Genomic DNA, 72089 nt, shown 5'->3' on the forward strand with positions numbered 1-72089 from the left:
CCTTTCGGACAATAAAAAGCTTCGACAATTAATATCCACATGGTATTGGCTATAGATGTACTTACATTTTTTTGTTGTTTGTTTTTAGTTTGTAGTTCAACCTGGTGCTGCACTGGTTTCTGAAAAAACAATAAAACTATATAGGTTTGAAATTAAATATATTTTACCTTGCTAATATCAAATCACAGCGTGATATATATATACATATTACATGTTTTGAAAGCTCAATTAGTTACCTAGACCATATGTGATTCCAACTCACATTCAACCAGAAAGACACAAAGATGTGTACTGCGTATGTGAATTGTAAATAAATGATTCACAGACCATGCATAATATATCAACACGCAGCATAAATGTTGCTGGATACCCGTATCGTCTCTAAAGACAATGTCGTAATTGTATGTCAATCACATTACCTTATTTGCCTGATAAAGAACAGTATTGCCTCTAGTATTGCACTTTATGTTTGAATGTTAATGACGCAATTTTCAAGGCAAATATACCTCTAATAAACCCACATTGCTAACGGATATTGCAAAAAACCTCATATGACACATCTCATGACAGTATTATATATAGTTAGATGAACCTTATTTTAAGTGATATCCTCACGTACCCTGAAGGATGTTAAATCCAAACCTCTTGGTTGCTCTTGTGAACCATCCGCATATAAACATGGTCCCGCATGTCATGGTATTACTGGAGGCGTTGGCAGCAATACAAGTCCGGCAAATGACGAAAATCGTGGTTCGATTCCTGATCAGAGTTTTCCTACTTAATGGTGATGTTAACCATTATTTTGATTTTTGGTAAAAAAATACCTAGTACTTGGAAAACAAAGAAAATTGCCGACAGCAAAAATGAACATCAGATTGGGATTGACAAATTTATCAAATTGAAAAATCTCCAGGTATCTCCTTTATGGGGTAATTTCCCTTCAATGATGAGTTTACCACATTTTGACATATACTAAGAATAGCTGTAGGCAGTAAAAGGGATCAGAAACTACAGATCTACGAATGAGTCAGGAGTTCATAAATTGTCGATAAACTGCTTGTGTGAGTAACTACACTAAAATGACGATTTATTTTCCTGTTCTGTATTAGTGAAAAATTATCAAAAAAGATAAAGGAAAACAGTTAGCGGATGATCAGCAAGACAAGACCTACAATAGGCAAACAAAGTCAAAACTGTAGGATATTTTGTTTTCAATATAATTGCTGTAAGTGTTAGAGAGTGATAATATTGAAAATGCACTTTAATGTAAATGATCGAAACAGGCTATTCAAAGCATTTATTCGATTGGTATATTGATCTTTCCCTTAATACCGGTAAATTGTTTGCTTTAATTAACTACCCATACATTTGCACGTAACAATGACATATTTTAAAGAGGAATTCATAATAACTAAGATTAGCAATGCTTACTTTTTTTCTACATGTCTGAAGCACAGCACCCATTTTGAGCTGTTTGTGGTTACGTTGTCTCTAAAGTAAAGGAGCAAAATATGTTGAAATGTTAAAAAATAAGTAAAAATCGTACCGGAAGACATCTTTATAGTCTTACTTTAAGGACTGTTTTAAAACTCGCCTGAGAGGTTGTTTTGAGTTTGATAAAATTAACCAAATTCACGGCCAAGCCCATGTAACAATAACAACAAACCAAAGACTTGCATAAATATATTCGATTCAAAAAGTGCAAAGAATGTAGATGTCCTTTTTTATAATCTTTATAGTGATTCACTCTAAAGGGGCATAATCTGTCAAACACATATACACAAATTCTAAAATTTGACTTAAAACATATATACTGAAACTAAAAAAAAGTAAAAAAGTAACAATTACAAAGCATGGTGTCGCTAAACACATCTTCAGCTGTACGTTAGTTAGGGTTCCACAAATACGGGTTGAACTGATGATTAATTAATGACTTGCTAGTCAATAATACATTTTCTATGTTTTTGCACTCAATTTTACCACTTGGACTAAAATGACTGTTATGGGACTATTCGACTGCGCATAATTTCAGGCATGAATATCCATGCACACGAAAAGATTGTGTCGTAAATTCAATATTAACTTTTTTAATATTTTGATTGATTTAAAATGTTAAATTATTGTATTTTTGTCACTAAAAATTATTTTCGTTATTATGTATATCTGTGGAAGGCTCAAAATGACCATATTTCACAATTGTCCCAACAACAATGTTGGTTTTAGGACACCATATATTTATTTTCCTTATCGGTGACCTATATTTTTTTTTTTATTTCACCATTTTCCCACCAAAAATGTTGGTTTTAAGACAACACATATTTATTTTCCTTATCGGTGACCTATATTTTTTATTTGATTATTCTTTAAAGCTGTATTTAAGCTTTTTTATATTACAGATTTGTACCAAGTGTCACAGTGTTATATTCCGATAAATATATGTCAACACCTCTATTGTTCCTATCATTTCATTGAAAAATTGTGCCTTGTACATACCTTTTAAAAAGTGGTATTTTGTGCTTAAATGGTCTATTTTTAAAATATAATATAAAGATTAAAATAACAAAATATACGACACTTCTGACAGAAACTTCGAATAGGCCCGAGCCACATTAGTAGCGAAATACTAATTCAATATCGAGTTAAAATAAAACAGAAAGAATTAATCTCATTTCAATTTTCAGTTTAAATAGCAGCTAATACATCTTAGCATGTGTAAAGTTAGTCAACAATACGCAAGTAGGAAATGTTTCATTTAAAAGATATAATGATAAGTGGTAAAATTTAATTGATAAGATACTATCTTTAAGTATATCGTCTATATTTGGCGCTCGTGATTGTCAAGTTGGGTAATCAATATTATCACAAAAACATTAACTTCATTAAATTAATGTTATCTTACATGTACAGTTAAACTACTTATCAGCAATATTTGTGCATTATACTACCACAAACAAATATCACCTGATAAAACATAAAATCATATAAAATTCAATAATTTTTATATAGTTTAACTATAACTTATAGAAATAAAGATATGCTTATAATGAAACGTTCACTGTAAAAATCATCAATGACGCAATTATTTATTAGAATATGCTAAATGTTAAAAGTAATAAATAATGTACACTGTAAACCAACTTATTTTTGCGGATACTTTATTTCGCGTTTAGCCCTTCTACCAAAATTTGCGGCGATTTATATTCGCGTATTTTTTCTTCTGGCGAAAGTCACGAACACTTATCGTTCGCAAAATTTAGTTGGTTAATATTTACACTGACACTTATAAAAAGAGGGACGAAAGACACAAGAGGGACAGTCAAACTTATAGATTGAAAACAAACTGACAACACTATGGCCAAAAATAAAAAAAGACAAACGGACAACTAATAGTACAGAAGACACAATATAGAAAACTAAAGACTAAGCAACACGAACCCTACCAAAAACTTGGGGTGATCTCAGGTGCTCCGGAAGGATAAGCAGATCCTGCTCCACATGTGGCACCCGTCGTGTTACTTATGTTATTACACATCTGGTAAATAGTCTAATTCGGTAACACTTCTTTCTAGATTTTAATCAATATCGGGACGTTAATATGGGTGCTAATAAATTTTAATCGCAAGGGTCATATCTTTGAACAGTGCTCGATATTCCTGACAGCTAATTTAACTAACATGTAATTTCAACATCTAAGATATTAAATTTAATGTTTCTTTAAATTATTTGAATATACAAGGCATACTGAATTACTAATTAAATGCGTATAAATAAAATATACAAAAATCTAATTCATGCAGACTTATAAAAATATATTAAAGATAAATAATATATACTTTTTGCGTCTACATGCCAAGGTGAAATAAATTGAAATGACCAACCTGATGTTGAATGAATTAGTGATGCAATCATCGAATAGTTATTTATAACAGAAAGTAAAAACAGGCCAACACACCAGTTCTTGTTACATCGTAGTTGATAAATCAACACATACAATTTTCAAAATGATTGTTTATGAATTATCTAAATACAGTAATACTTAAATTACTGATTAATGAAAAATTACCTGTAAGTTTGCATGACGTCTTTTTATAACGTATAGGTTTTGGGGGGAAATATATTGTAACACATTTTATGTTTTATATCTGAAACAGGGACTGACCTGATATTTTCGAGGAAAAAAAAGAGTGTCTTACGCTATAATCATATCCTCGGCGGACAATCTTTTATTTAAATTGTTATAAAGGAGATGTAAAGTGATTATGTCTTTTCGGAACATTTTCCATGTAAATCGATGTGATACACAAACACATTTGTTAAGGTAGTATGTCCTCAGCAGACATGTTGATTTCCTTGCATAAGGAAAAATGTCCGTCCTTTCCATCGGTTCCAAATCTTTCGTAATATTTGCGGAAACGCCTGAAGTAATTATTCTTCACGTATCGAAGAAGGCAAAAGCCAATATAATGTTAAAAATCATTAGAAACCGAAATCTCGCCAAATTGCGCAAAATATGGTGAATATATGCCTGGGGTAAAAATTCATACTTTAATGTTTCGAGAAATTCATTATTTTATAAACATTTAAATTTTAGAAAATGAGCATATTGACACAACAATGATGACAACAGGAGTATTGATACCCTCGGCCACGAAACGTCCCCAGGCAGTTGCTTCGACCCAGTGCATCTTTATAAAAATTCCCCAAAGGTACCAGGCGTCTCATTTGATACACCTGCCACGTGTTGTCTTCATTTGATACATCAATGACGCTCAAATCAAAACATTTACAGGTAAACACAAAATAATTATCACCTGTGTATTGTATAAATACTACTGTGGATTCATTTATTTTTTGTGGGTATCAATTTTTCATGGTTTGCTGAAAACTTGCATATTCGTGGATATTTGATTTCGTGGTTTGCTAATCTCTATATACAAAGCCTAATGAAAATATGATATTCGTGGAACATTTTATTTCGTGGTTCACCTGTACCAACGAAACCCACGAAACTTAGTATCCAACGAATAATGATTAATCCTCAGTATAAATGTATACATACGACTAGCGTTAACATCGAACGAATAAAAGTCAACAACAGTGTGGAACTCTTTGACAACATTTACGAAGGAATAGTTGACGCCAGTCGATATGTACTCATGGCTTATGCTGATCCTTAAATGACTGCTATGTTTGTTTTTAGGGTTACAAATATGTTTCGATTGTCTGACAGGAACAATGTTCTTCAACGGGTACCGTTAATGTACAATTCCAATAATCATAACGTGTATAACTTGGTTGACATGATGATAATGAGTCAACATTATGTTTTGTGTATATACATAACTGATATCATGTCTTAAATGGGTAAATAAACTCACACTCCACTTAATGAATAAAACAACCAATGACCAACGGAAAGTAACTTTTATTTTATAAAAAATATGGCTAACATTAAACAAATTTTCCCGACATTCATTGAAATTATGCTTGAACAGACATTAGGTATAACTAACATAAAAGACACATTTATACCGTTTTGAAACTGAAAAGAGTTGTGTATTTCCGATATATGTTCTAAATAGAAATGCTTATACATAAAAAAAACTCTAGATCGTCCTTGTGTCTAATAGATTAGATAGTTCATGGTTTAACTGCAATAAAAATATAATAAATTAAAACTGATATTTTTGTTGTTCTTTTACTATCACAAATATAATACAGATATTTATCTCAAAAACATAATTAACATGGTTAAGTAAATGATGAAGAAAACATATGTCGTTACGTTTAAACTGAGCTAGTCTCTTGTGGATAGTTGTCTCATTGAATATCATACCACATGTTTTTATTTGTGTATAGCTTGTATTTTCATACTTATTTCTTTCATTCAGAAATCCTAATCATAATGCTGAAAACATGTACGGACAATACTAAAACGTAAGACCAACTTAACAATTAAAGGTTTGTTGGATAGGATGACCCAAAAAGTGGATACAAATCATGCGACACCCTTATTGTATTGTTTGATATCTAATCTTCACGTTTGTTTTTGCATTTGTATAGCATACATGTAAACCTTCTTATCCATATGAAGTGGTTAACTAAGAAGCGACACATAATATAATACAATTTTTTTTTTATATAAAATTTTTCTTTAGAGGTAGTAATTACTTCTAAAAAAAGAGTTTATATATATCAATTTTTATATATTACGTTTATATCATATTATATAACCTCTTTGTATCCAGATGAGTGTACGTGTATGTCCTCTTTCAGTGCAGGAAGTTGAAGGAAGCAAAAAAACAACATGTGCACTTTATAAAGTTACTGCGTAAAAACATTTGACCATAGACCACGTGCAACCAGACTTTGTTCGTATTTCATGCTGTTATATAACTCACCAAGGTTAGTTGTCGTTTGTTCATGTCGTATGTTAATTGTCTTGTTATAAATTTCGTTTTAGCGTTTGAACTGTGTTGCGTTCTTTACTATAGGGCTCCCAATAGCCAACTATGCTGCATGTTTTTTTATCATTGTTGAAAAAGTAGGTTTATCTATAATTGCTTGCATCAACTTTATTTGAACCTGGTGGATAGTCCCATTGACAATCTTGTCATATCTCCTTATTTTCTATGTTTAAATTAAGGTTTGCTGCTCTTCAGCTACCTATGCGTTGATAAGTCGGCTGTACATGTATGTCTGATTAATATGTAAGAGTAGGATAATTTGTGTTGCCTTTAACACTCAGATGTTACAAAATCCGTTACAGCACTAAGAAAAAGGAAGCTGGATATTGACAAAATAAAAAATCAACAAAATTTTAATCCCCAATAATCAACCAAACACTGCTGACAGAGCATTAAAGCAAATAACGGAACAGTCGAACATTATAACCAGAAAAGACATACGAACAGAAAGAAAATGTGTTCTGTAATGTATCGTCAATACGAACTGCTATTTGAAAAGAAATAGTATCAGGTGATTTAGAAGATTTGGCATACATGTAACTGCTTTGCCTGCAACTTTCGATGTGTTCACGAGTGTCAAATCGATGAAGTCGCAGTACTGTCATACTTTGTCTGTAATTTGAGTAATTGCTTTTGACACGTAATACGTTTTAACCTACGATGCGAACTCACCTTATTACAACAAAAATTAAATTAAAAGCTTTACCATTGTAGATAGAATTTCTCCAAGAGGCACCACACATCCTGGTAGTTTCTCCTTTACATTTCTTAGAACATTCAGTGTCGGGAACTCTTAGATAGTTGTTGTTATTAAGTTTACTTCCTCAGAAGCATTGGTCACTATTCTAAAGACATAGATATTTATGATTTATTTCAAGTGTTGCATTAGACAAATCAATCAGAAAAGTTGAAGAGACACAACGTATTGATAGCTGCATTCAATTTTCTTAAAGTTTTAGATACCCGTAGTAGGAAAGAAAATTAGAAAAAAAATCATTACACGAACGTTCAAACATGTTTAGATTTTTTAATCCACTTTGATGGTTTTAATACCTCAACGAATACTTCAACACTATACTGAAGTACAAGTTTGTCGAGGGCAAAATGTTGACAACTATTCTAAAAATATCTACAAGCACAACAATAATGTTTATACCCTATTAATAGAAATACTCTTTAAAACAATAAATTAAATCCATACGTTTATTATAAAAAATATAATATCTTATTTAATCGTATTTAAATAATGTTTTCAGGTAAAATCATACTTCAAACTACAGAAAAAAAAATTAAAAGTTTTCACGTTATTTTATTTTTGTGTACCTGAGATATGTATATTTGTTACATCACATTTAAAGACAAAAAAAATATAATATGAAAACGTAGAAAAAGTACCAAGATATAAAAACATAAAACAGAAGAGCCTTACAAAGGATCATGTATATTACGAATACTTATTTGTAAGCCTAAATATCCGAAGTGTGAACGAAATTTCTCCAGATTAATGTCATAAGAGTTATTTTTATGTTGCTTCAAATGCCTATTGTGCTTATCAATAAAGCACCCAATATAACCCATAACAAAGCATCAACAGTGGCAATGTCAGCAATTGAACAAAATGTACAAGATGATTTTATTTTAATTGCAACTTAAAGAATAATAGCGACTTCGTAACTTCTCATAGTTATTTTATCTGGTCGTTGGCTTTATATAATTTGGTTCATGAAATGTAATGAATAATTTACCGATTGCGTCCTTTTTTATCGGCACATTTGGGATTCGTCTGTCAGGTGATGCACATATATGAAGAGATGTTAAACCTATCGACGCTCTTGACCTTGAAATTAATACATTAATTTCCGTTGATATCCCTTTTTATACATATTTTGAAATGATTCACTAATTAAGAAGATCAGCTACTTTCTATCACCTCTAATTTAATTTCGGATATTGCAAGTCACAGACTTTTCAAGCCAGTTCGCATTGGAAAAGATGAAAAAGAGAAAAGATCTTTTCTAAATCTTTCCTTTGCCAACACAGGTCTCGATGGCGTCAACCTAGGCAATATCCTTCATCATAAATTAGTTCAATCGAAAATACCTCCTTATTTCAAAGACCAGTCTGTACCAATAATTTCTTATACCTATACCAAACCTATTGCAACTAAAATTTTCAATTACAAACGCGTTTTGCAGAATCTCGATATTGACGACTTCAAGTCTAAACCTCCTGATTGCACTTGTGCTAGTTCCCAATTCACATATAATCCTGCTGGCCACGTTATTACTGGTGACCTTAACATTGTTAATAACACTTCTCTACGAAATGTGTTATCGAAAGGTCCGAAATATCGTGAGCCTAAATCCATCAATTGGAAATATAACTTTAAAATTTTGATGGATTCAGTCGAGGATTATGCCAGGCAATGGGCTAAACGTGAAAAGGAAGACGTAGACACTCTATCCGAATGGATTAAGGCAGAATTAAGAAACTGAATGGGTCCATCAATGCCCATGCTACGTCAATATTTAAAGACCCAAATGTTACTAAACACTTATCCGACCTCCATGATAAATATGTTGTTGTCCCCGCAGACAAAGCCCCAAATAACATCGTGTTTGTCTGTAAAAGTCACTACATTAATTGCTTGATAAACGAATTAGGTATAGACACTTGGAAACTCAACATATACCCTCACGACACTTACCAAAGAGGATTTCCTGGATAATCATAGGTCTGTTCTTTGTTCCTTTGGTATTTCAACCAAAGATGAAGAACTGGATCTTCCAACACTGTATTGGATACCTAAACTACATAAGTGTCCTTACAAACAACGGTATATTGCTGGGTCTTCCAAGTGCTCCACGAAACCTCTTTCTAAATTATTAAAATCTATTTTATCAGCAATCAAAGACGGGCTTCAAAGTTATTGTGAAACTGCCTATTCTAGAGGTGGCGTGAATCAGATGTGGATACTTAAAAATTCCAAAGATCTTTTAGAGTACATACAATCTAACCCTCTTTCATCTTGTAACAGTATTAAAACATTTGACTTTTCTACTCTTTACACAAGTATTCCACATTCCAAACTAAAAGACAAATTGAAAGAGTTGGTATTACTTTGCTTCATAAAAAAGAATGGCCAACGTAGTAGATACAAGTATCTTGTCTTAGTAAGGGATAAATCATACTTTGTAAAGAATCACTCTGATTCAAACAAAAAATTCTCTGAAACCGATATTATCAAGATGCTAGATTTCTTGATTGACAACATATTTGTAAAGTTCGGAGGACGTGTTTTTCAACAGACTGTCGGCATTCCAATGGGAACAAACTGTGCCCCTCTACTTGCCGACTTGTTTCTTTATTATTATGAGGCTGACTTCATGCAGGCACTTCTGAGGAAGAAAGATAAGAAGTTAGCAATATCCTTCAACTCTACTTTCCGCTATATAGATGCCGTTCTTTCACTAAACAATTCAAAATTTGGTGACTGTGGAACGCATCTATCCCATCGAATTGGAGATAAAGGATACTACAGATACAGTTAAGTCGGCTTCATATCTTTACTTACATCTAGAAATTGAAAACAAAACTTTACGACAAAAAAGATGATTTCAGTTTTCCAATTGTGAACTTTCCATTTCTAAGTAGCAACATTCCAGCAGCACCTGCATACGGGGTATATATCTCCCAATTGATACGATATTCCCGTGCTTGCATTTCCTATCATGATTTTCTTGATAGAGGGTTACTGCTCACAAGGAAGCTATTAAACCAAGAGTTCCAAATGGTGAAGTTGAAATCATCCCTTCGTAAATTTTACGGACGCCATCACGAGTTAGTTGACCGTTATGGAATAACCGTTTCACAAATGATATCGGATATGTTCCTTACGTCGTAACTACAATCCATTTCCCTTTCATGAATGTGACTTACCGAATTAGACTATTTACCGGATTTGTAATAACATAAGCAACACGACGGGTACCACATGTGGAGCAGGATCTGCTTACCCTTCCGGAGCACCTGAGATCACCCCTAGTTTTTGGTGGGGTTCGTGTTGTTTATTCTTTAGTTTTCTATGTTGTGTCATGTGTAATATTGTTTTTCTGTTTGTCTTTTTCATTTTTAGCCATGGCGTCGTCAGTTTGTTTTAGATTTATGAGTTTGACTGTCCCTTTGGTATCTTTCGTCCCTCTTTTAATGACGCTGTCAGTTCGTCCTCGACTTGCGAGTTTGAATATTACTTTTGACATTTTTGTCTCTCGTTATAAAAGAGTATTGTTTTGTCAAACAAAGGCAACAGTAGTATACCGCTGTTCGAAATTAATGAATCGATTGAGAAAAAAACCAAATCCGGGTTACAAACTAAAACTGAGGGAAACGCATCAATTATAATATAACTACGACACAACAGAAACACAAGATTAAAATGTAACACACACAGAAACGAACTATAATATAACAATGGCCATTTTTCTGAATTGGTACAGGGCATTTAAACTAAAAAAATGGTGGGTTGAACCTTGTGGCATGCCAATCCTCCCGCTTTTATGGCAATGTTAAATGTAATATTCAAATGACAACATTACCTGATAGGACTACAATACAAATAAATGAGAGAACATATAGGACAGGGAAACACACTAATAATAGCTAACAAAAGGTGAGAACCAGGTCTTTTACTTTTATTAGACTTTGAGAAAGCGTTTGATACTCTTGAGTGGTCATTTATAGACTTGGCTTTGTCTTTACTAGGATTTGGTTCTATTTTTTGTAGATGGATCAAGACCTTATATTCAGAATCTCAGAGCTGTATTATAAATATTGGACATAGCTCTCCATTTTTCAATATTGGTCGAGGTGTTAGACAAGGTGATCATCTATCTCCGTATCTCTTTATATTATCTTTAAAACTTATGAGTGCTGCACTTAAAAACAACCCAGATATAAATGGTATGAAAATAAATGATTCTGAGTATCTACTAAGCCAGTATGCAGATGACTCATGTCTCTTATTAGACGAGGAGGAGCAATCTTTAGAAAAATGTTTATATATTTTAGAAAAAAATTCTGAGTGTGCGGGACTTAGGGCTAATTTTGATAAAACTGAAGCCATATGAATTGGGTCAAAGATTCACTCAAGGGATAAATTAACAACTACAAGGAATTTGAACTCATTCAGGAAAATTTAAACTTTTAGGAATACAATTTGATCTGTTCAGTGAAAATAAAACGCTTGTAAACTTTGTAGAAAATATAAAAAAAAAAAAAATACAGAGCTTACTAAATTCCTGGGTTTATAGAGATTATTGCTAAACCAGTGATCATACTTTCCAAAGACTCTGGTCGGTAAGAGGGTAAAAGGGTTTTGCTCTCGGTTTCTTTGAGGGACCTATGTCAGTAGATTTCCTTCTAGACATTATTTGTACCTATACGGACAAGGGAAAACAGCTTGCAATAACAACTGTGTATCCAACCAACAGAAATCCGCGTATACCAATTTGTTCATGTGAAGGGTCTGATGGTTGTAGAAATTGTTCAACTCGCCGAGCAGCATTGGAAGAAGAAGACGATTAAAAAAAAGATGACTGATGTCAGGTTTTCGAAAGTTGTCATGCCCTTTGTTTGTTAAAATACCCCATACAAACACTCTTTCTAAAGGGTCCATGTGTGTTTTTGTAAGGCAAAAGCACATAAAACCTAAAAAGTTCAAAGAGCTAGAATATTCGCTGAAACTTTAGTCCATCATTAAACTCATTTTATCTTATTGGCTTGTGAAATATTAGTGACTGGAAATAAATATAAATAAAAGCAAAAACCAAATTGACTTCGTTTTTTTTTATAAATGCCGTTAAATTAAGTAATATATCTTTAGAAGTACATGCGATGTAAAAAAAAATATGAATTGAGATTGTGAGAATTGTCTGAATTCCCTTTTAAATGTGCATTTGGTGGTTTCATTATTTTTAAATTAAGTTGAAAATGAAGTGTCACAGTTTATTTCATTATGAATTTCTTGTTTAGTAACAATTCAGATATTTTTTGTAGACTTTTTATAAACTCTTGTGAAATAAATTGACAATAGTGAAAAACTAATTACAAACCTTTGACCTTATTTAAAAAAAGATGCAGCATATTTCAATTCTACGATCAGGCTAAAATTAAAAAATAACATTACTTTTTCCAAAAAGTCATTATTTAGCCTGCAGAAAGGGTGGTCCATTAAAGTTGAAAAATTGTTGGCTTATGCTTTCTTCCAATTTAGTTTGAAAGTGTGTCCACAGTGCATCTACTCTCTCTTACTGTTCATTCATTGAGATAATATCTTTATATAGGTTATTAAGGTCAACTTTCATATTTTCTCAATTTGTATAATGGTATAATCCTCGGTTTTTTGATAGATTTCCAGGCATTAAGATTCACTTCTGCAAAAACGATATCATGGTCAGAAATTCCGGGTAAGGTTTTAACTCTCATGAAGCTATCTGGATGATTTGTTACAACAAGGTCTAATAAATTTGGTCCTCTAGTAGGCTTGTTTACAAGTTGCGCCATGCCACTAAAACATCAGTGTCAGAACATTTGACAATCGTTCTCCTTCTAACATTAAACTTCTTGAATTGTTCGTCTGCATGGAGAGTATGTAAAACGAATTTTCTGTCGGCTTCCTCCTGTTGTTTCCTGAACAAACTTGCACAGTCAGTTATTTGGTCGAATTTTGAAGATTCCGAGATTTTGGAAAGTCTCTGTCTGACAGCAATTGGATAACTGGAACAATAAATTTCGAAATATATTCCCCGATGAAGCAGATTAAAGCCTGTTAATTCCTATTTTTCGCCAGGATTTTTTCCAGTCTTGGATACTGCTTCCGTTAATTACATGATATACCTTGTGTCTACCAGCTGCTTGGGACCAATACACTCAATTAATGATTGAACGAGCTTTCTGTCGTATAGCAAAGAACCAATCATTTAATCGTGCATCAACTTCTGCGGGGAGATTTATCATATCAAGAAGGTATACAGGAGTCCATCTAGAACAATAATTCCTGTTTGTCAACAAAACTTTATGGAAGCACAGCGCAGATTTAAGTCAAATGAAGTGGCTATATACCATGTATCTCTGTTGGAATGTTTTGTAGCATACTACTCACAGAATTCAGAAACATGTGCCCAAATCTGACCGTAAGGGACATTGCACATCTCCATTCCTCAAATTCTTTCATAAGAGACGCTAGATGCATGTCAACCAAAGAGTTAAACGTAGCTTTATCCTGATTCAATGAGGAAATATCATCAAAAAAGGTATTATAGCACATCAGAAGGGCGTCCGAAATAATATCTTGCATTTTGATTAGATGATATGTGGTCATACACAAATCAAAATAAGAAAATACCCATAGTGACACCAATGCCTCATATATATATATAAAAGTAAGAGCTAGAACCGCTCTGTTGGATTGTTTTCCAAAAAGCATTTGTTCAACGGAACATGCTGCTTATACGCCAAAAATAACTTGTAGATCTGCAAGACACCCATCACCCCAGAGTTTTCCAATAAAAACTATAAAGCATGCTACGGTGTGGAACCCTCCCAAACTAATGATATGACTCTGGAATTCATTAGGCCTAGGCCATTTTATCAGATGTCCAATGACATATAACTGTTGGTCAAAGGTATGCACTAAGTACTGCTGACCGGCTGTCATACACATTTCAACACACATGTGCATGGAAGTATAAAGAGTAGACATAGCGCTTGGTTTGGAGTAAACGACGACAGGTGCATATGAAACTAGACTGAAATCTACAGTACTCAAATGTTTTTCGGTGATAGCTTGTCCAAATGAAATTATTCACCTCCAGTAGGCAAATGGTTCTAAATTGGAAATTCAACAATATGTCTTGAGAGAAGCCTTAAAAATACCCAAGCCGCCATGACCGATGTTTCCGCACTTAAGGAATCACAACTGGTGATTTTTTCATAGGCATCTTCGTGACTTATAGCTATATGTTCTATGCGTTCTTTTGGTTTTTCGTATCGTAGCAGCTGATAACAGTAGATGAGATCTCTGTAACTGGAAGGGAACGCAATTGGTTACGTCAGATCCTCAATTCGTTCATAGTTTCATTAGTATAAAACAATGACTGAACCTGAACTACCGCCCATACCATTGAATCGAACGTATACATGTACTTACCATTGTTTCAGTATTAATGTCAACTTTGTCTGTTACTTTTTAATGAGGGTAACCACCCAGGAGATGAACAAAAATTTTGAGGAACATATGTTGCATTCTTAATCTTGTCAATCTCATGCAAATATTTTGGTTATTTTCAGTAAAGATGACATCAAAAGCACTATTTCGTGTCAGAGTAGGGCTACTTTTACGTTCTAAATTGGAGGGAGTGAATTGATGGTCTGACACCTGATACAGTTAAAACAATATGACTTTTTTGTATTAAATTAGGTATGGACTTGGGATGATGAATACATATGTTTTCTTTCAAAACAAAATCAAATAAGCAAAAACAACTTAAGGAAATTGAAAAGAAAGGGTAGGTTTTTGAAAATAAACACAAAATTGTGAGAAAAATTACTTTTTCTTCTGAAAAAACTATTTTTTTAATACTTTTTTGTTATACATCAATCTTTAATACGCCTTAAATAAATACATTGTATTGAAAGAAAATGAAGTAAAAAGATATTAATTTTCGTTGAAAGACAGGTGGTAAAATTGTTTTTTGAAAATATTCCTTCACTTTAATTCAATTTTTACAAACATTGCACCGTACGATTTTTTTTTACGACCGGGCAAATAAATTAAGTTCAGATATTCATCTATCATGTGGTAAAAAATCAGCTGTGTGTTAGGTGAGTGAATTAAAGTAAAACATTAAGCGTCTTTTCCGAAAATGTCATATGTCTATAAAGGACAAATTAAATATACACCAGAACACACCCGCGAAATCGCGGGCATATACAGCTTGTGAACTGTTGTAAGATGATTTTTGGTAAAAGATATTGTGTATGGAGAATTACTTAAAAGGTATGAAAAGCCCTCTCCTTTTTTCCAAAGTCCGATATTTGTTTCCTTTCTGTTAAAGTTAATTATATTCGTGTTTCTGGCCTAAGACCACAATCATTCTTCTCCTTTGCTACAATGTTTCTTTGGTAAAAGTCAAATCAAATTAAAAATTTGCACCGTTTCAAACATGAAATAAATGTAACTGCTTACATATATACACCATTATTAGTCTAACAAATATGCTTCAATGACAATTCATCAGTGCTTTTTTTGCGAGCCTTATCAACATGCCAATGGTATGATTCGAATCATGTATAAATGACTAATACCGACTAAGGCTAATTTGAGGGGTTGTCGGAGGGGTCCTGATCCCGAAATCCCGGGCTTAAAACCATGAAATCCCGAAATGCAGAATTTAAAGAAATTCATATCCCGAAATCGAAAAATATATTCCCAGATCCCGTAAGGATCAATCCCCAAATCCCGAGCTTAAAACCACCCGATCCCGATGCCTCGAAAAAGGACCTGCTTCCCTCTGATCTCTACCTTACCAAATCACTATTTTCCCTTTTAACAATAATTTTGTATGCCCCATTTATGGGCATTATGTTTTCTAGTCTGTGCACCCGTGTGTTCGTTTGTTTGGTCATCCGTCCGCCCGTTTTGTCCGTCTGTCCCACTTCATGTAAAAGTTTTTGGTCTAGGTAGTTTAATCTGAAGTTGAGCATGTTTTACTTATTTTAATATATATGGAAGTGGTATGACCCCTTACATTGTAAATAGTAAACATTTCAAAGAAAGCAGTAAACAGAATCACGGACTTTCTATACTAACATAGAAATTCCCTTACAGAATACAGAGAGTCTGTATATATTAAAGTAGTATAATCGTATTTTACATGTAGATAAACGCGAAAAATACTTGTCCTCTCTAAGGAGGTATAATAGTTGTGATTATTGCGCTCTAAACACCATGATATGGAGAACGCTCTGATTGGCTTATCCATTTTTCATTTGTGTTACCTATCATACGATTGGTTGTATTTGTGCATGTTTCAAAACGGAAGTCTTATCTATGACTAAAAGACAGTCTGATGACGGAATCATATCCGGACTCCTTTTTTGTCGTTTTTCTCCCAAAATAACTCAATCTGAATAATCATAAGAATGGATGACAAATGCGACTATGCATGTTACCTGTAGGAAACAGAAGCATGATGATTGATTAATTGCGGAAGGAAATGAAGCGACACACAAAATGAGGTCTTCTCGTTTAATAGTATAGATGTACCTTAAAATAAGTAAAATCAAACTAGTTAACTTTGCCTGAAAGAAATGAAAATTTAGTTTCTTATAACTTCAAATTGTATGGAATAACATTTAAAATGTTGCAGGTAATTTTGTTAAATATCCTATAGTTATTGTTGGTTCTCTTACTGTGAATATTGATGAGTGATGCATTTGAACGCAGCATTTGCAGCGTTTTTGTTCACACGAACAACATTCTCCTCAAGTACTTATTGGATCACACTTCAGTGCGCATCAGCTGGTTCCTCAGATATTCAGTTGCTTAAAATATATCATTGGGGCTCGGAAAAAATCTTGGATAGTTTGGACGTCTTTACAAGTAAATTTCCAATGGTAAGCATCATTAATATATTATACGGAAGCCGATAAGGGCCATTAAAAAAAAATTGTCGTAATAACGACATCACTATATAGTTATAACGACAAAACTATGTCGTAATAACGACATCGCTACATGTATATATACAATAATATGTATTATGAATGCCCAGAAACTAAATGACACAGAAATTAACAACTATAGGTGGCTTATAATGCCCCCAATAATTAGAAAAGCCTCCTCATAGTCAGCTATAAAAGAGGGAGGAAACATACCAACGGGAGCTGTGTGGCAGACAGTGTTATTAATTAATTATTAGCTCCCTTGGTAAAACTCCAAATTTCATATTTAATGTATTGATTGATTGATTAATTGAAATTAATTGAAGTCTCTTGAAATAAGCGAAAAAGAAACAAATAAGATCTTGGACCCTATATTAAACACATGAGACGGAAACATGCATGCATGCACTGATTGATTGATTGATTTATTGATTGATGAATTAATTGATTGATTGATTGGTTGGTTGCTTGGTTGGAATTCAAACACACATTTAACTCTTTAAATAGTGCCAAATCACATAATTTGCCTCTTAGTACATGACCTTGACCTTTGACCTTGTGACCTTCGTCAAAGTCATTGCTCCACAATGTCATTGCAAAAAACCCTATGGGTCAAGGACCTTTTGTTTAATATTTTTGCCTAATAATGGCTTTTTATAGACCATAAATGGGGGGTTATGTCCCTTACTTACTAATAAAACTAATACAGTCATAATGTAACAAAGTTGCCCCTTGAAGTACCAAGCATTTTTCACTACTTAAATTTTCTGTATCTATAACCATTCAAGAATTATAGGGAAATCAAAGACATATAAAAATCTAAAATATGACCTTGACCTTTGACCTTGACCTATATTTTCAAGTTATGGTCCAATGATCTCAAATCAAAAGACCCGAGGTCTTTACAACTTACGGTTCGTGAGATTTATATGCATACCGAAAAGTAAAATATTCAAGGGGAAATTACTCCTATAATAAGTCACTGGATCGCTTTGGTTAAAATTATTTGAAGTTGCGACATTTGACAAGGAACATTTAAAAAAAACATTTGCCGCTAAGTCTTACAGTTTATGAGGAGTAGTGATAACAGTGTTTTTTGTAATTGGGAAAATAACTCCTATAAGGTAAATAGTAAATCATGCTTCTTCTAATACAAGATAGATTTTATACCCTTTATACATAGTACCAAAGATAATTCAGATATGTTGCGTACTTTTCTTGATTTTTGACTTTGAAAACGGCGGTAGAAAAAGAATAATAATAATAAAAAATCAAAAGAAGGTCTTTCCACCAGTTAATATCTATTTTGATATTAAAATTTTAAAAATCAGTCTAAAATATCAGTTCATATGGCTTTATGATGTATAAATATGAATTTAAAGCAAAGGTCAAAATCTAGAATGTCAAATTAACCTATGACTTTGACCTTAATTTCAAGGTCACAAACTGAGGATCTCAAATCAAAAGACCCTAGGTCTCTAATATGTATGGTTAATAAGTTATATCACTTTACACATAATTTTAGATATGATAGGGGCAAAAAACTCCCATTCATTGTCTTCGCACCCTTTCAACTAAAATTATTAAGTTACGACATGTCACAACTAACAATTTAGTCAAAATAATTTGTCGATATCCTATACGGTTTCTGGAAATGAGTGGAAATAAGCCTAAGTCAAAATTTGAATATGACCTTGACCTCTGACCTTGACCTAATTTTCATTTTTTGGACCAAGGACCTCAAATTAAAAGATCCTAGGTCTCTATCACTTATGGTGTTACAGTTAAAAATACATTTCAAAATTTCAAATACAAAAGGGGAAATAACTCTCATATGGAGCGTTCATATTGCTTCGGTCGAAATTGGACAAATCATGCGAAGGATATAACGAGCAATTTTATAAAATAAATTTGTTGTAATCTTTAACGGTTGCGAAGGAGTCGTGGACACAAGGAAAACAGTGTTTGGGGAGATAACTCCTACAAAGAAAAGTATTCGGTTACGCAGGGTAAATTTCAAAAGCACATAAACTGTTCGATATCATATACCAAATATCTAAGCGACATATTGCGAAACAAATATTTATCGCAAGAACAAAATTAGGCAGAAGAAAAAAAAATAATCAGAAGAAAAACAATAGGTCTTTCCACAGAAAAGTGGAAAGACCTAATAAACAAACGAAATACAGTAAGGTCTTTCCATTAAGAAAGGAAAGACCTTAATTATGTGAGAACTGAGATCTCACATTCGGTCCTACCAAGGCAGGCTAAGCTTTCCATCTCCCTATAAATAAGCGCAAACTACATGGCTTCTTGTCATAAAGGTGAATTGAAGTATTGATTGCTCTACTTTCAAACGATGGACACGATGTTCCTACAACCCCAAGGATTTAAAGCAGAATCTTCGAAATGTCATCCGCAAAACAAAATAAAAATGTTATAAAACACGAACCAATATTAAAACAAATTCAATATATTTATTTTAAGTTATGTTTTTACAGGTCTTGATCATATACTAAGTAATATCTAGTATATCTGAGGATTAAAATAAGAAAGCTATGTGAACAAAAAACGGATGTCCAACGTTACATTTATGAAAAACTGTGTTAACTCATATGTATTGTGATCCTATTTCTTATTCTCTGATTTTCTTGATTCTTGGCAGGAACAACTACATATGTCGGTTCTTTGTGGCGTTAAAGACGTTATTTTGCCAAATTTCATTTGACTCGGTGGTTGCATATTAAGCTGGAATAAGAAAAATGTCCAACGACGTTAACTCAACGACTGAAAGTGAATTTTATAAGTAGATATAGCAGAAAATGAATAAAAAGAGTAAGACAATAATAATATCTAACAAAAGTACAAATATTTGCCTCATGTGAGTTCAAATATTGCTGATTAAAAAAAATCTTCTCTACACAGTCGTTTTTCAAACGGTAGCCTTTTTGTCCAAGTTAATCTTTCATTTTTCAAGCGTATTTTTTATAATTGATCAATGAAAACGTCTAATATCCTAAAGACTAATTTCCGACGTTATATGTGCTAAAGTTTCAATTAAATGTTTATGATAATTAAAACAAATCGTGTTATGAAATTTGGAAAAAGAGGTTGATGATTGCTCCCGAAAAAAAAGAATAGTAAAATTGAGAAAGGAAATGGGCATGTTGCTATAGACTCCGCCCGGGGACAAAGGTTCGACACAGGTTAAATTTTGCAATTTTTATTAATCGTTTACATGGTTTATAGCTTTTAACGATTTATTTAAAAGAATTGGGAAATGGGGGAAAACCCCATTACATGAACTTCGTCCAACTGTTGCAAAGACAAATGGAGACACCAAGACAGTCCTCTAAATGTTAAATGCGAATTGAAATTTATGTTACGGAAGTACTCCGCAGTGGATCATTTACAGTCGTCACTTCAGTAAGGTGCAATCACCAATATTAATTTAGAATGATAAATAAAGTTTAATAAAAACTTAAAGAGCAAAAATTTGAATAACTAAATGAATAAAAATATCTATAAAATAAAATTGAGAATGGAAATGGGGAATGTGTCAAAGAGACAACAACCCGACCAAATAAAAAACAACAGCAGAGGGTCACCAACAGGTCTTCAATGCAGCGAGAAACTCCCGCACCCGGAGGCGTCCCTCAGCTGGCCCCTAAACAAATATATACTAGTCCAGTGATAATGAACGCCATACTAATTTCCAAATTGTACACAAGAAACTAAAATTAAAATAATACAAGACTAACAAAGGCCAGAGGCTCCTGACTTGGGACAGGCGCAAAAATGCGGCGGGGTTAAACATGTTTGTGAGATCTCAACCCTCCCCCTATACCTCTAACCAATGTAGTAAAGTAAACGCATAACAATACTATGAATAAGTAAAAAAATAAATAAAATAAAAGATACAAAGATAAATATAATAAAATAATATAAAAATAATTTTGTTTAAATAAAAAAAAATAAAAAATTAATAAATAAATAATTAATAAACATGGTGCCACCAGAAGTAGGAACAGGAGGAAAGCTAGGCCAAGCAAACAGCAGTGAACGGCAGCAACGTTGTCCTGGTACACCAGCAGCCAAGTAAAGAGCGGATAATTTTGATATGCCAAATTGTGTATGTGATTTATATGCCGAATATTTTTTATAAATCGAAATAAGCCTAAACATGTGTATGTGTGTTTTGCAAAAATAATTAGTTAGATGTTTTGTATGTACTAAAAAAGAGAAGTAAAATAAAATAAAATAAAAACCAAAGGGTGTATGTAAATTTTGACTGCTTTGTGCTAGCCTATCGTAGTTTCAGGACTTTATAGTGCTAGTACACTGGAACGCACATCCGCAGGAAGACAGCGCTCCATTCCTACGCATTAAACAAGAAATGGAAGGTTTTAACGACCTTGACTGGCTATACAGCCCTTGCACGGTCGGCTATACGCATTGCAACAAGTAGAAGTTTGTAACGACCTTGTCTTTTTTTTTTTTTTTTTTTTTATCTTTATTCAATTCTTCAACATATATTACATATAACACACAAATATCACAAGGCAATGTTTTTAAGTATAATGACATATATAATCAGCACAATAATTAGAAATAAAATGTTATGACACCTTCGGTTTCTTGTACCAGAATATTATTCTTTAAAATGTGTTTCTCAAAAACATTTCTCATCCATCTTGCATCACACAAATATTCATACAGGTAAGTTGAAGCGACCTTGTCTGACTATACTGCTCTTGCATGATCGGCATTAGTGGGATCTATAAAATATATAAGTTTCTCACTGAAGGTATCCAAAGAAGGTTACCAAAGATTTTGTGACGATGCAAATATTAAACTTTACAATATAAATAAAAATCTTTAACAAATGAATCCAAATAGCAAAAGCTATGCAATTAACAAATATATATACTTATTAAGCTTCATGTAAATTATTTAACAATGAAATACATTAAATATGAAATTTGGAGTTTTACCAAGGGAGCTAATAATTAATTAATAACATTGTCTGCCACACAGCATTTCGGGGACTCTCCCTCTGGTATCTTTCCTCCCTCTTTTACAGCTGACTATGCTTTTCTAATTATTGGGGGCAATGTGATGACCTATCGTTGTTAATTTCTGTGTCATTTAGTCTCTTGGCAATCATAATACATATTCTTGTATATATAGCGATGTCGTTATTACGACATAGCTATGTCGTTATAAGGGACCGTTCAAAATTTATCTACACATAGGGTGCAAAGTGCAGTAGGACAGATACTTTTTTTCCGGAATTGCTTTTGTTGGGACATCACTTTTTTTCACATATAATATCAATAGAACACAACTTTTTTTCAAACGATTACTTTGAAATAAATTTTATTAACATTATAACAAAACTTGAAATGACAGTCTATAACATTATAAATGTAAAAGAAGATATAACTATCTAATGAAATTGGAATTATTAACATGATTGGAATAACTATGTACATGTCTTCTTCTTTATATACAGAAAAACATTAACTGGTTGATGATTACTGTCCGGCGCATGCCTGGTTTAACAATATTGTTAATTGTTAAAAAAAATAATATATATTTTTTTTATTTCGTAATAATTTTTCAATTGTTTTATATACAAATGTATATGTAAAATTTTTAATAATTGCCTCTCTTATGGACATTACCCAGAACCCTGGACTACTGCCCAGGTAGCACAAAAATATTTTATTGATATTTTTAAAATATATTGCAAAATGTCACCAAAATATCATTCAAAAACATGTTTTTGACGTGATATGATGTCTGGCTTTACTCATGTGAATAGCATATTTTCTGGAAATATTTGTTCCGAATGTTTAAAGAGCATTATTTTTAAATATCTTGATTTTATATTGAAATAACATAATTTTGATATTATTCAGTGTCAATTGAAAATATCCAGACAACATCTTTTAAACATCTGGACAAAATGTTTTTCTTATGTCTAGGATATGTTTTATGGATGTCTACCAAATGTTTTTTTAAATATAGTCTATAACCATATATCCATTTTAATGAAAAGTTGATGCATTGAATTGAATGTTTATAAGTCAACTCTTAAAATCTACTGGTAGATGGGCCTTTTTCAAAAAATGTGGATTTTCTTGTACAATCAATATTTCTAAAAAAGTATAAATATTTTTATCCAATTTTCAGATACACAATTTAGTTTTTGGTGTGTGTAACAAGTTCCAACAAATTCAATATGAAATTTAGCTACAGAAATTGCTTCCAGTGGGTTTCAAAGGGTCCAAAAACCCCAAAATTGCTTGTACGAAATTGAAAAACTAGTCATTTTTAAATGCTGGGTTTAATACCAAGCGGAAATTATTATTTTTCTTTTGTTATTATAAATATACAGGTGTCAATGCAGGTATGTATATACAAATACAGGGAATTATTAGATTTTATTATCATTTTTTTTTTACTTTTCATTTCGTACTTAAAAAAATGTCAACTACATAACACAAATGAAATAATGTTGCCAATAAACAACTGATTATATCCCTTGTAACTAAGGAAGTGCTCTCTACTTACTCTTCATCCTCTGATGACGTGCTTAAAGTTACAGGATGACATCATGGATTCATTTCATTATAGATTAGTTTTGGTGAGTACAAATTACTCCGTAATTTTATTCTATGTCAACTTTGTAACGGCAAAAACATTGATAAATTTTGGCATAAATATTTGTTTTTACATAAATCATTCAAAGTCTATAATACTGACTCTAATTCAATAAAATCCATTTATCTGGTAGTATTAGGGTCAAGAAAAACATCCAAAAACCACAAATAGGTCAACTACATAACGGTCAACTACATAACGCAGTGAATCGTTATGTAGTTGACAAAAAGCGTTATGTAGTTGACAATGCTGAATTAAACATGTTAAATTCACTTTAAAATATGTTTCTAAAAAGTGTTATTTTAACTAATGAAATATAGTTTTCGCAAACTTGCAAATTATATTTGTTTTTTTCATTATCATCTATTCTACCTTTGCCAATTGGCAATATCTCTGATTTTTGTCTATTTATTTTGGCGCCTGAACTGGCTTCATACATTTCAAAAACTTTAAAAATTTCATCAATAGAACTTTTGTCAGATACAGTTAAAGTAGTGTCATCTGCGTGCTGAAAAATAAGAGCTTCATCAGTGGTATTTGGAATTTTAATACCAGATATATTCACATTTTTCCTAATATTACATTGTAAAGTTTCAGCTGCTAAAACATAGAGAAGGGCACTTATTGGACACCCTTGTCTTATCCCATTATCAACACAAAAATAGGGTGTCAAAAATCCATTGCATTTTACACAGCTATTAATTCTTGTATAGAAAATTTCTATCCACTTGATAAATACATCACCAAACCCAAATTTCTTTAAGGTTTTAAAAATAAATTCATGACTTTCTCTGTCAAAAGCTTTCTCTTGGTCAATTTTAATAATATAGCCTTCAAGTTCATCATTTTCAACTAAAGTAATTATATCTCTTACATTAGCAATATTATTACTAATATCTCTACCAATAATACAGCAAGTTTGGTTTTCTGATATAATAGTTGGTAATACCTTTTTAAATCTATTTGCCATTATTCTGGCCAATATTTTATAGTCAACTTGTAACAAAGATATTGGTCTATAATTTTTCAAAATTCTTCTATCACCTTTTTTCTTATAAATTAAGCTTAAAACTCCTGCTCTCATAGACCTTGACAAAATATTTTCATCATAAATACTATTATAAACATGACATAATATATTTCTTAAACAATCATAAAATTTACAGTAAAACTCTGTCGTAAGCCCATCTGTACCAGGACTTTTGTTTTTTGACATAGCCATCAAAGCTTCAGTAATTTGAAATAATTCGAAAAAAATTAAATATATTCAAATTGTATTTGTTGTTTTTGGCTTGTTTTAAATATTTTTTGTTTGTGCATAAAAATATTCAATCATTTAGGTAAATACATGTAAATAATTACACAGATTTGAAAATGTTAGATAAAGAGAATGAAGAGCACATTTTTTTGTTAGAACGTTGGAATAATATAAAAAAATAAATTTTTAATTATGTGATATAAAGGGGGGAGATAAGCACCTAATACGTTGGCATATTGTTGGCACAATGTTGGCTTATATTTCTGTATTGGCATATTTTTTTTTATAAACACACTGTTTAAAAAACTTTGAATTAGGCATTCTAGTTCTATGCACAGATTATCGTAGTCCTATTTGGTATGAATTTATCATTTGATTTTTTTCTGAGTCCTCAATGCTCTTCAAACACAATCGTTATTCGCTAGATAATTTTTCTTTGGAATTTTCATCTAAGTTAGATTAGAATTGTTAAAACTTTTCTATCAAAAATGAGGAGACATTCATGTTAATCTGATTGAAAAATTATATAAAAAATATTTCCTTTTTCATATCAAACATGGGCTTCACACAAATATCACTTACAAACATTAGTAAAACATTTGTCGTACATCTTACAAATATTAATTAGAAATATTATGTAAAAATGTTTATAAAATATTTCATTTTTCATATCAACCATGTGCTTCACTCAAATATCACTAACAAACATTTGAAAAACATTTGTCGTACATCTTACAAATATTAATTAGAAATATTATGTAAAAATGTTTATAAAATATTTCTTTTTTCATATCAACCATGTGCTTCACTCAAATATCACTAACAAACATTTGGAAAACATGTCCATCATACATCTTACAAATATCTATAAAAGATATTATCTTAAAACGTTTATGAAACAGTCTTTAACTAATATTTTCTAAATAAAACGAAAAAATATATTGTTATGATGTTATTGAAATATTCATTAAATATTACCATTTTTATATTTTTAATTAGGACATGAAAATTATATTGATGTTACATCAAAGAGATATTTTATTATACATCAAACCTATGCTTTACATAGATATTAATCAAAAATGTTTTATAAATATTTCCTTTACACATCTAAAAAAATATATATATTAACTGTAATATAAAAATGTCCATCAGATATAATTGATTGAATATTGCAAAGAAATATCTCCTCAACATACAATTGTTCTCATTTATAAAACTGTCTATTTAACATTTTAAAAACATCAGCAAAAAATATTTATTTATTACTTATAAAAACATATTTACAAAAAATGTTTTTATATTAGCAATGAAACATTGGGATGAAATATTATTGTTAAAATATCATTCATTCATAATTTCTGATGTAAAAAAAATGTCTATAAAATATTTTTTGGTAAATTGTTTTGACAAACATAAATATAACCAGTCAATAATATCATACAAATATAATGTGTTAGCTGGGTGGTGACATATTCCCAATTCATAAGGTATCTCCCCAGTTGTGTAGGAAAAACCCAACTCGATATACATTTTATGTCTCCAAAGCCCTTTTTCGGATTTACCTTCATCGACGTCCAGGGTGGTTTCTAACGATACTGACAACCCAAGAGGAGTTTTCACGCTCGGCTGTCATCATGAACTCTCGAAGCAATATATTTAATTTTTTTTAAAATCAATTAATGCACAATAATCGAAACAGTTACATAGCAGCCAACATGACTAAAAGGTATTTACAAAAACGTTGCACGTGCAAACTAAATTCAACTTTGCATGAAGGAGTTGAAACCTTTTATGTCGAATTTCCTAGTGAAATGTCAATACCTAATTCCGTTATCAAGCAATTCATATAATATAATTATTTAGTGCTTTATTTGCGGAGCCACATCATATTTTTCATACAGCAATATATAGGTATTTAAAGATATATATTCATAGACCTTTGCAGTTGTTTATTTTTATTTGTATCAACGCTCTCACAGCCTTCGCCAATATTGAAAGAGTATCTATCATGCGTTTACCCAATTGCCTTGCATGGTTTCGACGAATCTGTCAGTATTTTGAAGTTGTGTTTCCAATTGATGAGTTTATGCTCACAATATTGCGGGATAATTTGTTTGATAAATTGGTGCTATTGACAATGTTAAGATCATCAGTATCGATTTTACCTGTTTGGTTATATGTAAATGGTAAACTAGAACATGTGCAATCGGAAGACTGTTTGAGGTTATGGATGCACGTGGTGCAATCCATGTTGTAAAGACTGATCTTTGAACTATAAAGAAGTTATAAACACTATAATCTTGTAGGTCAATGACAAAATATGTTTGACCAACTTTTAAATGTTAGTAACTTTAAATCAATTCTTCATTAAACGGTTTTGCATTTGAGAATCTGCACTATTTCATTATGTCCGTTGTTTAAAGCTATTTCAAGAGCATTTTGTAATTTGGTATAATTTTTACTTTGAACATCAACTCCATATTTGATAAGAAGATTGACTATTTCAACGTGTCCTTTCTCGCATGCTATCATTAACGGTGTGTTTCCATCTTTATCTCTTCCGTTTCCAACATTTACGTTTCTTGAAATTAATTGTTCGCAAATTTGGTAACATCCCCTACGACAGCTTTCTAAAAAAGGATTCCAACCTTTGTTATTATCTTCAAGTATATCACATTCTTTCTCTATCAGTAAATTTACTATCTCATTGTGTTCACCTGCACATGACCAAAATAATGGTGTTTTTCCATCTTTATCGCTTAGAGATATGGTAGCACCGTTGTCAATAAGACGTTTTGCTGTAGAGTGATTTCCCTTACTACAAGCTAATATTAGAGGAGTAGTCCCATTGTTGTCAGATTTGTTGATTTCACATTTATTATCTATCAGCAAGTTAACTATGTCAATATCCTCCTTTTCACACGCCATATACAATGGCGTTTTCCCGTCTTTATTGGAGATGTTTTTATCAGCACCCTTCTTAATAAGACATTGAACTGTAGAGATATGTCCTTGAATACATGCACCCAGAAGAGCTGTGTTTCCCTGAGTGTCCAATGTATTTATGTTGCAATTCGTATTATCTAGTAATATGTTAACTATATCAATGTTACCACAGACACAAGCAAAATGCAATGCTGTTTTTCCTGCTTTATTAGTAAAGTCAATGTCAACATCTTTTTCTATAAGAAGTTTAACTATTGACAGGTGTCCTGCAGCACAAGCCTCCATTAAGGGTGTTGTACTATAATTGTCATATTTTTTGAAATTACCTCCTTTGTCTATCAGTAAGTTTGCTATGTCAATATTACCCCCAACACATGACCAGTAGAATGGTGTTCGACCATCATTATCGGTTATGTGAATATCGGCACCTTTCTCAATAAGACATTTTGCAGTAGAGAAATGTCTTTGATTACAAGCCGCCATTAGAGGTGACTTCCCATTCTTGTTAGATTTATTTATATCGCACCCTTTTCCCATTAGAAAGTTCACAATATCAATGTTACCACCACAACACGACAAATATAATGGCGTTCGTCCTTCCTTATCCATGTTGGTGATGTCACTATCCATTTCAAACAGACGTTCAACCACTGAAAGGTGTCCTTCCTCACAAGCCGCCATTAGAGGTGTTTTCCCATTGTTGTCAGGTTTATTAATCTCGCATTTGTTATCTATGAGAAAGTTTACTATTTCAATGCTATTACTGCAACATGACCAATACAACGGCGTTTTACCTTCACTATCACTGTTATTGATATAGGCTCTTTTTTTTGTAAGAAGTTTAACTATAGAGAAATGTCTAGAAATACATGCTGTGATAAGCGGTGTTCTACAAAAATTGTCATCTTTATTAAATTCACATCCTTTATTGATTAGTAATTTGACTATCTCGATGCTTCCACCGACACAGGACCAATTGAATACCGTTCGACCATCATTATCGGCAATGTGAATATCAGCACCCCTCTTAATCAGAAGTTTTGCAGTAGAAAAATAGCCTTGACCACAAACCTCCATTAGAGGTGACTGTCCCTTATTGTTAGGTTGATTGATATCGAATCCTTTAAGTATTAAGAAGATTACTATGGCTATATGACCACCACAACATGACAAGAACAATGGCGTTCGTCCTTCCTTATCGGTTATGGCAGTGTTTTTCTTACGAAGGAGACGTTTTACTATATACAGATGTCCTACAACACAAGCCGCCATCAGAGGTGTTGTCCCCTTATTGTCAGGAATATCAATATCACATCCTTTTTTTAACAGTAAGTTTACTATGTGAATGTTGTTTCTATAACATGCTACATACAATGGCGTTTTCCCATTTGTATCGGTTTGGTTTATGACGGCACCCGATTTGATAAGACGTTTAACTGTATAGATATGACCTTGATTGCATGCCAACATAAGAGGTGTATACCCATATTTGTCAGTTTTATCTATATCACATTTTTTATCTATCAGAACGTCTATTATATTAATGTTTTCACGCATGCAAGACCAATGCAATGGTGATTTATCTTCATTATCAGTAATATTAATATCTGCCCCTACCTTTACGAGTAACTGAACAACAAAGAAATGTCCTTGACTACAAGCAACCACTAGTGCTGTTTTTCCCGTATTGTCAGTCTTATTTAGTTCGCATTTGTTAACTGTCAGTATTTCTACTATATCAATGTTGCCTTCGTAACAAGCAATATGTAGTGGCGTTTGTCCTTCCTCAATTGTGCTGTTAATGTCGGAGACCTTATCAATTAGACTTCTTACTAATGGCAGATGATCTGCAGCACAAGCACTCCTAAAAAGTATGTTTGCATTTTCAAGGTCACTTGTAGTGATTTCACATCCTTCATCTATCAGGAAGTTTACTATATCAAGGTTTCCATGTATACAGGAAAAACGGAATGCTGTATTTTCTTTGTTATCTTTAACATTAACGTCAGCGCCATTTGCAATCAGACATTCTACTATAGACAGACTTCCTTCAGCACAAGCTTTCATAATAGGCGTCATCCCATTATTGTCAGGGGTTTGAATATCACATGCGTTGTTTACAAGAAACTTTACAGTATTAATGTTATTTTGGAAGCATGAATGAAACAGTGTCGTTTTCCCGTCTTTGTCCTTGCAGTTTACGTGTGCACCGTTTTCGAAAAGGTGTGATACTGTAGAAATATGTCCTTCCATACATGCCAGCATAAGCGGTGTGCGTCCATATTTGTCAGTTTTATTTATATCACATTTTTTATCTATCAGAACGTCTATTAAATCAATGCTTTCAAGCACGCAAGACCAATGTAATGGTGATTTATCTTCATTATCAGTAATATTAATATCTGCCCCTACCTTTACAAGTAACTGAACAACAGAGAAATGTCCTTGACTACAAGCAACCACTAGTGCTGTTTTTCCCGTATTGTCAGTCTTATTTAGTTCGCATTTTTTAACTGTCAGTATTTCTACTATATCAATGTGGCCTTCGTAACAAGCAATATGTAGTGGTGTTTGTCCTTCCTCATTTGTGCTGTTAATGTCGGAGACCTTATCAATTAGACTTCTTACAAATGGCAGATGATCTGCAGCACAAGCACTCCTAAACAGTCTGTTTGCATTTTCAAGGTCACTTGTAGTGATGTCAAATCCTTCATCTATCAGGAAGTTTACTATATCAAGGTTTTCATGTATACAAGAAAAACGGAATGCTGTATTTTCTTTGTTATCTTTAACATTAACGTCAGCGCCATTTGCAATCAGACATTTTACTATGGACAGACTTCCTTCAGCACAAGCTTTCATAAGTGGCGTCATCCCATTATTGTCAGGGGTTTGAATATCACATGCGTTGTTTACCAGAAACTTTACAGTGTTAATGTTATTTCGGAAGCATGAATGAAACAGTGTCGTTTTCCCTTCTTTGTCCTTGCAGCTTAAGTGTGCACCGTTTTCAAAAAGGTGTGATACTGTAGAGATATGTCCTCCCATACATGCTAGCATAAGCGGTGTGCGTCCATATTTGTCTGTTTTATTTATATCACATTTTTTATCTATCAGAACGTCTATTATATCAATGTTTTCAAGCTTACAAGACCAATGTAATGGTGATTTATCTTCATTATCAGTAATATTAATATCTGCCCCTAACTTTACAAGAGACTGAACAACAGAGAAATGCCCTTGACTACAAGCAACCACTAGTGCTGTTTTTCCCGTATTGTCAGTCTTATTTAGTTCGCAATTTTTAACTGTCAGTATTTCTACTATATCAATGTTGCCTTCGTAACAAGCAATATGTAGTGGCGTTTGTCCTTCCTCAATTGTGCTGTTAATGTCGGATACCTTATCAATAAGACTTTTTACTAATGGCAGATGATCTGCAGCACAAGCGTCCATAAAAAGTCTTTTTACCTTATTGTGGTCAATCGTATTGATATCATATCCTTTATCAATCAATAAGTGTGCTACATCAAGGAATTTATTAGTACAGGACAAAAGGAATGCCGTATTGCCATTATTATCGGCAGTATTCATTTCAGCACCTTTTGTAATTAGAATTTCTACTATGGTCAGATAATCGTCAGCACAAGCTTGCATGAGAGGTGTCATTCCATTATTGTCATTGGTGTTAATATCACATGCTGATTCTACATGTTCTAGCAGTAAGTTTACAATGTCAATTCTATTTTTTCGACAGCCCACACACAGTGGCGTCTTTCCTTCGTTATCCGCGATGTTAATGTCGGCTCCCTTTTCAATAAGATGTGTAATGGTAGGGATGTGTCCACGTATACAGGCTAACATAAGAGGCGTCCGTCCAAGTTTGTCAGGTGTATTTATATCACATGTTTTATCTATTAGAAAGTTTATCATGTCAATGTTATCGCGTAAGCAAGACCAGTGCAACGGGGTTCGCCCCTCATCATCAGTAATGTGAATGTCATAACCCTCCTTAATAAGGTATTTCACCTTTGATATGTTCCCTTTCTCACAAGCTTTCATGAAAAGTGCTATAACATCACTATGGTCAGGATCATTGATTGGATATCCTATACAAATCTGTAAGATTGCTTCATTTATGTTACAACCTAAAAGAAAAAGAAAGAAATGCTGTATCGTCATTGCTAATAGCTATCTGACCATAAGCAATTTTACTGTAGAGTGAACATCATTATAGGAGATGACATCTGATTATGCATATTCATTTATATCACCTCCAGTTTTACTTACAACTGTCACAGGACAAACACAATGGTGTTTATTTTTTTATTATTCGAAATAACACTGTGTATCATCGCCACCGGAAATTGGGTACTAACGAAGCGGAGAGAAATAGAAAAAAAAGTAAACAAGTTAAGAATTCATTCAATTTAAAGCATTTCCACTCATTTGATGATGGTGCCGCTTAAGAAATGATTTTCTGATATATAATTCTTTAAATTATTAGGCCGATAAGTACAAAATTAATACAAGATTTTGTGTAATACTCCAAAACTTGCCACTTAGTACCGGAAAATTTCGAGGTCGATCGTCCTCTGTCGCCCCATTCTCAAAACATTTAACTGTATTTCATTATTTTTTCAGACACGATTTTAGATTATTATAGTGTGGCATCATATTCGGCAACTTGCTCGTGTTGACAAATTTACTGTATGGCAACTTGTTTTCAACTGTATGGCAACTTGCTAATTTTAGCATAGTTATTTACCGTCCTTTCAAAGAAAATTAAGTATTAAGTTCAAATATCTAAGGGGGGGAGGGAGGTACCCTTTTATGTTAAACTGTTTTTGTCCTTTTCAAGGTTTTAATTTGTTTAAAACTTTTATTTGACTGATAAATTTTAAAACTGTTAACTGTTTTCGACCCACTGTCTGTAATCTGTTTTGTTAAAATTTGTAATGTTGTTAACTGTTTATTTGAAATTGAGATTCCTGTTATCTGTTACTTAATACTTAAAGTGTTCACTGTTTTTGACATTATTTTCTCTGTTAACTGATCTTAACTGTTATTTATAAGAATCACATTAAAATTTGCTGTCCATCTCTTTCTTTACGTTGCTTCCGCAAAGGAGTGACATATTCAGCATATATGTAACTGTACATGTCTTTAAAAAATCTTTGAGTATAGTAAATCCTTGATAAAATTGAGAATGGAAATGAGGAAATGTCAAAGAAACAGAAGCCCGACCAAATAGAAGAAACAACCCAACGCAACGAGAAAATTATGCACTAGGGTGGGTGTCAATTCACAGATAGGAAAAAAACTTAGAATTGACACTCATAATTTTTAAACACCCTCTTTCCCTTCCTTCCTAATAAATAAGGCTTACTATTTGAGTTATGCATGTGTTTATTTATGGAAAGAGAATCGTCCATAGATTTGATTTCCAATAGTAATAATGGTGAAATATAATTTTTTTGTGTGTAACCATGGCAACAATCAGCATTAATTTGAAACCAAATATTGTAAAATAGGGGGTTGAACATGTCACAAAGATCTAAAAAATTTGGTCCAAAGGAAAATTTCAATTTTCAATCAATAAGAGTGATACCTTCCTGAAACCATAGACATATATCTATCAAAAGGTAAAAAAAATCATATGCATTTCTGCTGTTTTTTCCATAAAATTGAATTGAAAAGATCGAGCGTCAAATCTTTGTTGAAAAACATTACAAAATTTCTAAATCTATGGCGGTACGGATAGGAACGTATGGACGTTCAAACTGAAAAATGGCTTATAAAACATGCTAAAAACAATCTAAATGTTCATATAAACCCACTAGGAAGGCTATATTATTATTCAACTATCTAAAAATCAATTCAATTGTACAAAAACTTTCATATTTAGAAAATTCACCATGGCTATAATGCGAAACTAAACTTGTAACTGTGTATTGATATACCTGAAGCTGTCTCCCAAGTGAGCAATCATTTAACTACAAAAAGGGGGTAGAAGTTCAATGCTTGTTTCTTGAAACATATAAATGAACCAAAATTTAAAAAATGAAATATATTAAATACAAGACTATATACAAATGTAGCAAAGGTTACGGACTCAAGTTGGGTCATGCAGGTGCAACAAATGCGGCAGTGTTAAACATGTTTAGGGATATCTCATGCCCCTCTTTATACGTCTAACCAATGTAGTTATATATGCCTTCTATTTGTAATGTATCCAAAACGTTAAAAGGAAAGGCCACTTCTTATCCAGTTAAAACCCTGGTCAGTCCTATGATGAAAATAATTCAGATGTATATGGAATGTTTGATAAATTATATTGACCCAGAGTACCTGGACGGAATTGTGAAAAATAAAGTACCTTTTCAATTTGCAATTCGTAAAATAACTGAACAGTGTGGCCTGGTAGAAGAGGCCGCAAATGAGGACTTGGTTCTCAAATTGATGTCAAATTTGCTAGTCTAAGACTTCAGAAATGTAAAGATGGACCAAGGCTTTTTTTATATCAGCTCAGAGTTCTTAATTGGGACTTGAAGATGAAAGAGCCGCTTCAATTTGTGACACCTTACATGTTACTTTCTGATTTATACACTGCATGGTTTTGATGATTTAAAATAAAAATCAGTAAACCTTCGTAATTCCTTTTAATAAAATCATGTAAGCAATGAGTCGTACGAATACCCTGACTGAGATGTAACCATAATTTATAAGAGCCCCCGCCATAAAAAAAAATGTTCGCGCCCTATAGTATTCACTCATTTTATCTGTTTGTTACACTTTCCTACGTCATGACGATAACCCAAGTTTGCTACGACTGATTGACATAAAACATTTACTCAACAATATACATAACCAGAAGAAGCCTCCCTTTTGCTGTTTGAAGCATTTTCGATTATTCATGACATAGTCCCTTTTCTTGGAGTCAATCACTCCGTCTGCTTTTCCATCCGTTGAAATGTCTGCCCATGTGTCAATAAAAAAATATGGTACTTGCGTGTGTCTTCTAAAAATTAGTCAGCTTTAAAAAAGATTCCTTATGGAGCTTGGCATTTCTGCGACTTTGTACAGTGGTTTTCAAACTTTTGAATACATTGAAGATATGCACTTCCCCTTTTCATTGCTTTTGGGTTCGTTTGGAAAAAAGGGTAAATTAAAGTTGCTGTTAACTCTTATCAGCATTTAAAATTTGTTGTTAAACTGTTTTTGCCAAAATCGAGGTGTTGTTAACATGTTAACGGACCCCCTCCCCCCACCCAAATCTAATTATGCATTAGATAAAATGCATTAGATAGAAATACCATTTGCTTGACAGCATTTAAGATGTATGCAAATTATATATTTTCAAAAAGAAACTGACAAGAAAATTAATTCGAAATGAAATTCACGATTTGTTTCTCCTTACTTTCGATGAAAACAAAGTATTTTCTTAATTGTGTCTGTCCGAATTCTCGATCCTGTGGTTCGGTGGTTGTCGTTTCTTCATCTCTATCTTATTTGTTGTTTTCATAAATTGTTTTGTTACACTGTATATAAGTTAGGCCTTTAGTTTTCTTGTTGAGTCCTTCCACATTTTTCTGTCGGTGCTTTTTATAGCCGACTATAAGGTACGAGTTTTCGTTGTTGAAGTCCGTGCGATAGCATATAATTGCTTGCATACACTCTATTTTATCCTGATGGATAGTTATCTTATTTGCTATCATACCACATCTCCACTGTTTTTATAAAAAAAATCGAAAAGCGGTACGCAACGAGGCCTTCTGAACTGAATTAACGGCATATATTTAATAATATTTGATAAGTAAGACATATTGTATATTTGTAAGCCTGTAAAGCTTTGATATCAACAAAATATCGTCACTTGATATTATGTCAACAGTGATTAATTTCCTCTTAAGATTATAATATATTGCAAGACACCGTACAAACAAAAGTTGTTATTTTGCAATTCGCCGTACAACGTCCTGCAATTCGCCGTACAACAAACAACCAATGTTTTTGTCCATATTCTTTAAAAAAGCATGTTTTTGACAACATATTTTAGTAAATATGATGCCACACTATAATAATCTAAACACGTGTCTGGAAAAATAATGAAAAACAGTTCAATATCTTGAGAATGGGGCGACAGAGGACGATCGACCTCGAAATTTTCCGGTACTAAGTGGCAAGTTTTGGAGTATTACACAAAATCTTGTATTAATTTTGTACTTATCGGCCTAATAATTTAAAGAATTATATATCAGAAAATCATTTCTTAAGCGGCACCCTCATCAAATGAGTGGAAATGCTTTAAATTGAATGAATTCTTAACTTGTTTACTTTTTTTTCTATTTCTCTCCGCTTCGTTAGTACCCAATTTCCGGTGGCGATGATACACAGTGAATAATGATGTCAGAAAATTTAGTAAAAAGACATATGTGGCAAGCCGTCATTGATTGTCGAGTGTTGCTATCTATTATTTTTGTTTTTCTTCGCAAGCGTTGTAGATAAATCAAACCTTTGTTTATTTTCGTACTAATTATTTCATATTTTATCAACTGACTTGTTCTGGTATGATCAAAACGACAGATTGCATGTGTGAACGAGAACTGCATACCTTCTAGTTCTCAATGAGGTGTATGTTGACTTGTTGATCTTGGAAAAAAGTCTAGTGGACCTTAAACGTAAAGGACGCAAAATCATTACTCTCTGGCCGAGTTCACTTGAAACTCTACAATCGACTCCAGAGTTAATAGATTTTCACGTGAACGCACAATAGTTGATATTCGGAACAACTCTAAGTAACTCAAGGGTAAGGCCATGACCAAGCATAAAAAATAAAATATTCTCATTGGTTTGACGTCATTAAAGAGTTTCTCGAGTTTAACCTTGGCTCGGTGAGGGTTGGAACCAGGGTACGAGGGATCAACTCGAGTGGTTCAAGTAAATTCGTTTTGTTGAAACCCGAGTTAGTAAAGTTAACTCGGCCTCTGAGTTAGCCGGATTATAACTATTGGATTTGAATAATTACCAGCCGAATTAGTGAAATCAATGACTAAACTCTTGTCTATGTTGATAACTACATTTACATTGGTAACAAAATTTTTGCGTGAATTTGTTGTTTGAGCAGACTTTATTTCTTCAACTGTAAACACGGAGGTTCAGTAAAGGATAATTTTAGATGGAAAATTTACCAAAGCCCTTAGTAGCTCTTATCAGTAGTATTATAGACGAGTATGCACATTTTACATGGAATTCGGTGTATCTTTGTGACAAAATGAGAGTATCGTTAGTTTGGACAAGAGGCAATGCCGCTCAAATCAGCAAAGGTGTTAAACATAAATCAAGATCAAACAGAACGAGAGACTCTAAACGTTTGAAAACATGGCAAGATTCTAATGCAATACAGTATGATGATAATGAACAGACTTTAAGAAGTGAAAGCGGAATTAACACAGGGGACGAAGATATTGTATTCGACGAGATAATTCAGGATGAAAATTAGATCCCACATAGAGCCCAAGAAGTGATACCTATAATTACTCAACTGGTGCTTATGCCGATCAATAACAAAAGTAATCATAAAACGGAAAGGTTAGAAAGTAGAAAGAACCAAGAAAATAATCTACATTGTAGTTACAGTTTTTGTAAATAAATAAAGAAAGTAAAAAATCTGAAGACGATTCATTAAAAATTGTGGCACCGAAGTTGATCATAACTGGTAAAATTCCGTGTAATGTTACTCATTATAAATAAGTGGTTTTCAGACGGTGACTTTATCATTGGCAAGGTAAAAATGAGAAACACTTTAGTCTATAGTTTTACGGAATCTTATAAATGATAAAAATTTCTGACATATAGAAGGGGATGAGGATAGAGAACAATTTGACAATCATATGATTTCCGTTGATCGATTTAGAGATGTTCGCCGTATATATAAAATCAAACGTAGAAGAACTTCCGCATATGGACAGGTATGGCGAGAAATTTCAGTTGTGTCCGTGTGTCAATTCCAAATTGAGTGACAAATTTCAGGAATGGATACCATCCGTATTTTGTCTGTGTATATGTTTGAATAAACTGATTTATTTGTCTATAGCTGTATATATGTTTGATTTAAGAAAAGACTAATAGTTCTTATTTAATTGTTTTATATAATGGGTTATGATGTTTAAAACATAGTTAAGTACACAAGTGGAACATTTACTAAATGATTTAGATAGATGAATTAATTTGAAATCGTGTAAATAGAAGATGGACAGTAATTTAGATGTTCAATCGCGTTTTCAATTATATATCTGTGATTTTTTTTGTATATAGTGTTAATAAAATTTATCAAGAGAAAAAAAAGACTTGTTGATCTTTTTGTCTTTTTTCGTTTATGGTCGGGTTTTATTCCACCTAGAGTACTGAGTGTCCCCTTAGCACATGTATTTTTTTCTTTTTCTGTCATGCGTTTAAAGCTTGGTATGAAAAATTGATTTTTCTCATTGTTAATGGCCGTTCGGTGACCTATCAGTGCTCACATCTACAGCATTTGACCTATGGTGGATAGTTGTTACATTCACAATATTACCACATTTTCTTATTTTTATACAAAAAATTCCCCAACAATTTTTAATATTTATCTTTGTCACATCCTTTATCTACACGTATCGATACTTCATTAATTTTAAAAGAATCATTCCTATGAGCTGAAATGATACTGTGTTTACGTAGACGGGTTCAGAATGTTTTATGTTATGCAACACGATATAATAATATTTTCTAAATACATTGTATGTAAACTCCTAGCTCTTTTCGTCTTTCAGATATTTGTCACTAGGTGTTCACTTAAAAGGATAAATCAATTTGGTTATGGAAACCTCGCTTTACTTTGGTGCTGCTGCATCTGAGGCGTTTGTCTGGACTTATTTTCAACAGAATAAAGTAATAAAAGAAGACAAAAATGATGACGAGCAAAAACACGGCAACCACTCAATTATGTGGTTACTGAAAATTTCACATAGGATGACATATTGAAAGACAACCGAAGTTCGCAACCAAATATTTATGTCTATGGAAGAATTAAGTAAATATTTTGAGACACCGCTGACTTAAAAAAAATTACCAGTAATACCGAAGACAGCCTGATACTACGGCAGAGGACATATCATGAACAGTTGTGCAAATTTGAACACTGACTGAATTTAGATTGTGATAAAAATTTTGACATATCAGAAATTTATTGAAAAAAAAACTAAAGGGAGGTTATTTTTAAATATATAAGTCAGTCACCAAAGTTTAATGAAAACAGTTCAAGTGCTTAGGGGTATTATCCGAAAACTTCAAAAACACCCCTTTTTCATTAATAAAATCCGGAAACGTAAAATCTAAAAATTATAAAAATGGAATGGGAGCTTACAACAATAGATATAAACAGTTAACAAACGTTTCATGAAAACTGCTGAAAGCATTTTTGAGTTATTGTCCAAAAACTGGTGAAAAAACCCTTTTTGTAATGAATAAAACCCCATAACTCGGAAATATAAAATCTAAACGTATGTCAATATATATAAACAGGCCACATTTATTCGTACATAAATGACAGTACATCATAAGCCTCTTAAGGCTGGTTGGTATAATTATACATGTTTATTGAATGTTTATGTTTAAAACTGCAATATATTGTATTTCATGTATATGTACCAGGTTGTAATTGAATAATAAAAATATCTATTTATCTATAAACAGGCCACAAAAGTTTCTGGCAAATTGTTGAAAGTCAATTTGAGTTATTGTCGAAAACTGGAAAATTCACCTTTCAGTAATAAATGAAACTCCAAAACTCGGAAACGTCAAATCTAAAATTTATCACCAGATGCTCTGCAGGGCGCAGCTTTATACGACCTCAGAGGTTCAACCCTGAACGGTTGGGGCAAGTATAGACACAACATTCAAGCTGGATTGAGCTCTCAATTTGGATTGTGATTAAATAGTTGACACATCATAGGTTTCTGACACAGAATGAATGTGGTCTAATGAACTTAATTTTTTTTTGCCTTTGAGCAATTCACTATGCTGTTGAATATTAATCTTCTCAAAAAATGTTTGAAGAAATTTTCTTTTTATTTATGAGATCTGAAACTGGAAAAAGTGTAACCCCCCCTTTCCCCAATTTTGTTTTCACATCCCCTTTCCCTTATTCCAAAACTGATCTCAATTCAAATTTCTAATGGAGTTTGCAACAATAACTACTCATTTAAACACATCATAAAATATCAAAATGTAAAAAAGTGCTTGTTATCACTGAATGGTAAAGATTGTTTTCATTTATCAGTTGTTAGTAAAAGTGAATATACATTGTATATTGTGTAAAACAATGATTTAAGTTGATTCAAATACTATTCTGGACAAAGAAAGATAACTCCAATTGAAAATCTTGCTATTGCGCAATATTGTGCAATTAGATATGTCTTGCTATTGCACAATACTGTGCAATTGAAGATCAATTTTTGATATGTTTTGTCGTTGTTCTCCTCTTATATTTAATGCGTTTCCCTCGGTTTTAGTTTGTTACCCCGATTTTGTTTTTTGTCCATGGATTTATGAGTTTTGAACAGCGGTATACTACTGTTGCCTTTATTTGATGAAATCAAACAAAGTTTAATTTTGGACCCCGATTTGGACCAAATGAAAACTGGACCAATAATAAAAAATCTAAGTATATTTTTAGATTAAGCATATCAAAGAACCCAAAGGATTAAATTTTTGTTAAAATCAAACTAAGTTAAATTTTGGACCCTTTGGACCTTAATGTAGACCAATTTGAAAACCGGACCAAAAATTAAGAATCTACATACACAGTTAGATTCAGCATATCAAAGAACCCCAATTATTCAATTTTTGATGAAATCAAACAAAGTTTAATTTTGGACCCTTTGGGCCCCTTATTCCTAAACTGTTGGGACCGAAACTCCCAAAATCAATTTCAACCTTTCTTTTATGGTCACAAACCTTGTGTTTAAATGTCATAAATTTCTTTTTACTTATACACCAAAGTTATGGTGCTAAAAAAAGAAAAAGCTTATTTGGGCCACTTTTTGACCCCCAATTCCTAAACTATTGGGATCTCAACTCCCAAAATAAATCCCAACCTTCCTTTTGTGGTCATAAACTTTATGTCAAAATATCATTGATTTCTATTTACTTAAACTAAAGTTATAGTGCGAAAACCATGAAAATTCTTATTTTAGCCCCTTTTGGCCCCTTATTCCTAAACTGTTGGGACCAAAACTCCCAAAATCAATATTAACCTTCCTTAAATGGTCATAAACCTTGTGTTTAAATTTCATAAATTTCTTTTTACTTATACCAAAGTTATGGTGCGAAAAACAAGAAAAAAGCTTATTTGGGCCATTTTTTGGCCCCTAATTCCTAAACTGTTGGGATTTCAACTCCAAAAATCAATCCCAACCTTCCTTTTGTGGTCATAAACTTTGTGTTTAAAATTTCAATGATTTCTATTTACTCATACTAAAGTTATTGTGCAAAAACCAAGAATAATGCTTATTTGTTCCATTTTTTGGCCCCTTATTCCTAAACAGTTGGAACCAAAACACCCAAAATCAATCCCAACCTTCCTTTTGTGGTCATAAACTTTGTGTCAAAATATCATTGATTTCTATTTACTTAAACTAAAGTTATAGTGCGAAAACCAAGAAAATTCCTTTTATGGTCATAAACCTTGTGTTTAAATTTCATACATTTCTATTTACTTAAACTAAAGCTATAGTGCGAAAACCAAAAGTATTTGGACGACGACGCTGACGCCAACATGATACCAATATACGACTAAATTTTTTTCAATTTTTGCGGTCGTATAAAAAACGAAAGGGAGTTCACGTCAATAGATATAAACATTCATCAAAGTTTCATGCAAATTATTTGAAGCGTTTTTATGTTAATATCCAATATGTTGACGACGATCAGACGGACGAACAGACGGACAACGATATACCATAATACGTCCCGACATGACAAATGTAAAACAGTTTAAACGAGAGGACTAACAGCCTAGGTAAAACAAATGAGCAAAAAAAAAAAAAAAATGTAACACACTAAAATCCACTGAATTACAGGCTCCTGACTCGAGACAGACAAATACATCCAAAATGTGGCGGGGTAAAATTTTTTAGCGGTATCCCAACATTCCCCTAACCTAAGACAGTGGTTTAACAGTACCAAATAAGACTGGGATATAAAAGTCCGTTAAAAAGGCTTAAATCATCAGATGGATACAAATAGAAAAAAATCCAACAAAAACAGAGAGTGGACGTGGTCGGGTACTTGTATGTCCCAACAACAAAAAGACACTAAGTACTGATCTGAGAGTACTCGCAGTTACTGACAGCACGTTCAAAGCCACTTACAATTAATAAAAAAAATCATGCATTTGAGACTTAAAAGTATAGTCATTTTTCCGAAGCAATGATTAGTCAATATGTTTTGTTAGTTAGCTTAACATACCACATGCATGCCAATTTTAGACAATTCCTTTATATTGACAGCATTGTCATATGTGTGATCACAAATTCTATTGTGAAAACATTTTTGGTTCAAATTACGGTCTGTTTATCTTTCTTTTGACTTTTAACTAAGTTGATTTAAAATGTTACTCCTGCGTTGTCGGCTGTTACACTGTACATGTATTTGTCTAGTTTCAAATTGCTGTTTTAAATTAATTTCCCCATCTTTCCATGAGCGGATGTTTTGTTTATATTTTAGTAAGTACAAACTGGTGGTATACTTTGTGTTTTTTGCTTATTAACTTTTACATGAAAAATATATAATATTTCTAAAATCTGTGACTTTTTTCATATCATTATCATAGTTTTACTCTTGTGTGTTATTTTGTTATAATACTCACTTTTATTCGCCAGGAAAATTAACACTAACACGAGCATGACCAGTATTACTACAAAAGAACTAAAACATTTACATTACTAAACAAAGTCGAGGCTGTGTCGCTCACTAAACTGTGCATATTAAACAAAGGACACTCCCAAACATTGTAGACGAGACTACAATTGATGACAAAAGTCTTTGTTTTCTTGATCTCCTATTGTCTGTTTAGCTTTTTCTATCTTCTTCTCACATAAGAGAGAGTATACAAATACTCATTTAAGGTGGTATGGGTGTCTTTCGCCATCTTAGATTGTAAAAAGCAGAGAAGCAAATGTCTAAATTTTCGATCAAGTTAGCAAAATTTAATTGAGGAATGCAGATATTTTATGTGAATTTTCATTTATAAGAACCAATGTATAAGAATATAATAACTTAGAAATATTAATATTTTTACAAATGTAGATTAGTTTTGGTTGTTTTAAAATGTTTTTGAATTGAAATTTTAAGGGGAGGTAACTCTAAAACAGTGCATTTTCTAAAGGAAATTTCATGGAATTTTCCTATTTTGTATCTTAGCCAGAATAAAACGGACGGTGACTACAGACCTTCTAAAATTCAAACTGACCACACGCACGATACACGCACGGTGAATGCACGATACACGCACGGTACACGCACGATACACGATACACGCACGATGAGCGATGAGCGTTACACGGAGGATTAACGCAAAATGAATGATGAATGATGAACGCACGATACACGCACGATGCACGATGAATGATAAATACACGATACACGCACGATACACGCACGCACGATACACGCACGTTGAATGATTCATTGACGAATGAACAACGAACGCTTTTTACACGATTCTCAAAGCTATTTTATTTAGAATAGTATTTAAAATTGATATGCATTTTCATTAAAGGCAATACTTGTAGCTGTTTTGCCGATACCAGCATAATAGATAATATGCTATTTTACCAGCTCAGATTCAAATAACTTAATTAAAGTAGGCTATATTATAGGCACCGGAAATATTTGTGAACTTGGGCAGAAGCTCCTAACAATCAAAATATAGTGTCTTGATTTTGTTCAGCCTGAGAGTTCAAGTTTACGGCAAACGAAGGCGAGACATTGTCACGGTTCCGCGAGAGCCTTACTAATTTTATTTCATACAGTTAAAAATCTAAATTTTATTTTATGCATACAATGTCCGACGCATTATATCTACAGAGTGTGACTGGTTCTAGAAATTATTTCAACTACATGTTTGATATAATTGATTGCAATAAATGAATGATCTATGTATTTTCATTTAAAAAAAAACCCAGCTTAACAATTTTCTATATTTTTTCATTCGGAGTGGCTATTTGTCCGGCTAGCCGGACAAATAGTGCTGAGACTATTTGTCCGGCCATTGCAATGCGCATGTCACAAATTCATCATATACTTGCGCGTATGACGTAATATTATCTGCAGCAGCAGCAGGGGTCAGCGTGAAACCCGATCACCGAAATGCTGGGATAATGACTGAACACGGCGGTATTAATGTCGGGGATAAATTTTCCAGTTTTTCAGCTCTTAACACGCGAATTCGACAGTATGAAGTACAAAACAATATCGAATTCTATAAAAGGGATTCAAGAACAATTGAATCCGCAAGGAAAAGGGGAATTAAAAGGGAATTGAGCGAGGACCTCCAGTTTTATCAAATCCGATATAGCTGTATAAATGGCGGAAAAGAACACAACAGCAAAACTAATGGAGAAAGACCTAAACAAAGGTATGTTTATACAATTAAAAACATGAAAAAGTGTCGATTCATTTTCAAACACCAATAATATTTTATTTCTGATAAGAAAAAAAGGGGGGGCACATCCACCTCCCTCAACGACCGACCTGAATATTTAAAGCTGGTTTTACCTTTTACTAGCAGGTTGGCGATATTTTAATGTACTGAAAATAAGTAAATTATCATCTGTTGTACATGTTATCTCTGGTGTTCCTTATAAAGGAAGCTGATACGGAGATTGTAAGGAATCATAAACACTGTTGGTCGGTTACTGTTCCTGTCAAACAAGTTCCCATGCCGGAACACAACATATTCATTACATTAAACCCGTAAGAGAAGATGAAAACTAACACATCCGTCATCGTCTGTTCAATCATCGATATCGGCCGTCAGATGACTGCTGCATACAAACATAACATAGGCACTTGTTTTCCATATACTATTACTAGCCAAGGGTCTTGAAGGGATAGTTGATCTTGCCATGGATAGAAAACAAGTGCCTGTGATACATACCTATCAGTAAGTTACATACCAGTGTCAACTTTTTAAAATATCCATGGCATGGGATTTTCATGATTATAGTTGCAAGATGGCTCTTGCAGTTATAAAAAAAACCTTTAAGGGGGGCTTTAAATGCATTTTTATGTTGTTGTTGGTTTTTTTTTGCTTCTCCATACTTTTTAAAGATATTTCATTATTTGTCTGTCGTAATATTTTGATGTCATAAAACAAAATATATGACGTCACAGTAGAAAAGTGATTGTTGCATGACGACAAAAGTTCAAGCAGCCAGGTCAGCCTGGATTAAACATACATGCCATAAGGAGTATAATATTTATGTCCCAATTTTCTTTTGTTTCCCCTGTCGTTTATATATTTTTTCTGAATCTAAAACACCCACTCTCATCATGCTCTTAGGATGTGATATGAGAACGGCATTTAAGTGGAAACAAATTATTTCATTCAGCCACCTTCTGTTGCCCTTAATTTTGTGTGACTACATTGTTACGTACTAATACTAATATGCCAGCTATGCTGGCACTTATGGTAGAAGCATCGTTTTGGGATAAAGAACGATAACTCTTTCTAGACGACCCATCTGAAAAGTTTCGTCACTCTCGTTAAATCTCGTACGATTTTTTTTTTTAATGGCGGCCAAATTTAACGTTTCAACGCGATCTTGTAAAAACGGGGCAGATCGGAAAAATTTCAATGTTTAATACGACATGAATTTCTATTTGTTTGCAAAAACAAGAATTCACAAAATCACGGAAATTACCGAAGTGAGGACAACAACATCTGACGCCATGTTTCGTCTGCTTCAACATTCCATTATCAGTGAAGTCAAAACAAATTACCTAAAAATCACAGGTACTTCATTTAGAAGTCACACAATCTCAGTTAACGATAACATATTTAGTGTAAAAGTTCCGTCCAGGCATGGGAACACAGACAAGAACTCCGCAAGCAATACATTTCGGATTTTTGTTTTATAATGGCCATGCGGCATGCGGGGTAAACTACGGTGCACTGGTTGACCACGACTACTTATGTTCATCTGCCACATTATTCCCCAAATCAAGGAACAGTGATAATTATACTGTTGACTGGTTGTCACGGTTATTCATGGAGTCAATGGCGAATCCAGCATTTTTCATAAAAAGGGGGGGGGGGGGGGGGCGCTGACGGGGTGCTCCAGTCATGCTTCAGGCTTCAGTGATTACCTATATAATCAACATTTTTTTTCCACGGACCGCCCCCTCTGGATCCTATGGTAGCCCACAGACTAATTCAAAACTTAACAAAAGTTTAGAACACAAACAAATATTCAAATAATTCACAATCTTCTAATTCTGTACTTCTTTGGCAAAATCTCAACAAATCTTTTCTATGATTATGTCACACCTTATACAGCATGTACAGTCCCAGGAGATGGAAACTGTTTTGTTTTCTCCCTCTTAGTTTATTCATAAAAGGAGACTTGAGTCTGAGTAGTACATTTAGAACTGACTACTTTATATATTGGATGCTCCCATATTGTCCAAAATTGGATTTTATTGGAAGATGGATTTATTTTAACCCATGAGAATGAGAACTTTGATAGGTATATACAGGGCATGTTACTTGGAAGTATGTGGGCTACATCCTTTAAAATTCAAGCTGCAACAGTGGCCTGCATATTTTATGCATCAGTTTAAACCTGATCAAAACATTTTCACTCTACCAAGTACTTTATCGCTATATCACCATCAGGTTCACATTTCAACCTATTTAGCAATACACACTTATGGTTATATAACCTCACAGTACCAAAATTATACTCAGTAACCAAATTGCACCTATTCAGCAAAAAAACCCTTCAAAAATTTTACTAAGTTTGCTTTCACCATGTGAAGTTATCTTATTATTATTTTCTTTTTAAAATGAGCAAATTAAATTTGTTACCAGCATCCTTTTCTTAAAAAAAATAGTTTAAAAGTATTAAATAATGTCAAATTGTTTGAAATATTTGAAGAAATAAAACAAAATTTATGTTTATATCCCAGTTTTAAGGATTTGAAAGTAACCATACATGTAATGATGTATTGAATTTGGGTACTGACCTCATTACAGTATCATGGATTGTTTAGATGTAATTTCAAAACCATTTTTCAATGACTCTACATGGACTCAAAATTAAAATGGTGTATCTATATTGTAAACAAGGATAGTCTACAAAATTAGCATAGAATAAACTTTTGTCTGGTACATAAAAAAAGTTGGTAAAAAACTGACAATTTAGGTGCAATTTGGGTATTCTCATGTTAGCAACTTCACAACAGAACTACAAATTTGTTTTCATGACCAAAACAAAAAAAAGTACAAACCTAAAGGCAATAAAATGCTTCGCCATGCACAGCCTGATACAACCTCAGATGTATGTTTAGCATATAAAATATATTTATGTCAGTTAGAATCAAACATGTTTTAATTTTGGACCCTTCAAACTTCAATATGGACTAATTTAAAAACAGGTATCAGGTGAACCCACATATTTCTATTCAGCAGCAGTCTCTAACTACATATCTCCTTAATTTCATATGATAGTAAGTCCTAAAAAAATATTGAAAATGTGTACATTTAATTTTTTTTCTAGCTTCTCTCATGTAAAAGCAGTACCTTTTTGGTCACTATTTATGTGTTGCGTCTAAATAAGAATTGTAACACTTTATAGTGACTGAACAGGTCAAACAAATACTTCTCAAGAAACAGAAAAAGAAGAGAACTTAAAACAGCACCAGCCATGCCAGTATATGTATGAATAAAAACTCAGATCAGAATAGCATGGACAATATGTTAGTTCTAATGTACTTGTGAATATATTGTGAGGAAAGATATCAATAATTCTGCAGATAATGCAATTTTATCAAGTGTTTTGTACATTTTCTGTTAAAAATGTCCATAATCAGTGAAACTTTCAAACAGGCTAAACTAAATTTTTATTACTGAAAGTTTCAAACAATGACAAGTGTTTTATTTACCAAATAACTCATGTGTTTCTGTGAGAACAAACAATCATGTGTAATTTTTGGAATTGAAGGGAAAGAAGATCCTTTTGCAGTGCACTTGAGCAGGTCAATTGTGAATATATACTTACTAAATATATTTTCTTCATCATGATACTCACATAGACATTATCAAGAAGTACATGTACATATCATTGGAAAAATGCACAAATTACAGATAAAATATTAAATAAAAAATACCCTATTTTGAGTGCATCTCCTGCCAAATCACTATTTGTTGCATCTATATATAATACTAGACGAGTATAATCAATGTAAATAAGGTAATTTTTGGAAGAAAACCCCAAAATTTGGAAAAGAACCCTCCCCAATAATGTTGTACCAAAATCAATTCTAATCTTCCTTTTGTGTATTAAAGTTTCATAGAGATCCATTCACTTATTCTCAAGTTATTGTCTAGAAACCAAATGTGTCTTCTTGAAAACAACTATGACACAAAAATATGACATGATTACTTTTGTATGCTTGTATTATAAAAAAAGAAGATGTGGTATGTTTGCCAATGAGACAACTATCCACAAAAGACAAAAATGACACAAACATTAACAACTATAGGTAACCGTATGGCCTTCAACAATGAGCAAAGCCCAAACCACATTGTCAGCTATAAAAGGTCCCGATAAGACAATGTAAAACAATTCAAACAAGAAAACTAACGGCCTTATTTATGTAAAAAAATGAAAGAAAAACAAATATGTAACACATAAACAAACGACAACCACTGAATTACAGGCTCCTGACTTGGGACAGGCACATACAAAAATAATTGTATTTCCCATTTCCATTCTCAATTTTATTTTGCTGCCATTTAAAAACTTGAAAAGTAAGCTACATCCTGTACATGTAACAAAAAAAAATATATATGCAAAAAATAACATAAAACTGACTCTTAATTAGTACAAAAAATTGATGTAGAACTCACAAACTGACAATGATCAGAATTACAAATGTTTGTTTATTAGAGTCTGATTTTTTTTACGAAAGCCCTTCAGCGCTATCAATTAAACTTATTTAGTCAAAATTTAACACTAGTTTAAAGGTATATCATAACAAATTGGCAAATACAGCCTTATTATCACCTTAAAAACTACTGTGTACGGAGTTACATGTGCGGTTTGGGAAGTTTTATGTTTTTAGATATATAAAAGTTCAATTTATTTTGCATTTCTGAAAGATAAAATCATTTTTGGTCAATATCAAAATATTTTTTTTGTCGTATGCTTGAATAGATTTTTTATTCATCAATTTGGGAATCAGAATATTTTTTTCAGGAAAAATACCATTACCCCTCATGCCTTTTCAAGTTCAATGTTCGTTCCCTACACATTTTCCATCTGAACTTATAATTTTATTTTAGACATAAACAATATATTAATGTAGCCTAGGACATTCGTTCTGAACATGCATGAAATATTTGCCACTGGACGTTAAACAACCAACAACCTAATCTATATTTAGGACATTGTCTTAGTACAAAGCTGGCATTTAAGGTAGCGCCTTCCTCATATTAGAATTATGGCAAAATTATGTATTCATTTCTTTTACCAGCTCATTCAGGAAAGGTTGTCCAGCATATTTTTCAGTGGGTGTGTCAGAAGATGGAAAGTTTTTGGTTGTGAAAAGCATTGAAGACCATCATAATCATGTGATATCAAAGGTAAGTAACAGTATATGATACATGTACATGTTGTTAAAAAAATGCTTGACCTTTTCAACTGACATACTGTGAAGATACTTTAAAGCGTGGAGTACATTTTCGTGCATTATCAAAATTTCCTTAGTTTTTGAGTTTTTTAAATGCATGGATATTACAGAGCATTTTAGTTCTAATTGAAAATTTTACCTTTCTTAGGGAATATGAATTTGTGGTTGAAGTCAATCACAAATACCACAAAATATAGTATCCCATGAATACTACTTAAAAAAATTACTTTAACAGTACATGTACTTAACAAAATAAACCTAAAAAAGTTCATCATAATGTACAGCAGTAGTACTGGGACTCATTAAAATCTAAGCATGACTCGTGAAAGTAAAATTATTGTGCCATGAAAACAGGAAATGAAGTCTTAACTGAAATTATAAAAAAATGAAAATTGCTTACTTCATATAGTGTAAGCTTAAGCCTGATACAGGAATCTGTCACGTTTCAAGATACTGACCCAGCTGAAATACAAAATTTGACAACATGTATTTATCAATTAATGTAGAAATCTTGATTTTTAGGGTTTGTTTGAAATGCTCCCCCGTGAGAGGAGACTACCAGAAGAGGAGCTAAAGGAAGCAGAAAAACTGGTTTCCTTACAGGTGAACAACAAGCTGATGAGGGATCACTTGCAGGATAAAACTGGAAAAAAAGTTATCCTGAAAGACATCAGCAACATAATTTCAAAAGTCAATGCCAGCAAGAAGTCAGATAACATTGAAAGTCTTGTCAGTAAATTAAAGAAGACAGGTATTGAATTGAAAATTCTTAATATACAGACATTTATTGGGACATTGTTTCACTAACCCATTTTGTTTAATACTATTTATGGTATCATTTCTAGTTTGTATTTGAGAAAATAAAATAAGAAGAAACAGTAGAAAATAAAAGACAACTTGTCATTTAATTATATCTGCTAGGAAACCATAAATACACCTAATCTCTATTTATTCCATTCCGGATAAGTTCTAAAATTACACAACTTTTTCATCCAGTTGAAGCTAACTGGGACCCTGTTTAAACAATACACCATGCATGATACTTTTTAATGAGACTTGTTCAAACTACTGTTAATACTTCAAACAAAATATTTTAACTTCAATTTCAATTTCCATAAAAATAGGTCATTCTATGTCAAAGTTTCTCACATGTCTTAATGGTCGCTTTCTAAAGTTTTTCCCTCAGCTCACTACTGATGACCTCTATTTTCAGCGGCATGACCCAAACAGGAAGCTGTGTAAATGACTGTTTTTCCCAGATTGGACTAAATAGCCATACAGTGTATTATATTAATCATGTATCAGTTTATTGCTTTTGATAATGATGGAGAATTGACCATTGCACCTCAGTTTATCTATTTTTTGTCTTTGCAGGATCTGTTGTTGAAGTTTTTCATGATTTCAATAACCAAGTACAAGGAGTTTTCTACCAAGATGAGGAAATGCAAAAAATATTTTCGGCTTACTGTGATATTGTCTTTGTTGATGCCACATACAAGCTTAATGACCTCAGGATGCCACTGTATGTCATTATGATAGAAGACAGCTTAGGACAGAGTGAGGTTGCAGCAATTTGCTTACTTAACTCTGAAGAAAAGCCAGTTCTACAGCACCTTATAAAATGCTTTCAAAAGCATAATCCAGACTCCTCTGGGATAAAAGTAATAATGGCAGATAAAGATATAGTAGAAAGAGATGTTTTTAAAGAAGAATTTCCAGATGCTTCTCTGCTCATTTGTAAATTCCATGTATTAAGAACATTTAACCGTGAAATAACCACAGAAAAAATGGGCATTTCATCTGCCCAACGGTATGTTGCTTTAGAATTAATCCAGAAACTAGTACACAGCAGTTCAGAAGAAGATTATAATGCTAACCTTAAACTCATTGAGACAACATGTCCCAGGCAGATATTTAACTATATTGATACTAACTGGCATAATATACGCAATGAATGGGTTTTAGGGCTGACTTATTTCGAAGGATCTCTTATGAACACTACTAACAACAGAATTGAATCGTTCAACCAAAAGTTAAAACAAGTTATTAAGCTGTATTCTGGCCTTGACTTATTTTTTGAAAACTTTATTTCATTGATAGGCACACTAAGAAATGAAAGAGACTATAAAGGAAGTGTAGAGATTCAAAAAGTACCTGTTCACATAAAGGCAATGAATACCACATCTGCAGAATATAAGTATTCACAGCTCTTGACAGGCTATGCTAGTTATTTCGTTATAGATGAGTTAAAGAAGGCTAGAAAAATGGAGACCATTTTTAAAACAACCAACAGTACTAGTCACTCTGATGATGATATGGAACTTAATACAAATTCATGTACATGTAATTTTAGAAAGTCGATGGGACTACCATGCAAGCATATTTTTTTTGCAAGGTTGATAATAAGTATTGAGTTATATGACACTGAGTTATGTGTAAGCAGATGGACTCGTTCATATTATAGGGAAAATACAAGACTTTTCAGTACAATGGTTTCTTCAAGTAAGACATTTTGTAGCAGTTCAAGCAATGTATCACAGGTTGTAGATACAAGAAATACCACATTACATGTATTATCAGAGAATCAGAAATATAAAAAGGCATTCTTTGTTGCTCAGAACTTAGCAGCTGCTTGTTCTGCTGTTGGAATGAAGGAATTTATTTCAAGAATGAAACTGTTGACGGAAATAGAAGAGCTGTGGAAAAACAATCACACAGTTGAAGTTGAAGAATCATGTACCGGTAAGTGAACTTTAAGTGTAACAATATAAAAATAAGGAGATGCATGACTCAATTTATGGATCCTTGGAGATGTGGTTTAATTGCCAATGAATCATTTTATTTATGATACAACTATCCACCAAAGTTCAAATGGAGTGGAAGAAAGATAGAAAGAAAGTAAGGCTAGAAAAGTTCCAGTCCTATATATACATTTTAAAGGAAATAGTTTATAAGTATTTGCAGTGAATTAATAACTAAGGATACCTTGGAATCTCCAGAACCCTGGGACTGTTGAAACCATTATCATGATTATATTTGGCTCTACTTCATCAAAATTGTAATCTATAACATTTTTTTTTATATTCCAGCATCATCAGCAAAAGCAGAGCCTGTGTTTGCTTTGGATATTGATAAGCAAGTACCAGTGTATATTGATGAAGTCCATGCAGTCTCAAATGGTAATTAAATAATAGGGTTATTACGATAATAGCAGACAAATTAAGAAAAATATAAATAGAAGCTGAAAGTTCACTTTTATACAATGAACAACCAGATATTTTAATAAACATTAGTGGCACAGCAACTGATCAACAAAACAAGTAGCATGAACATTTCTATAATATATTCTTCAATAAATATAGATCAATACAATACAGTAATTAATCTATAATACAAGGACTGTTTATAGGGTTGTAAAAGCCTTCACACATTTCTGTGCTTCATACAAAATACATAAATGTCAGTCAATGCTTTAACACCCTAATGAATTTACAAAATAAACATTCAATTGAATAATATCTTAATCTCAACTTTTATTTATTTCCAGAGTCCACTGTAGAAGCAGATAGCTGTTTTATTCTTGAAGGACAGACAATAGTTCCTGAAAATGCTAGTGTTCCATGTATTGACATTGTTCTTGAGGAACATACTACTTTTCCTGAAAATACTGGTGTTGAATTTATTGACAGTAAGAACTTTTCAGTTACAAGCACAAAAGTTTAAACATTTTTATATGAATTCAGTTCCACTGAATATTGGTATTTTATAGGTTGAATATAAGAAAAAGAAGATGTGGCATGATTGCAATGAGACAACATTTACAAGAGACCAAAGTTTGGTTTTGAGGTAGTTTGTGGTCACATCATCTTAAAACATAGTACACTATTTACGTATTGAGTGATTTGTTTAATACAAATGCCTAATAAGAGTGTTGAGAAAAATCTTATTGTTTGATAAACAATATTAATATTTTTTATACAAATTCTATTATTCAATGCATCACATATATGTAACTTTATTGATTTCATAAATATTTTTACTTTTTTATAAAAGAGGGACGAAAAATACCAGAGGGACAGTCAAACTAAAAAAAAAATGACAATGTAATGGCTAAAAATTAAAAAGGCAAACAAACCAACATTAGTACACATGACACAACATAGAAAACTAAAGAATAAGCAACACGAACCCCACCAAAAACTAGGGGTGATCTTATGATCTTAAGAATGATTATATTTATTATTTATAATTTATAAGTATATTTGGTATTCAGTTTCAGTTCCTACAACCAGTCATAGAGCAAATAGTAAAGCTAGTGTATATAATGATGATCTTAGTATAGCGGTTCAAGGTAAGGCTTAAAATTAAACATACTGGTACTTGTTGTCTCCATCTTGGCAGAAAAAAAATAGTATATAAGAGGGTGATATATTTAATAATTTTATTTCTTTTACATATATACTATTTAATCTCAATTTTATCTATGAACTGTTCTGGACAATGCATGATGCTCTATTAAAGCAAAGGAATACTATTTTGTATTAAACATCTTTTTGGTTAAATACATGATTAAAGTAATTGAAATATTTTTTCAGAATTTCTTCACACAATAGCTGACCAATCAGCTGCTCTTTGTGCTGAAAAGGGTACATGCAGAATTGATGGAGATGAAGTGAAGAATTGTTTGGATAAATTGCTACCATCAGCTGAAATGTTATTAAATCTCAATAATCAGGCAGCAGCCAAACCATATTTCACAGAGGAGGGCTGGTTGACAGTAGAAAGTATATTAAGAATACTTGAAGGTATAAAACTACTATCACTTTTTGATATTTTATGCATGTTCTATTGTCAGTAATTTTTGTACATATTGTTATGTATAAAAAAAAATCAGAAGTCATTTAAGAACTGTGAATGAACTTTTAGTATATCGATGATATTAAAAAAATGATCTGGTTATAATTGCAATGATCAAGATCTTTGATTGAAACTACCCATAAATAGTCATCAATTATACTTCATTTGTTCTAATGGCTTATATACTTGAACATTTCATACTTATTATTTGTAGATCAATATTTGAAGCAAATAAAAAGGAAAGAGTTTCCATCCAATGTTTCACAAAAGAAAGGAAAAGGTATTTATAACAGGTTGATATCTTATCAGTTCCAGAAGCAACAGTTAATAAGACCAAATTATGAATTCATGTGAAAGAAATTTCACCTTTGTAAAATAGTTGAACCATAAAGTGCAAAAGAATTTATCAAACAATAATAGACTGTGTGACTTAAAACTATTAAGAATAATGTAGTGATGGTCATTTAACATATTTTTCATTTAATGAAGTGCTCTAAAGCATAACTTTTTTTTTATAAATATAGACAAATCTGTAGAACATAACTCCTGTAGATATTTTTGGCACTATTGCTTTCAAAAATAAAGGATAATCAATTTATTCTATCAAATTTCTCCATATACTTCACTACCAAGAGTTATCCATCTTTAGTTCTAAAGGTAATTGATTTTTGAGTATTTTATTTTTCATAGGCAAAAAAACTTCAAGAAAAAACTGTTCTCCAACCAAAGGTATAGAAAGTGAAGGAAATAATAGGAAAAGGAAGAGGGACGTACCAGATCTTGAAAACAACATTTGTAATGATAAGGATGACACTATTACTTTCTTTCCTAATGTAATGGAAACCATGCAAAGCTTGAGAGGAGAAATTATTGATTTCATTAAAATGTATGACCCCAAAAAAGTTCTGCCTCGAGTAGGAAATCCTATAAATACGGTGTTCAAATACCATGATGGGACTAGAAGTTTGAGTGATGATCAAAGAGACAGTATTACACAGTATTTATGTACTTTCCAAGAAGTTCGATCATTGTCTCATATAGATAATGCCAGTCTCATCCACAGCCTCATTGAGTTTATTATCAAAAGAAAAACTGAAAATGATCTTCATCAGAACAGTATGTATAACATTCGAATAGAGCAGAACACAATTCTTAGATTAAAGGAGTACTGTGGATTCATTTATTTTCGTGGGTATCAATTTTCGTGGAATGCTGAAAACTTGCATATTCGCGGATATTTGATTGCGTGGTTTTGCGAATGTCTGTATACAATGCCTATTGAAAATATTTTATTCGTTGAACATTTGAATTTGTGGTTCACCTTTTCCCACGAAACCCATGAAAAATTGGTATCCAATGAATATTAATGAATCCACAGTATTATTTGAGCACTTTATCATGAATATATAACTCATTTTGTTCTGCTGGGTGGCAGGCTAAAAAACATTTCTGAAAAAAGTTTATCCATTCATTTCAAAGTTAAATGTTGTTCATCATTTCTGTTCCATAACATGAAAACCATTCTTTCAGGTGAAAATTTTAATATGGTCATTGAAATGGAGATAATATTGATTTTTGTCTATTGTGCTGTTTATGACTTATGATCCTAGCATGCTCTTTACAATGACAATAACAAATGTAAGTATTAACTGTTTGGGTTCATTTAAACAGACTACATTGACCTATAGTGGTTTACTTTTATAAATTGTTATCTGGATGGAGAGTTGTCTCATTGGCACTCACCTCACATCTTTCTATATCTATTCTGATCTCCCTTGACACCATTTCCGAGTATGGTCTTGAGGAAACAATGAAAGTCCGTAGGAAGGGACGATAAATGGCTGATGCATGTTAAGAGAGCCATATCTCTTGCAGGTTAAAGACACCCTTATAGATTGTGAAAAAGTGCAGGCAAATGCCGCTACAACACATCCCTCGAACCCGCAAAGTGGAAAGGGATTCATATAAGTTGCAAAACTTGTTTCCCAATCCTATATAAACAAATATGTTTAAACTAATGTTTTTATTTATGAACTCATATAGTTGGTTTCAAACATATTTTTTTTACTTTTAGATGAAAGCCTTAGTGATTTAAAGATGCCAACCAAACAAAAAAGAAAGGGGAGGCCAAAAGGAAGCCAACAGACTGTTATTGGTTTACCAAAAAAAAGAGGAAAGAACAAACTTATTCCTTTCTTTAAAAGAACAGTTGATGAAAAAGAAAGAGGTTTGTTTTCTTCGCCTATCAATACTAAATTATGTTAGAAATTTGCCAATTGTATTCAAATATCCATTTTTGTTAAATCAAGATACTTTGTTCATAAATAGTTAAAACAGACATAAAAGTCAATGAGACAACTATCTACCAATAATTTAATTTTGGATGTAACGTGTCTTCTGATTGGCTGACGTTATTTTGTTATCAGCCCATAGACATAATTTAGTCATGTAACCTGAGATCATCAACCTTTTTTTATGGTTTTCTACAGTTTAAAAATTTAGAATTAGATTATAAGAAATGACTGTTATTAAATATTTTTTCTGTCTTTTCCAGTAACATAAAAAATGTGGTGCACACTGTTAATTAACCAACTACGTGCGTTATTCAGTGTGCACCAAATTTATTTTGTTATTTCTTCATAGACAGAAATATATTACAGTCATTCCTTAATTTGTTCAAATAAAGTGGATAAAAGCTTTTTGGTTTAGTGCTTTGATTTTCTTTGAAATGATATTACACTTATTCTTGAAATAGTTGTTGCAATGATTATTTACTCTCATTAAACCTTATGTTGCCTTTTGAATATATATTGTGCATTATGTATAACTTACTTATTTTTTTCTTCAGAAATACTTAGTTGGTTAGTTAGTGTAGATAGTGTAATGAAGGCATCAGGAGGGACATTACTGGATGAAGAAGATTTGGTTGGATTATCGGAGGACTCATTACCTTACCGATGTTTAGATGATTATGTTGATTTGACAATTGTTCAAAAAAATTTCACTTCATCTGCATGGTTGTTTATATTATCTATTGTAAAAGAAAAACAACAAAAGGGTGGATATATATTCTTTGTACATACTGTAATGTTTTTATTACTACAGAAAATGATGATGCTGTTGAATGTGACTTTTGTTTGTTATGGTGGCATATAAGTTGTATTAAATTAAAGTGCAAGCCAAAAGTTAAGCATTGGTATTGCAAATCATGCAGGTAAAACTGAACTTATGTGTTAATATGTATTTGTAGTTTTGTTTAGCATGTATTAGTTATTATGTATAGTGTTCTCAAATGTTTTGCAATGAGATAAACGTATTTTTTTGGTAGTTCAGAAGGTAGAACACCTTGTATGTAGATACATTTATGATTTTGTTTGTTATATGTTTATTGACTGTGCCCTCATTTTCATGATTCAGTGACTGGCTGAAAAAGATATAGTTTTTTTTTCATGTGAAATACTGGTTATGAGTAAAAGGATAAAAATATTTGGTGTATGGGATCCTTGTTAGGTCTACATGTCTTTTAAACAGGGTTCATCTTACCTTGACCTCATTTATGAACATGCTGTAAGCTATGTATCTGATATTTTAAAATTAGTGAAAAAAATATTTGATAAGAGTTGTGCCACTTGGAAATAATAATTTATTGAATATTGCATTGTAAGCTCTCACCAGCCTGCATTTTTCTCTGAAATATTTTGAAATTAAAAGAGATTATTATGAAATAAAAGAGATTTATATTTATTTAAATGAGATTAAATTCAGTGCTAATCAACGATTTATACATGAACTTCCATCACTTCAACAGATCAATTAGAGACAGTAGACATTAGAACAAAGTTCTTTTGTATATATTTAAAGAGATCCAATATCAACTGATGTTACGGTGATATTTAGCATTGTTTTTTAATACAGATATTTTGTAGTTTTATGAGATCTAATTTATTATAATGTACATGCAATATATTTATTCCTGTAATATGAAGTTCAATTTCATTCTTTGAAATTGTATAATAAATATATATGAAAAGATATTGTTTTAAAAGTCTTTTAATTTCATGATTCAAATGTGGTGACTGTCCATCTATACTTCTTTGTTTTAATTTATAATGTCCTTGTTTCAATAAGGGGAAATATAATTTATATTAATATTATTTCTTTTTTTGATTCTGGTTTGTATTCTTTTTCTTTCAAACAGTCTTGTCCAGGACAAAAACTTTTTTTATCATTTGACCTAAATTTATAATATTTGGCATACAGAACACAATATCTGGCACAACACCATGACTTCTGAACCCTAAACTATGACATTAAGGTCAAATAATTTATTTCTGGGACATTTTTGTGTCTAAAATATTGAAATGGCTGGAACATGGGAAGACTTCCTATCAAAGATGACCGTTGAATTGACCCTTGATATATAAACTCAAATAGTTGTTTTATATAGGTCAATCCCAAAATCATATTTATATATACAAGTCTAAATTGAAAACAACTTTCAAACCTTTGATTGTGTTGAAAAAGTAGCATTTTTTTATGTGTAAATTCAAAACAAATTCCTCGGTAAAGGCGTTTAAATACAGCACAAACAAAGACCTTAAAAGTGAAAAAGTATTTTTTTAACAAAACTCATTTGACTTGGTTTGAATAGGACAAACACAGGATGTTTTTATACCATACTGACTGCCATTGGTTGTTACCAAATAAACATATCACGGGATGTATCAAAATGGATGTTAATTATTTATTTTTATACCAAACGGAAAACAATTACTGCAAGACTTTTTCTATGAAACCATTGATGTTCATCCCCTTTGTCATAGTGATAATTCTTAAAATAATTAAATCTCTATTTATTATTTAACATACATTTTCTACCTTAGGGTCATGGTTCAACTCTTATCATTCATTGTCCTATATTTTGCCTAACGATCAGTTACTTGTGGTTAGCACCAAAAGATCTAGAAATGAAGATAAATTACACACCTATTAACCAGACCAAGGATTTATACACAAATCTTGACCGAACATAATATACAAATTAAAAAAAAACAGCTGGAGGAACAAAGTCACTACAATTTTAATGCAGCTACTGATACAAATATTACCAGCACTATTCATCAGGCTAGCCGGACAAATATTCTTAGCAATATTATTGTGACTATAGCCCAACAAATAGCCCTAGCACTATTCTTCTGGCTAGCCGGACAAATAGCCCCAGCACTATTCATCCGGCTAACCGGACAAATAGCCCCAGCACTATTCATCCGGCTAACCGGACAAATAGCCCCAGCACTATTCATCCGGCTAGCCGGACAAATAGCCTCAGTACTATTTGTCCGGTTAGCCGGACAAATAGCAACTGCCTTTTTCATTAAATCATAAACCGATGCATATTAAATGATTTTTTAAAAATTTAAAAATATATTTTTATGGTAAATATATCTAAATGTCTGGGTTATTTTCTTCTCCAAATAATTATTTTTTTTCATTTTTTAAGGTAATAGTGTTATCAGTTATGTAATTTGACACGTGTCTTATAGTTCAGTGATTTTCGGAAAAATGAACGAAAACCGGCACAGGCATTGTTCAATTATTATTTGTGATCTTTTATTGATTAAATTTGAATATATGTATTAAAATATCAATCTTGATCTAGATAAGAAATTGGTTTACATTGCACATCACTCTTTTAGCCCTTAGTAGCATATTATAACATATTAGTGCACTAAGAAGTCCTTAGTCGTGTTTAGACGCACCATTTTCTGCTCTTTGGTTGGATTGTTGTCTCTTTGACACAATCTCCATTTCAATCCTCCATTTTATTCAATTAGTTGTGATTCTCTTTATCTCTCTGTTTGATGTTTTTGCAGACAAAAACAATTCGCAGAATTAATCTAAAATAGCATTAAACTCTTTCTTCTAAAAACTTTTAGCATTTAACATTTTTTTCGGGATTTAACCATTAGCTTAAGAGCATATGTTCCTTCTTTTTAGGAATTTGGCTTGATACCGTATGGAGATTTTTGTTCCAACTATTATGAAGAAATTAACGATTTTTTTAACTAGATAAATATTCAACAAAAATATTGTTTTTTCTAAATCAATTATTAACAAAGAATTGTTACACAAATGTAGTAAGAACCCAATTTTGTAACAAAGATATTTCTTATCTCTTTACCGAAATCTGCATATCTTTATATTTTGAAACATAAAATGTTAAGGGTGTCTGCTCAAAGGACAGAAATGTCAAAGAAACCGAAATATTAAGTAAATGTCGAATAATTCAAACCCATTTGTCTTTTAAATTAAGCACATGAAGATATATCTTTTAGCGCATATACACATGTACAAATTGATTTTGTAAAAAATCACTGTCGGTCTAAAACTGTATCGCATGCCCATAAATGTCCTAAAGCTTTAAATGTCAGATCATGAGGTCTGAATGGGGAGTCATTATTTCTGTATTCTATAATTTTAGGCAATTTGTTTTATAATTCGTTTTACCTTTTGTCGATCATTCTTTATTCCATATATTCTAGTACCTCATCATTTTCTTTTCTATTTGTCTGGTTATTTTTTGTATTCTTTATTTTTTGTCTATTTTCTTCTATAAACCCCCATTCACACCCTCATGTATAATGGAAGACGATGAACATTTTGGTATACATACCACCCGTTGTCACTTTCACCTGACATACAAATCACATATTGTTATTACGGCCCGTTATTTCCACCTGGACACAGGACTTATATAATATATATATTACGTAATAACAAGGAATTGTATATTTAAAAGGAATGGAAACGCGGCCGACTTCAAAGAAAATATTATGATGCATCTCTTGCTTTGACCGGGTGTTGATTACACCCCATCGCTCTAACTGGCTCATTACGTATCTGGTAGAAGTTATCGAACGTGGTCATTTAATCTGACACTAGTTATCTAACTTGACAATGATTTTATTTTCTTCTTAGGCATGTTTCCGTAATAAAAAATAATAAACTAAAATCCTTCTGAGGGGCATTCTTTTTCAATTTGCTTGGTGTAAAATAAATCATAATTGTTTTTTTTAGAAGATAATTCGAAATACCTATTTTATTGTAGAGTACGTAATGGTACTTACATTGTGCAAGTTGCGTTGTGCAGTACGAACGTAGGTGATAAATCATGAAACCAAAAATAAATTAATCCAAGAAAAAAATATAACAATACAACCACATGCAAATTAAGTTACTTATAAAAAAACTTTTTATTCTATTTTTTTTTTTTTATCTTGATATTTCACGAAGGTATGTCACAATCAGATGATATCGGACATTTTACGAGTTTTAAATAGTTTTCATGCAAAATAAAGGAAATTTTAAAAATGTAGTTAAATGACTTTTCAATTGTGAAATATGACTGATAAAGAAAGAAGTTGATAAATCATTATGAAGGGAAGAAAAAAGTAAACAACTGCAGTATATTATCTAGATAAAAGAACTTAGATTACAGGTGTTATAACAAACAATGGCATGCGGGATGTTCCAATTTGCAGGTATAATATTTCATGTATTAATGATAAGCTAATTTGTGTCTTTCATACTTAAGATGAAGATGTTAAAAATTAATAACGCCGAGCTCACCTGTTAATTAATGCTAAATTATGCAGAGATGCAATAAATTTTTTAATTAGAAACAGTTAAAACTTTCCCACATTCGCATTTTATGTATTTTAACACCAAAAGAATACTTTTGCGACCTATAGACTACTGCTCTTCGAGAAAAAAGGAAGGAACAGTTTTGCTGTTGCGTATGGTAATTTGCGGCAACGCTTAATAATGGCAAACTGCATTACCAAACAACGATTTAGAATAAAAAAAAGTATTTACAAAAAAATAAATGAATAACATCGTACATGTATATAAAAAGGCACAATCAATCCCAATCGTAAGTCTTTGTATATATTTCTTGTCTGTTATTTTCAACTTCGTCGGTGTCGAACTTGACTGAACAAAATGGCGTCAATGTGAACTATAAACATGGGATTTTGAAAAATCATAGCTAATTCGTTTTTATCACCATTTTCATAAAACCAACACTATGCGATAGAAAAAAGACTAAGCTTTTAAATAATATGTCAATGTCGCATCTATTTCAAGTAGTTATTTAACTTATACCAAAATACAAAGTGTCGATGTATTTGTTGACGCACAACTTTAAATTTTCAACATGTTTCGAAATAAAATCATATATATTGTACCAATTACATTTAGCATTCGTAATTTAGACCAAACTGTAGGAAAATATTCCTTCTTTAAAATGATATCTCATTTTCTCACTTTTTTCTTTCTACTTTCCAATATAATAAAGAAATCGTAGTGCACTCCCAGATTGATAGACATATTTTGACAGAATATTGAAACTCAAAACTGAAATTTCGAAAAATCGCAGAAAATTCTTAAAAGTTACAAGAAACTTCAAAAAGAGCGTAAGCGATAGAATAAGGTTTCAGCTTCATAATGATATCAACTGTTTTGTTTTGCACTTCGTGGTTTTCAAGTTTTTAGAAAAAAATCCCAACACAGTATTTTTTGTTTTGTAATCCGGATGAAACTCCCTCAATTTTCAAGACCGAGGTCTATTCTAATGAGAATTTACTCAATACAATATTACAAACGTATGTTTGATGAGGTATACAAATGATGCCTAAGGCCTTACCTTTTGCTAGGAATAAAAGTTTATTCTTGATTTCGGGTTTCTCTCTCATTTATATCGTCTCAAGCAAGATGACCCCGTGAATTAAAAGACCGATTTATATGACAGGAAATGGAACTCCGTCATGATTTTTTATATTATTCATCATACTTCCGCCTGAGCCAGACATGGTTTATAGCTCTGCGGGTGCGCTGCGGGTATCCCGATTGATCTCGAGCCGCGTTTCCATTCCTTTTAAATATACAATTCCTTGGTAATAATAACGGATATAGTAAATTCAGTAGAATATAACATGTATCAACGCACTGACTCCTTAAATGTATTTTGTACTGACAATTGTAAATAGTATTTTTAGTTATTTTAAAACTAAGAATGAAAATCGAGAATATGTCAAAGAGATAAAAACCCGTAAAGAACAATTGACAGCCGAAGGCCACCAGTTATATTTGCTAATGTTTTAGTTTCGAATAAGGCAAAAGCCATTGTATTTTCAGAAAATCTCTAAACGGATAATGAGAATTTAGCGACCTTGACTTGCTAACAGCCCTAGCACTGTACATGTCTCTAAATATTGCCGAATTTAAGAGCCTATATCAATTAAGGGATATGCTACCTAGCTTTTGGTGTTTACAAAAATATCCATTTCAGAACCAAATTGTGACTTCTTTATATTTATACCAAAATTGAGTTCAAGGCAGTATTTTGTCGAAGAGAACTATTACCCAAAGTGCAACATGCGAGAAGAAGTTTCATTTCCTTTATTGTTTTTAGTGATGTGACTAATATTTCGAGGTTACGTCACGGAAATATATCTTCAATGAAAAGGTACAACTGGGTGCATCCCTAAAAAACAAATTTAAAAAAATCTAAATATATAAAATGACGGGTATTCGTCAATCAGACAGCAATCCAACATATGAACATAAACTCAAGAAAGTTACCTGACATCTAGAATAAGAGGTACATAAGCATACATGTACCCCGCGCTGGTATCAACTTACTGAGTTGTGAGTAAAATTCAATATACATGTAGGACTGTCAAACGGGAAATACACAAAGATTTGGTTTTATACGTACGATTGAGTATCATTCCCTAAATACATACGGGTCCACAAACTATTCTTACGATTATATAATGGTAAATGAGGATCTCATTAGAGGAACAAATTAAGTAACGATACATGTAGAAGCAAGAATAATTTATACTTGCAAAACATCAAATAGGACGATCTCTCAATAAGAACGCAGCAAGTTGAACTTTAACATCCATAGGCAATAACACTGTAGTAAATGCTTTATATACGGACATTGAAACAAATATACTGCTCATAATAATTGCACATATGTAGACTTTAATTAAGGTATCCCGCGTTTTATAAACCATCGCACTCCATTGCGCCAAAGTCTACTGGTCTGCGCCGAAGTGTGCTGAGTTACTATTTCATTATTCAACCCAATGTATTAATACCGTTTTGAGCTATAAAACAAAGACAACCCTTTATAGATCTTTATACTAGTCAAAAATTGCTTGGTCTTGATAGATGCATACGAAACTTCAATTAATTGTTTGTATTTTTCAATCTATTATATCCGATAAAAATGAACAAAAAATGGATAAAAACTACCGATTTTTCTATGAAACAAAATTTGTCCTTAATGGAGTCTTTGTCATTTGGATTCATAAAGGACAAAAAAATCTCCTCAGTAACAGAACAAAAAACACCCCATGGTAAAAAAAAAACACGGGTGCGTCTAAAGGAGTCCTTAGTGCACTAAGAACTTATAACATGCCACTAAGGACTAGATGGGATTATGTTACATGTAATTTCTTTTCATATTATGGCATATATCGATATTTGATGCATAAATTTCAAATTTTATAGAAAAATAATAATAAATAAACAAGATATTCAACATTATCAAGACACGTGCCTGTTTTTCTTTGATATGCCGAAAATAAATGAACCGTCTTACACGTGTCAAATTACATAACTGATTACACGGGAATCCTCCTATCTGATGTCTTTAACGTTTAATCGACAAGATCGGTAAAGTTGGATACTGATAAATGAATAGTTGTTGGAAAAAAATTTCAGAACGAAGAAGTATTTTCTCAAATGTATTTTGTAAATATTTCAAGTAAATAATAAATTTGTCAACAGAGTAATATATCTAATTTCGGTTTTTAAAAGACCGCATACACATTTTGCGTTCGTATATATTGGTATCACTTCGTCGTCGTCCGTCGTCAGCTTGACTTGTTCGTGGAGCGTTTTCAAATTCTGGTATTATAATACTTTATTGTTTCCAGTTAATCGCCATTTTGAATACGTGTTTGATAGATTTGCAAATGATACTTGTCCACACATGAACATGTTATAGCTGGTTATAAGGTTTCAATACATATGCGTACAATCGTTCTTTAAGTTTTTGAACATACGTGTTGAAGTTTTGATAACAAGAAAAAGATGTGGTATGATTGGGGATGAGACAACTCATCGCAAGAAATAAAATGACACAGAAGTTTTCACCATAAGTCACCCCACGGCCTTCAACAGTGAGTAATGAACATACCACAGTCATTCTTTCATAAATTATCTCATACAATATGTTAAACAGACAATTTGTTAAAAAAAATCGTAAAGGTTCTGCGAAACCCAGTGTCTCGCCTATTCTTTCTGTTAATCGCATGCTCAACAAAAATGAGGAAATATAAATCAATAAAATATTCCTGTTGATACTAGCTTTTGATTGAAAAAAGCTTCTGTCCAAGTTTGGTAAAAACCCGGGACAGTTTATGAATCTGATAAATGTTTAAAAAATTCTTGATACTATCTTATGATTATAAAGAAGCTTCTGTCCAAGTTTAATAGAAATCAAGGATAGTTTAAGAAAAGTTCATTAAAATTTCAAAAACTTTAACCACAGAGTGAATGTTTGTAGACGCCACTGACGCCGACGGAATGTAGGATGGCTTAGTCTCGCTTTTTCGACTAAAGTCGAAAACTCGACAAAAAAAACCATACAATTGAAATCAGATTTCTTTCTGACATACGGGCGCACTTCGCTTTTTTTTTTATCCTCCGTCAATATTTTGACGGGACGTTTAATGGTATACCAATGTCTGGCGTCCGTCCGTCCGCATGTCGCACTGTAACTTGAGAACCGCTTATCCATTTCATGAAACTTAACATAGTTGTTTCTTATGATGGTTTTCGGATTTAACTCAAATTTTTAGTGAAACAATTTGTATATACACGTATCTTTGTCGGAATTCAAATAAAAACCAAAAACTTATAAATATATATATTCCTGTTGTCTTCGTATATCTAACATAAACATTTTAACAAACTGACCACACTCTTACTTATAAGTTGGCGCACATCAAAGTCGGTCGTGCTCCTATGGCAAACAATTTTGTTGGGAAAGAAATAAAACAACAGCAAAATTATTTTTCATTTTTATCAACACATTTAATTATAAATATTTGAAGCATAAATCTTTTCGATACAATTGTTTTAAATTACTTAAAATAAAAAAAAGATCGTCATTGTTTAATCAGTTGCTATGTTATTTGGCACGTGTCAATCGGTTCATTGATTTTCGGCATATCAAAGAAAACCCGGCACGTGTCTCAATAATGTCGAACATCTCGTTTAATTATGATTATTTTTCTGAAAATTTGAAATTTATGCATTAAATATCGATCTCTAACATGATATATAAAAATAATACATAAATAGCAAACCTTCTAGTCCTTAGTGGTATTGTATAGTCAAAGCCTTCGTGCACTAAGGACTCCTTAGCAGTGTTTAGACGTACCGGAAAAAAAAACATCCGTCATTCTTTGATAATCATAGAAGTATTGCAAGTAGTGAGACTTTAATAAAATATTGAATCTGAATCTAGAAGGTTAACAACTAGTCTGTTTCCCGGCCGTTATTGAAATTCTTGACCATACCTTAATATTTGTATATTCCGAAGGCATACTGAATGTTTTACGGAGGGGACCAACCTAGTCAGTAACAACGTACTATTGTGAATTATTTTTCCGGATAATGATCTTTTAGGTATACATTAAAAACGGTGTCATTGATAGGCAACCATGAACACAATGAAAAAGTAATCCGTGAATTGTTCCATGTTTATTCCATTCAAATAAAGACTTGTTATGATAATACCATAAAAAAAAGCAAAAAAAAACAAGATTATATCTTAAACTTGTAAATCCAATTTTAAGTTTTAAAAGTCCTTAATTTAAAATAATACATGATATATTTGCTTGATCTTATATATGTTTTATTAAAATAATGCCTTCAAATACATATAATGTTTATTTTTATTCAATTTTCCACAAAACATTTTAGCTTTGTTTAAATGAAATTCAGAACAGAGAATTCAAACACTGTTGAAGAGAATATACATATTCATGTTAATTCGCCTCAGTTTAATTTGTTAATTCAAGTTTGACATTTAACATTTTAATCCGCAATCCACATTTACCCGACAATCTTGTATATTGTATTTTCTCAACGAAATAACATAACGTGCATGTGACCATCAGAAACTAAGACAAAAATGATATTTATAATGGTATTTATCAAAACTTAAATATTTGAAAATATCTTAGTAGCATATGAATTTGCCAAATAAGCGAAGAATTATCATCTAACCTAGGATTTAAAACCAAGGATTTGTATAGTTTCTTTTCGATAAAATATTGTTGGTGTTTTTGGCGACTATAGCAGCAACATTGCCGTTATTAAATAAAAATATAAAATTTTCGCTATCTGATAATTATAGGTTAAAATGCTCATGAAAATGTATAATATTTGTCTTAAAACTACATAGAATGACATGAAGTTCATCTTCAATAGTAGAGCTACAACACATGTCATCTCGTGGACTTCTTTTCTTTCATACTTTCCAGTTTCTATTTTTTTAGTGGAGCTACCCCACATTTAAATTTTGCAAAAGCACATTTGTTTTTAATTGACATAATATTTTTAACAAATAACTACGGAAGAGTATTAGCGCCACACATTTTTTTTTTCTTCCTATGTTTGCGTTAAACGCAAACCTTTTTGTGTTATAACGCAAACCTTTGCGTTTAACGCAAACCTTTTGCGTTATAACGCAAACATTTGTTTTATCTTATTTCTTATTCAAGATTCAAAGGAAACAGTAGTTATTAATGGAGGAGGCTGTATATAATAGAATTTATCACCTTTGTAGTAATTGCAAAGTAAACTGCTTGAATAATTAGATCATATCAATGACTAATAATGAGCAGAATAATATAAGAAGATGTGGTATGAGTGACAATAAGAAAACTCTCCATCTAAGTCACTATTCGTAAAAGTAAACCATCATAGGCCGAATTACGGTCTTCAACACGGAGCATTGGCTCACACTAAACAACAAACTATAAAGGTCCCCAAAAACGATATCAAAGTTACTACTAGTATATATATTACAAAGAAAATTGAGTAAATTGAGGTTATACCTAACAAAAAAATCAACCCTGCTAATATAGCTATAACCGAATATAAATATACTTCCAAAGTAAGCTCTCGTTTGAGAACTGTGTAAAGTAGGTTACATTCAAACAAGCTACCCTTTGGCAATTAATGTATATAGAATGAAGATGTTTTATTAATAAAATTATGTTCTCTCTATTCAAATTGCTACCCAAGCATCTTAAAAATACTTCATTATATTGAAATGAAAATTCAATGACTTTCTATCAAAGAATCTTGATCAAATTCTGAGATTTAAAAAAATTGTTTCCTTATTAATAATTCATTTTAAAGCAGAAAGATCATTAAAAATGTCTATTTGACTTGGAGGTTTCACAATTGTATGACATTATTTTTTATCTTTCAATTTTAATATGACTATATACTAAACTCTATCTATTTTCTTGTTAAATTATATACTTTTCTGATGCACAAATCAGTCTTAATTAATGTATAATTGCACTTCACTTTTTTTATCTACTAGTAAATCACATCCGAAATGAATGACAGACGGACATATATACAAAACTTAATGAATAATTTAAATAAAGATAATAATTTAAATGAAGATATTTGCGTTGTAACGCAAAGGTTTGCGTTATTACGCAAAGGTTTGCGTTATAACGCAAAGGTTTGCGTTATAACGCAAACATAGGAAGAAAAATTAAAAAAAAATGTGTGGCGCTTATACGCTTCCGTAAATAACAGTTGGCCAACAGTATATTTTTAAGTCCATTTTCACTCAGCTGAATAGAAGTTCCAATTTTAACTCTTCTGTCGTAGAAATGTCAATATCATGTTATTGTTTGTACGTACAACATGTATCATTATATCAAAATGTGTCAGTCCCAGTCAAGATTCACTGAATAACCACGAAATATTTACAGATGATAAAATATTTACACAAAAAGTCATGAATCTGTATGAATGTTATGTACGATGAAGTTAATTAAGTGTTCACAAGAAAGTAAGTATGACTGTAAATTTTATCTAAAGTCGGAACATACATATATATATATATATATACATATACTTTAACCGTGAGAAAAAATATAAGCTTTGGTGAGCTCTATAACCGACTATCATATAAAAACCGCAATGTATGAACGTTACACAATTAGAGATGAACGTTTGACAAATGCACGTTATCTGATATACACAATTATACACGATTGACGAACGCACGATACACGGTTAAGAATGAATGATTGATACACGCACGATACACGGTTAAGAATGAATGATTGATGAGCGCACGATACACGATTAAGAATACACGATGCACGCACGTTACACGGAAAATACACGGAACGATGAATGATGAATGCACGATTGGTACACGCACGATACACGCACGATGCACGCACGCAACACGCACGATACACGATGAACGCACGGAATAATGGTCAGTTTGAATTTTAGAAGGTCTGTATATCGTTTCTTTTGATGTTCTCATTGTCGGAAAGCTACATGTATATTTTCGTATTTTATTTTACAATTCCATCATTTAGTTTTGTATCTAATCGTAAAATTGTGATTTTTCCTGTATAATCCATACAAAATATGTCATTTTGTCACAACCTTTAGCTTGAGGAAATGCGCGGTGACCTATCATTTTTATTCTATTTTTGAATATACATCAATAAATACTATATTTTGGCAAAGTATGAACAAATTCTATCATTTTAATTTTAGACTCCCATACCATCTTATTATAAGTGCAATCACGCTCATAAAGATTGACAGCCTATTAACTATAATGGCAAAATTATTCTTGTTAGTAGATCCTGCATTGCTGATCAATATTGTAATGTTAAGTGTATATTCACCTGTCAAATTTTAAATATATAAGACAAAACACCCCAAAATACAGTAGAAACGTCACTAAACCGCAATAATTCCAAAGAGAAGGCGTTAGACTTCCTCAATTTGTCTTAATTGTAGATCTAACGTCGATGCTTTAATTTCTGCATATCTATTATAATTTCTAAGATATTAGGCAAACACGCAAAAAAAATAAATGGTAACGATCATCAACAATGGACAACATTTCTAAAAAGATGTCAACTGACGATTTCAACCTTAAGAATTATTTGTAGAAAATTTGTAAATTTGCCATTAGGCAGCAACCATTTGATTTTCGGGGGGGGGGGGGGGGGGGTGGGGGCTATGGTTTTTTATGGAGAAAAAAAGTTTGTTTCCAGTTTTTGGAGAAAAAAATAATTTGTTTTTTATTCTGAGAAAAAAAATTGTTTGTTTCACCCTCAGCTGCCACTATATGTAATGCTAAAATTGAAAGAAAAAAATTGTTTTCGACTATCCCCCACCCCCCGAAAATCAAATGGTTGCTGCCTTAGGGCAATTACTCCTATTATATAAGAAGTTGTATGACAGTTTAACATATATAGACAATTGGCAGAGCTTAGCAGTTTGCACATTTCAAATTGTATAGGATCGTCCACCGGACATTTGGCAAACCCAAATCAATCAATTCAAACTGTACTTGAAAATCACTGTTCACTCAACAAATTTTTGTAGCCGAATGTACACCCTGTTAGATGAAAATAAAACTAAATCGGTAGAATTAATAGGAAATTTACGAAACAAAACAGGGGAAATGAAAACAAAATAACATACACCATTCAGATCCCGTTACATACTTTTTCAATACCTCTCAGAAAAAAATCCCGTTACTCTACATTAAGTAATGTCATCTTTTTTCTGCCAAATTCTGTATATATACATATCGGTCAACTTTGAAACAATTTATCTTTTAAACAAAAACAAGGCTGGTGACATGTGCCTCTATACATGAACGGGCTCGCAATAAAATCCGAGAAATTGTTGCTGTAAGAGATCGTAATGAATTAGTGACGACGTGCGGAATATGTTTTTCGTTAATATGCCATTTCGGGGGATTTTCTGCGACTGTCATACTAGTGAGAGGTTTGGCTAGTCATAAAACCAGGTCCAATCCACCGTTTTCTACATGA

The 72089-nt window shown here is 32.1% G+C and overlaps 3 protein-coding genes across 4 annotated transcripts in view; 1 reads left to right on the top strand and 2 right to left on the bottom strand.

The window, feature by feature from the left end:
- The window catches only part of LOC139485150 (heat shock 70 kDa protein 12A-like), a 13939-nt gene extending 9945 nt beyond the window's left edge, over positions 1-3994 (bottom strand). The window contains exons 1-3 of the mRNA XM_071269371.1: positions 3879-3994; positions 1432-1491; positions 66-119 (exon numbers count right to left, since the gene is read on the bottom strand). Coding sequence (XP_071125472.1) covers positions 66-119; positions 1432-1464 — 87 coding nt within the window. The 5' untranslated portion in view covers positions 1465-1491; positions 3879-3994. The remainder of the gene's footprint in view (positions 1-65; positions 120-1431; positions 1492-3878) is intronic.
- A 23492-nt stretch (positions 3995-27486) lies between these two features.
- LOC139484011 (serine/threonine-protein phosphatase 6 regulatory ankyrin repeat subunit B-like) lies at positions 27487-32247 on the bottom strand. Its single transcript, XM_071267733.1, has one exon. It carries the CDS (start codon positions 32245-32247, stop codon positions 27487-27489), a length of 4761 nt encoding a protein of 1586 aa, XP_071123834.1.
- A 12074-nt stretch (positions 32248-44321) lies between these two features.
- Positions 44322-58829, top strand: LOC139485151 (uncharacterized). 2 transcript variants are annotated; one of them, XM_071269372.1, is made up of 12 exons: positions 44322-44740; positions 49864-49972; positions 50542-50770; positions 51394-52761; positions 53109-53198; positions 53567-53707; positions 54293-54370; positions 54615-54824; positions 55091-55156; positions 55567-55992; positions 56951-57103; positions 57725-58829. In XM_071269372.1, exons 1-12 carry the CDS (start codon positions 44484-44486, stop codon positions 58030-58032), a joined length of 3435 nt encoding a protein of 1144 aa, XP_071125473.1. In that variant the 5' UTR covers positions 44322-44483; the 3' UTR covers positions 58033-58829. The 2 variants fall into 2 exon arrangements, with proteins under 2 accessions (XP_071125473.1, XP_071125474.1); XM_071269373.1 differs by having other exon boundaries at positions 53118-53198.
- The last annotated feature ends 13260 nt before the right edge of the window (positions 58830-72089 follow it).

This window comes from Mytilus edulis, chromosome 8 (genome assembly GCF_963676685.1).
Source record: "Mytilus edulis chromosome 8, xbMytEdul2.2, whole genome shotgun sequence".
Lineage (NCBI taxonomy): Eukaryota > Metazoa > Mollusca > Bivalvia > Mytilida > Mytilidae > Mytilus > Mytilus edulis.

Bases quoted from the DNA above. Each gene is read 5' to 3' on its own strand.
- LOC139484011 (XM_071267733.1), bottom strand. From the start codon at position 32,247: ATGACGATACAGCATTTCTTTCTTTTTCTTTTAGGTTGTAACATAAAT.
- LOC139485151 (XM_071269372.1), top strand. From the start codon at position 44,484: ATGACTGAACACGGCGGTATTAATGTCGGGGATAAATTTTCCAGTTTT. The intron at 50,771-51,393 runs GTATTGAATTGA...TTGTCTTTGCAG, and splicing joins CAGTAAATTAAAGAAGACAG to GATCTGTTGTTGAAGTTTTT. The intron at 55,993-56,950 runs GTATGTATAACA...TTTTACTTTTAG, and splicing joins AAATGATCTTCATCAGAACA to ATGAAAGCCTTAGTGATTTA.